The 72089-nt window shown below is 41.8% G+C and overlaps 1 protein-coding gene across 2 annotated transcripts; it reads left to right on the top strand.

Annotated features, from left to right (window-relative positions):
- Positions 1 to 39374: 39374 nt before the first annotated feature.
- LOC147632641 (calcium-dependent protein kinase 13-like) lies at positions 39375 to 56694 on the top strand. 2 transcript variants are annotated; one of them, XM_086807444.1, is made up of 8 exons: positions 39375 to 40658; positions 40773 to 40896; positions 41019 to 41162; positions 41304 to 41456; positions 41546 to 41688; positions 41797 to 41964; positions 55594 to 55824; positions 55960 to 56694. In XM_086807444.1, exons 1-8 carry the CDS (start codon positions 40152 to 40154, stop codon positions 56119 to 56121), a joined length of 1632 nt encoding a protein of 543 aa, XP_086663570.1. In that variant the 5' UTR covers positions 39375 to 40151; the 3' UTR covers positions 56122 to 56694. The 2 variants fall into 2 exon arrangements, with proteins under 2 accessions (XP_086663570.1, XP_086663569.1); XM_086807443.1 differs by having other exon boundaries at positions 40008 to 40658; positions 41019 to 41456.
- Positions 56695 to 72089: the final 15395 nt, after the last annotated feature.

Below are 72089 nucleotides of genomic sequence, written 5' to 3'. Positions count from 1 at the left end.
TTTTCCCTATCTAATAACATTCCACCAGAGCTGCACTACCTACCAAATGATTAGTAGTACATTTAACCTTATCCTTCTCAGAAAATTTCTCTCCATCAAAATAATCATCAAGCTGGCTCAACCATGCGAGTATGACGTGTGCATCCTTTTTGCCATCATTATCTTGAAAAGTAAAAGCCTTTCTGCTGATTTTGTGTCCCTTTCGAGATTCTTGAGCTTTGAGAGTAGCTTACATAGTCCTTTGGATAATAGGACCCTCGTCAGAATCCGAAGAATCAGATTATTTGAAATATGCACGTCTTCACTTCGCGAGTAAATTTATGCTCAAAATCTTCTCGTTGCCTCTTCTCACTCAATAACTGAGCTTGAAGTATGTTTACTTGATTCTGGATAGTAGGTGGTTGTGGATAGATTGCCATTGTAGAAGAAACAAGTAAAATAATATGGTAATGCCGAAATAAAATAGAAAAGTTAGCAAGCTTATTTGACTGCTGTGTATTTCGAAAGAAGGGTTGATGAAGCACTCAAAGTCGATGGCATAATTTCTGCAATCTTGAAATTTGTGAATTTCCCCCAATAGTTGATATCTTTGAAGGATTTTGAAGATAGGCTTTTATATAAGCTTATAGTATAGAGCTTTACACTCTTTTTTCCTTAAAAAAAAGCCTATAATATTGAAGTTTTAAAGCACCAAGCTAAGCTTTCTTAAAAAAATTTAAAAATAAAGCTTCTCCATGACTGCGTAGTGCGAACCAGGCACCAACGCAATTAAAGAAAGCTTTTGAAAAAGATAAAGCTTTAAGTCTTAAAAGCTTTAATTAAAGCTTTATTAAGCTTTGAAGCAAAGCTATGAAGCTTGTAAAAAGATTCACAACCTACGAGCCTGCACATACACGAAACCCACCACGCGTAGAAAAATTTAATTGGGAAATATTTCAAAAATTAAACCACCAATTGCAAGGGTGATTTTTTGGAGAAGGGGAAAGGAAAAATTATGAACCCTCCATTATAGAAATCAGCCATGCACAGTGGTTTAGCAATCCAAAAGCTAAGCCCAATTCTCCTTCAACTGTAGACTTCATCCATACTGACGGATCAAGAAGAGGCTAAGAATTTATGAAAACCACTTTTGCTTGAAGAGGGAGGTTTCCTGCAAATCCACTTGTGGTTTTCCACCTTCTTTCCTTGATCCACTTGTGGTTTTCCACCTTCTTTCCTTGCCCTTAATCTTCAATCACATCCAAGGGTGTACAAAATTCACATAAACATGCCCTTTTTTTTTTGCCCAAAGGTCTCCCAAACCTTCTCTTCTTTATCTCCTAATTTTTTGAATGAACTTTATCTTTGTCCAAATTCTTTGTTTGTCTAAAGCCTTTGTACTTTTGTACTTTTGCTCTTCCCATTCAAGTTTTTTGAATTTGTTGAAAAGCTTCAAATTTTCTCCAAGCCAATAACCTTTGAGAAAAAAGCAATTTCTTGATTTTTCTTCAACTCTCCATGACTTAAATTCAATACTTGAATTTGCTGTGCTCTGATACCACTATTACAGGTCCATGGTACATGGAGATTAAAATATTTCACAAATTGAATAATAGAAGAAATAAACCATCATCACCACAGCATAAAACAAAAAGCATGAAAAATCAAAGAACACAAGATTGGCAGAAATCTTTCCCCCTGATGTATGTGGCTCCACTCCCACATGACACGGTATTTAAATTATATTCATAAATTTAGCCCTTGGAGTCATAAATAGCATAGCTTTTTTTTTTTTTCAAAATTGGACTTTTACAAAATTGAACCTTAGTCCAATGCTTTTAAAGTATCTCATCAAAAATAAACCTTGCCCAACATATGTATAATGGGCCAAACCATACAAAATCAAATATTTAGCACACATGTGCTCGGCTAGATAATCTCGTCCAATGTCCACCTTGGTTGTCCGAACTGATGATCTATACTCAATATAGTCCACAATGTTAGATTACAATTACTTTGGAATCACTCACAAAAATAATCCTAACAAATGGAAATCATTCACTACCATGTATCACACATGAACCATGCATCACGCATAATTAATTTGATTCACTCCCATGATAAAATATTCTGAAAAAATATCACTCCTGTGATAATATAAATAAGGGAGAATTAATGGATGAGTTTCTCACAAGGATCAAAGATCTCAAAGAGCAGCTTGCATATATTGATGAGGCATGTTTGGACAATTCATTGGTGTTTACTATTCTCACAGCTTTACTAAAGGAAAGAGTCAATAAACTATACATAGGATGATTCATTGTGCACTATTGTTATGACCCTTCTGTCCATGATGTGTGCATGTCAGTGTGACAGAACATTTTTGGTATTTTGATGGTGGTATTAGTAAGCACATTACTTCTTAGCATGATTTATTTTCCTCCCTTGAATTTGCTTCTCAAGGAGGCACAGTTACATGTGTAAAAAAATCCTCATATCCAGTGAAAGGAGTTGGCAAGTTGTGCTCATCATTGCTGCAAATGGTGGGTCAATCACTCTCTCAAAAGTCATGTTTGTTCCCAAGCATTAAAAGAACTTACTGATATCAGTCTTGTCATTGCTAGGACATGAGGTAGAAATTCCATGGGGAGGGGGGAGTACAACCAATACAAACACTTACCTTCTTATGCAAGGCTGAAGTCCCTCCCCATTCAACCCTAAGAATCGGAGAAACTTAACCATTTAGCTAGGCAAAAATGAAATTAGGAGTTGGCAAGAAAAGACATAGAAGCCAAAGCTAGGATGAAAGCTTTAGCAAAGGAGGAAGAGGAAGGAAATTCAACGCCTCTTTGTGAGCATTTCCATAACTACAACATAGAAAATTCAGGATCTATGTCCCTGAGCATTTCTATAACCAAAACATAAGAGAGAGAGTTATTCAAAATGACAAGGCTAAGGGATCCCCTGTATGGAAGCAATACATAATAAGTTTTTGAGGACCAAGGAGGTAGATCTAGCTGATCCTAGGGAGGAACCCAAACCTGTGTATATAGACAAAGACCTCTCACCAGATGAAGCGCACCAGATGAAGCAAAAGATCTCATTGATCTTCTCAAGGACTATCTAGATGTGTTTAAATGGTCATACTCTAACATGAAAGAAGTACGTCCCTCTATTTGTAATGTATATGATTCTGATTGTGGCTGAGTCAAGACGTATCAAGCAATGGCCATGTGAGATGAATCCCAAATATGATCAACTTATCAAAGAAGAAATCTAGAAATTGTTGGATGTGGGATTCATCTATGAGATTGAACACAGAGTGCTGGGTATCCCTAACTGTGGTAGTTATGAAAAAGAATAGCAACCTAAGCATCTGCATCAATCTTAATAAGGTAAACATTGCCACAATGAAGGATAACTATGCACTCCCCTACATTGAGTATGTATTAGAAAGATTAGCGGAGGAAAGAGATCTATAGCTTTCTCGACGGTTTCTTGGGATATAATCAAGTGATAATTCATCCCAAGAATCAACATAAAATGGCCTTTGCTACTCAATGAGGTATTTTTACTTATAAAGTCATGCCCTTTGGACTTATCAATGCTTCCCCCATGTTCCAAATACTTAAGAGTACATCTTTTAGGGATCTCCTCCGAAAATGCTTAGAAGTGTTCATGGATGATATGTGTGTGAATTCCTCTCAAATACATTTGAGCTACCACAGTGCAATTTTTGGACACATTGTCTCCAAGAATGGCACATCCACTGATGAGAGTAAGGTCAAGGTCATGCTTGAGCATCTAAGAGACCTTAACTTCAAGGGTGTCTAGAGATTTATGGGTCATTGTGGATAATACATGTATGTTGAGTTGGCATAACCTCTTTACATGTTGTTGAGTGTTTTTGTGTAGACTGATGAGTGCAAAGAATCATCAAAAACTAAAGAAAGCATTAGTGTTAACTCCCATTCTCAAGCCACCAAGATGGGATGTGATTTTTCATGTGCACTTTGATGCCTTTGCATTTGCCATTGGTTGTCTCCTAGTACAACCAAGGAAGAGCAATATAGATTTTTCTATTTTCTATATGCAAATAGTGTTAATCCCATTTTGGATTAACAAACATGATCCTCCAATTGAGGACATTAATAAGTGTCATGAAACAACACTATAAAAGTTATACATTATGAGATATTGGCCACCCAAGGCCTAGTAAGTAAGTTTTGGGCACCCAAGTGTGAATAAGGGCCAAATGTATATAAGGCATTTTCTCATAATGAAAAGACACAATCCCCTTTGTGCTATAGAGAGCTATCCCTTGTGTCTTGAGAGAGATTGAAGGAGAAAGAGCATTCTAGCATTGTGCCTCTTCTATGCTTGTGTGATGCATGCTAATGTGAAAGAGTGAGAGAGAGTGATTGCCTTATGCTATGGTGCGAGCGACTCTACGATGACAACGTGGAGGTGGAGCTTGGAGGTTGGAGCTTAACAAGCAAGCTTGGAGGCCTTAAGGGACTCAAGTTCTAAACATTGGTAATAAGTGCCCTCGATAGTTCTGATCTATTGATTATCCTTTAGGTGAATGTGTAGAGTTCCCTCTTGGTGTGGTAGCCCATAACATTTTTGGCACCGCTGCCGGGGAAACACCTTTGTTTCTTCCATCCTCTTGGAGTTTCAGCTCCCATTGCATAGGCTTCATTATTGCCCTTATATTCTAGTAGTGCATTGTGTGGAAAATGAATGGATAAGATGTGTGTGGTAGGAAGAAATTGTTAGAAATTGGTTGTGATATTGTGTATGTTTGTGGTGGAGTGGTTTTAGGATAGAGCTTCACTGTTTGTTCTTGTTAATTTTGATATTTGCATCATTGAAAGCACCAACGTGAATGAACAGGTTGGTGTTTGGTTTTTCTTCTTTTTCAAAAATTCAAAAACATAAGAAACCATTGACTGTGCCAATCAAGAACTTGCATTCCATTCCTTAGAAGTGGTACAATCAATTTGGTATCAATTGGATAAGTATTACGCACCCAAAATCACAACTTTCGACGCAGGAAGTTCCACGTGAAACTATAGAAAAACGTTCATGCCGTGAAACATTTTCTGCAACTTCATGCCACGAATTGCTCGTGAAATTAGTGCCATAATTAATTCCAAAAATCACAGGATTGCCTTGCCAAAAATAGGCAACCTTATCCTGACACCTCTGATGCCGCGAAGTCTGCCAAAATTTTTGAGCATGTGAAAGTTCAGCAAAGTATTCATGACGTGAAACCCTTTCTTGTTCATGACGTGAAACCTTCTGAAATTGTTCACGGTGTGAAACCCTTTCTTGTTCACGACGTGAAACCTTCCCTATAGATTCACAGGTTGGCAAAATCCAACGAATAGTCAGACCAGGCCACAACATCGGTAAAGGAGGGCGGCCTATATCAAAGAGAGGGGATCTGACCCGAAAGGCAAAAAAATTTTGAGCACGTGAAATTGCAGAAGAACGTTCATGCCATGAACCTTTTCTGACTTTTCATGCCGTGTAGTTTCACGGCTTTAGAAATAGAGCGATAGAATCGAAAGCAAAATCAAATTGGGTTGACAAATAGCTTATCAAATCGTACATACATGCACTTAAGATCTGGAAAACTCATTGGAGATGATCTTACACCTTACGATAGTGCATCGAATCACCCAGGATCTTCCTATCAAAGAAGTGTGGGATCAGGACATTCCGCAAGCACACACTTGAGTGTTTTAAGAAACCTAATTGCCACTGAAACTAGTAGTGAAGAGTTCATGGAAGAAGGGCTGAGATACGCTGGGTTTGGGGAAGAGGAGAAACCACCCTCCCCAACCAGGTCCAGTGGTATCATTGATATCGCCCAAGGATTTTTTGGTCTCCAAACCAATCATGATGAGGACGCGCAATCTATGGGCATGGGTCCGCCAACCAGCGCACTGGACTCGGTCCACGTGACAAGAAGTGTCCATCCAACCGTCGAATTCTAGGTTGTCGAAAATCGACACCTCCCGAATAAGATGGGACATAGAAAGTGCAGCCATGAGACGGGTCAAATATTCTTCCCCACCACCGAGGAAGTAGAGTTAGACCTCGAACGGAGTGAGGTGGAATGATAACTACGAGAATTGAGCTTAAGGAAACAAGAGCTCGATACTCAGAGGACGAGAACTGAGCAAAAGGAAACGGGTGGTTTTAACCCACTCCAGTTACGTGGAAGGAACCAGAAATAGTTATGGGAAGAAGTGACGTATTCAGTTCAATCTAGATGGGAATTTCACTGACTATCAGTTTAGAGTTATACCTTTGGGAGTTTTTGACAGGATCCTTAGAATGGATTGGCTCCACAAAAATCAAGCTGACATTCACTATCATAATGGAACCATTTCTTTCCGTGAGCTTCATGGAAACAAGGTTCAAGGAACTGGAATTTCAGGATCCCCAAGTCTGCAGTTAGTAAAGGCTTCTAAGTTACTAAAAGGACTTAGAAAGAAGCAACTCATTTGTCTTGTCAAAATGAATCCGATAGACTCAAAATTAAAAGCTAAAGAACCTGAATGGTTAAGTGATTATGATGATTTATTCCCAGTAGAGCTAACAGAGATGCCTCTAATTCAAGAAATAGATCATGTGATAGAATTGACCCCCGGAGCTTAGCCTGTAGCCTTGCGCATGTACAAACTGCTAGTTCCTGAAGCCATCAAACTCAAGGAATAGCTTAGACAGCTGTTGGAACAAGTGTTTGTAAGACCCAGTGTTTCACCTTAGGGTGTGCCAGTTCTCTTTCAGAAAAAGAAAGATGGAACGCTAAGACTGTGTGTGGACTACAGAGGTCTCAATCAGCTGACAGTTAAGAATAAGTATCCTATCCCCAAAATTGATGAGCTTTGGGATAGGCTAAGTGGAGCCCAGATCTTCACAAAGATAGATCTCAAATCAGGGTATTATTAGATAAGGATTAATGAACAAGATATCCCGAAGACAGCCATCAATACTCGGTATGGGCATTATGAATTCACTGTCATGCCGTTTGGACAATGGAAGGTCAAGGACATGAATTCGAACCTAAGAAGAGGACCGCTACAATGCTTTGGCTGTGGAGGGCCGCATCAAGTCACCGAGTGCCAAACAAGAATGTGGTTCAAGTCGCCGAGTTCCCAAACAAGAATATGGTTCATACACACCAACCCCAACAAGAGGTAGCTCCACCCACCAATGGCATGCCAGTGTTCACCTGTACTAAATGTGGGATTGATCATTTGATCAAGGATTGTCCATACCGTGCAAGTGGTATAACTTCTAATGCCAATCAAGCCATGGTCCGGACCATTAGTGTACAGCTTGGAAATATCACACCACTCAATGTCCTAATAAGAGCTCAAGCTCAATTAGGAGACAAGGGAAGGAACCAAGCGGATGTGACTATTTCCATAATTTATCGTAGGAGAAGAGTGAAAAAAGTGGGAAAGTGTGACACAAGGGTCACAATCCAAGATGGGTCCGAAGAAGATACAATCGACACCGGATCCACCCAATCGAAGGAAGAGGGGTATCAAAGGATCAATCACAAAGGTTTGGACCAAGAAGAGCAAAAAGGGCAACCAACAACTCCTAAGGGGGTCAGTGAATACCCCAATGCCGACGAGGAAATAAGAAAGCTCGAAGATGCCAGGGCCTTAGTCGAAGAGTGCCAACGGCTTCATGAAGCCAAGCTAAGGGCCAGCTAAGGGCCAACTAGGTAAGGGATATATTTTATCCACGAAACAAGCCAACCCAGGGATAGGGAATTGGACGTGCCAATCCCAATTCTAGAAGAAACAGAAGAGGAGTCCCAAGCAAACACACTGTCCAGAATGTTTGAGGAAAATGGGTTGGGGGAGTTCATCCATTCCTTCCCTATGGAGGAATATGAGACACATACATGGGAAGAACCCTCTATCTCCCCAAAGGACCCAGAGACATAGGAAGTATCACCTGTGTTGTCCACGCCTGTACAAATGCCATTAGGGCAACTGTTACGCAATTCACCAACCCTATGGACAGACGTAAAAGAATGGGTAAAGGGCGGACTAAAGCTAGCTGAAACTATAGATGAGGCTTTGCCACCTCTGCTGGCAGAAAGAACTTTGAGACATACGAGGAAAACCCGGGTCGTTAAGATACGAGTTAATTAACTGGGACACTACTACGAAAGCGACAACACAAATGCTACAATCTCAATTCATCATAATAGGTACCAGGCGCAGCACTGGCGATCCTGGATGGTGGGGCGGGGATTAGCATCATCACAAAACGTTGTTGGGAAAATTGGGGGAAACTTGATCTAAAAAAAGCAAATCTAATCATCATTAAAATGGCTGAGACGGAACATCTTTGAGGCCCATTGGGCTTCCGGAGAATGTTAAATTCAAACTCTTTATGTTTTGCTACGATCATACAGTCATGGTCATGGACTTCCTACCCCAACTTGATTTATGTGACATAATATTGGGGAGACCTTTCATGAGAGAATCCAAATTGGTGCATGATTGGGCCTTGGATCATGTGTATTTATGTAGGGATTTACAAATCTTAAAGATTGGTCTAAGAACATGGAAAGCACACCCCATGGAGGGGAAGTTGTTCGGTAACGATTCGATCACAACAGAACGGACCACCTCTGTACAGATATGCCAGCCCTCGGTGGGAGATCCCAAGGATGAAGAGGAAATGAAAATGTATATGTCACTTCCTCCTCCGGTCTTCAGTGGCCTACCTGCTATCCGTGAATGAGCTTCTTCCAATATGGAGACGAACTCATCTTCTCTAACGCATCTTCTGAGCACATTGTCTTTTCCTAGCTTATATAGCTCTCCCGCAATCAGTTGGTGTAACAAGCTTGATAAGCCACCACATCTTATCTTTGTTCAAAGGATTTTTTCTTGCGGAAAACCATAAGCTAGATACTCTAAGATTTCTTCACTCCATTCGGGTACCATGTCCAACTTGAATAAACAAACATCAGGGAGATCATCATCAACACCAGTTTTGCTGGTTTCCCATTAGGAATTCTTGACATGTGATCGACTAACACATGTTGTGTTCCCTTTTGTACCGTGACTATAAAGTCGAATTCCAACAACAATAGCAACCATCGTGTGATTCTCCCTGTGGGGAAAGGTTTATTTACTAGGTATAGTAAGGCTTGATGGTCCACGAAAAAGATGAATTTGTTGGCCAAGAGGTAATGTCGATATTTCTTAACGGCGTAAACCATGGCCAATCCTTCTCTCTTTGTAGTGGTGTAATTCACCTCTGCATCATTCAGCTGACGACGACTAGTGAAGTAGACTGGATAGTCCAATTTGAACTCACCAGGTTGGGGGCTAGTACGCAACCAATAGCAAAATTTGATGCATCAATATGTACGTGAAATATGAGATCCCAATTAGGGGGTCGTAGAATTGGCGCACTTACCAATGCTTGCTTCAGTCAATCATTTGCTTTCTAACATTCCTCAGTCCACTCAAAGACAATGAGGAGCTTGTACAAGGGTCTGGCTATTTCAGCATAAAAAATTATGAAGCGGTGATAATATCCCACATGGCCCATAAATCTTTGCACACCCTTGCAGTTGGTAGGCGGTGGCAACTCCAATATTAGCTTGACCTTGCTTTCATCCGTGGATATACCTTTCTTTGAGATAATGTGTCCAAATATCACTCCATTCTTGACCCAAAACTGACACTTCGAGGGGTTCAGGGATATACGATATAATTGACATCGCTCGAACACTTTCCTCAAGTAGGTTAGATGGTCTGCCCATCGAGAGTGTGCACACAGATCATCAATGAATACCTCCAACCACTTTTGTAAGTAGTCTTTGAAAGCTATGCACATCAACTATTGAAAGGTTGCTGGGGCGTTTGTGAGACGAAATGGTATAACCTTGTATGCAAATGTCCCCCACATTGTATTGAAAGCTGTCTTGTGCTCATCCTTTGCTATGGACACCTGATTGTAACCGGAGAATCCATCCAAGAAGCTATAAGCTTCTCTCCCACCACTCTTTTCAAAACATGTTTTGTATAAGGTAGTGGATAATAGTCTTTCCTAGTGGTTGCATTTGACCTTTTTTAATCAACACATACCCTAAGTTTTTCATTCTTTTTTGGCACTATCACGATTGGTGACAACCAATCCGTATGTTCGATTTCATAGATGAATTCTGTAGCAATGAGCTTGTCAATTTCCTCCTTTACAATTGCCGCATACTTAGGATTCATCTAGTATGGTTTTTGCCTGGTTCGTCTCGACCCTTCCATGATTGGAATCGTATGCTGCACTACCTCAGGTGCTACCCCCTTCATCTCTTTGTAATTGCAAGCGAAATAATCCTTAAATTCCTTAAGGAGAATAATGAGCTCATCTACTTCAGCCGAAGTCAAGTCCTTAGCAATGTATATAGGTTGAGCTTCTTCCCCTGGTCCCGCAATATCTACTTCCTTGACTTCTATCGGGCCATCGTATGGACAACCATCCTCTTTCACCCTTGTTGCCATCAGTTGTGGAACACTTTCCATTCGCCCCAATAGTATATGTTTTGAAGTGGTCGGGTACTGAAAGCAAGTTTGGTTTGTCCTCATTTTCACTTTTTGGTTTTAGCCATGATCTTTCTAGCCTCACGTTCTACTTCTGCCAAGGCTTTATTGCGTTTTCGACGCCCAACTTTTGTAAGCTTGGGTGTTTCTGGCTCTTGAAGGACGATTTTCTCTTTGCCTCCAATGATATCTTACTCAACTCCTTGCCCCAATCCTTTGACAACTCATCATGTACCTTAGTGGCCTCAAGGTATCTCAACCATTGGGCATCCGTGGGTTTTCTTTGTAATAAGGCATTTTGTCAGGCTATATATTGTTTCTGTTTTCGCCACCGTCTGAGGTGTTGAGCACTGGTACGGCTTTGTGCTATGGTACCATTTGTACTTGATGTCTCCTCTTCTGATTCCTCATCAATGGTCTACCAATTAACCATGCAGATAGAGGTCGTGGGGACAGTTCCAGATTCCAAATACTGGGTCCCCCTGGGCTACATCACATCAATGGTGGCCAACACATGCATCCAGTTTATTGCATGGCCTTTAGTTGTAGTAAGTCCCACCTTGAGTCGTGCTGGCTCAATGTTTAATTCCCCTTCGTCTCCCAAGAGAGTCACAGAAGCCATGTTGACATGTATTAGTCTGTTGTGTCGTAATTGTTGGGCTTTGGCCTCCCTATCCTTAGCCTCTTCTTGAGCCTGCTGGATTTTTTCTTTTGTAAGCTGTTTTGCTGTTTTAGGAGATGTTCTTGCAAGAGCATCTCTTGGGTCAGTGGTACAAAGTATTTTTTTAATTTACTTCCACTGACATAACCCTCCATTTGGATGCCGTCAATTGTCTCAATTCGAACAGACCCCTAAGGTGTGATGCTCGATACTCAGAATGGTCCCAGGCCTCGATATTTGCGTTTCTTTTTCTTGGCGCTTCTGACACCATACATGAGGACAAGGTCCCCCGTTTCTAGTTCTTTTTGCTTAAGGTTTTTGTCGAACCAATGTTTCCTGCATAGTTTTTCAACCATGAGTCTATGTGATGCTATCAGTCTGGTCTCATCAAGCTTCTCTAAGGCAATTAGCCTTTCAACTAATGCATTCTCTATTAGACGCTCTTATATGACAATCCTTAAGCTTGGGACTAGGTATTCTATGGGCATAACTGCTTCCTCCACACCATAACTGCTTCCTCCACACCATAAGCTAGAAGGAAGGGAGTGTAACCCATCACTACCTTTAAGATATATGATGTTCGATAGGCCCATAGGGTTGCTATCAGTTTATGTTCCTAGTTTGTTCGACTTGCTTCCAAGGTTTTTGTCTAGTACACAAAATCTTGTTTGTACTCTCTGCTTGACCATTGGCCTGTGGATAATAAGGTGATGATTTTTGATGGATCACTAGGAATCCCTCAAGTAAATGATCAATCACCTCATTGATAAAATGTGAACCACGATCACTAACCAATTCTAATGGGCAGTTGGAACCTCGAGATGATTTGCCTATATAAAAATTTTACAGTTGTTTGTGCATCAACAATCTTTGAGGCTCTAGCTTCTGCCCATTTTGTGAAATAGTCCGTGGCCACGATCATGTATCGGGGATGTGCCGCTAGACTAATAGGTCCCACAAAATCTATCCCCCATTTCTCAAACGGTTGTCTTACAATAATAGGGGTGAGAGGCATCTTATCCTTTTGTTGTGGAATAGCGAAACGTTGACATTCTTTGCATCTTTTGACAAATTCCATGGCGTCTCCGAATAACGTAGGCCACCATAGTCCTGCTTGAAGCACTTTTTAAGCTATGATTTCTCCAAGCATTGCCTTAACAAATACAGGGTTAAGTCATAACTTGATCTCATATGACACCTGGGTAGCATTAGATAGACCACACCTTGAACCCACTGATGCACAAGTTCGTAGTGTTCACTTGATATCCACAAAAGCCGAAGGATTTTTAAATGTAAACATCTCCATTAGAAATAATTCCTTGGTCAGGAAGGCGTTTGTCATGCCTGCAGGTTCCATGGAAAAAGAAATGATTCTAGGATGATCTTGGGTCTATACAAGTAAATGCAATATCGAATGGGAGGAAAGAACATGAGTGAAGAGGTCATGTCCATACCCTTATGGGGCTTGGCAAACAAAGGGATGCATATCATACCTAATACACAAATAATGAGTGCAGTGGTGGCAACACCTCATAAAATAGAACCAGCATCCCTTCCACAAAGCTTGCCCACATAATACCCCAACATCTAAGGTTACACAGAAGTGGGTGCCTAAGAACCAAATTAAAGAGCAACCAGATAGAAAGGACACCATAAATGATATAAAGACAACAAGAAGAACCTGCAAACAATTCAGAAGTCAGACCTTGCAGACTCGAACCGATTAGCAGGACTCCAAGCATCCGAAGATACCTCAAGGATTCCATAAGCAATGGGTTCAAAGGGATTTACTACGAGCACAAGGATACTATCAAGGCAATACGGCAATATGGGTACCCAATCCCCACTCATCAGTGGCCAATACCACAAACAGTTTAGATCATAAAAAAGAGGGTGGAAAGAGCGTGCAACATCAACTCCTAACTCAACCAAGAACCACGCCAACCCTTGTGTGGAGGATAAAGAAAACTAAGCCAAATGGGTTGGGAATTGCCAAAGCAACGAAAGTACCCACTCTGGCTACAAGACTGAACAAGGAACCTAAAGGTAAAAACAAGGCAGTTCAACAAGGAGATGCAGATAGAAGCCCTCCACAACCAAGCACAGTGACAACATTGTGCAATTGGGTGGAAGACACAATAAAAAGCTCCCACATGGAACTAAAATGATTGCACCAACAAATGCCCAAAAGTGCTCAGGTGACCCCTTGGTTCTCATGGCAATAAACAAAAGGTATCCAATGATTACACAAATGGGTACGAGTACGCAAAGTATCATTCACTCATCATGTGCATGTTTGACTGCTTGAGCATATAGGAAAAAATGAGAAATATTCGATCTTATGCATTCCATGTGAAACTACAGAAAAATGTTCACGCTGCGTGAACAAGGCCAAAACCGTTCATGCCGTGAACAAAATTACAAAGGTTCACATAGTGAAAATGTTCAAAAAAGTTCACGTCGTGAAACGGTAATTTTTCACAGGCTAATCACGCAGTGCCACGTGGCATTCTACATTAAGATAGCCACCCTGTCCGACGGCTACGTTATAAATTCAAATTTCTTTCCTCTTTTCGTCATTTTGCATAGTGTGCGTTGTGTGCGAATCGCTTCAAAGTGCACCTCCCGAGCTCGCCTTCTCCTTACAAACTTCTCGACTATCCCCTTTGAGGTGGGAGCTTGATCCTCTTCTTTTGTTTTCCTTTTTGTTTTTGTTTTGTGAATCGTGACATCTTGAGGATATCCAAATTAATTGGTAAAACAAATGACTTTTTCCCTCCTCCTTGTATGCGTCATTCAATAAAAATTAATCATTTAGTATCCATCCTCATACACAAAATAATCATAATCAAATGATTAAAAATACAACTTGTGTTTTCATGAAACTGACCCTTTCACGCCAGTTTCACTGCCACACCTTTTCACATGGCCTGTGCTTTCACGACGGCGAGACCTTTCACGACGAGACCTTTTAACAGCCACACCCTTTCACACGGCCACACCTTTTCACGGTCACACCTTTTCATGGCCATACCTTTTCACGGCCACACCTTTTCACGCCGCCTGACCTTTTCCATGACCTGCAAATTTACGTACTCACTCCTCCTCAACATGAATTGACTATTAACACACTAGAAGATTGCTCATACACTAACGACCTCTTCGATTAAACTAACCTATTCCCCATAAAAAATTAAAAAAGAAAGAAAGAAAAAAAAGACGATATCAACCCCACCAGTCGTTCAACTGATCCTATGTGCCTAAATATAAATGTCAGCCTCGGAGTCCGAAGCCCACGAGACCCCAACTACAACTCAAGCCAGCAGTGCTACTAGATCCCCAGCTAGTCAGAGAAGAAGGACAACACAACGACCGAAGCTGAACTTCTTGGGTCCTTATGCCCAACCCTTCCATGGGACCATCATCAGCAAGGAAGCTCATACAGCCCATGGAAAGTTAGCCCTCCAGTACCACAACCCGGAATGCCTACAAATACTGGAAGAGGCTAAAGTTAAAGCAAAACTGGACAAAATCGGTCTCGATAAGATGGCACAGATACTTCCTCGAAGAATCGACACAGAACTCTATGCGGAGTACCTAAAGACCTACGACAAGGGGAACAAAAGAGGACGAATCACCAAGGCAGACAGCACTACGGAGCAACTCCTCATCACAGGGGAACTCATTAGGGAGGCTCTACAACTTCCAGACGCATATCAGGGTCCACTAACACATCATTGACAAGATGCCTCTGGAGGCCATGCTTAAGAAGAATTCATACAATTCAAATCGTGTCGAGTACGAGAATATCCAAGATGAGACTACAGAGAAAGCTTGCAAGGCCATGTCTTTGATGATGCAAATAAAGCCAATAGATAGATACAACAGAGTCGGTCTCAACAGGATTGCAAAGGTACATGATGAGAAAGAAGAAGATTGGGCATACTATCTATATAAGGAGATGTAGAACTACTTGAAAGCCTCCCAATCTAAAATATGTAACCCATACCTTCTTACACAAGTTCTCAATCATGTAGCAAAAAGACCTCTCAACAAGGAACCCGAACCAGAGGAACATATGCAGTTAGCATTGCTACCAAACCAGCCCAAGTTAACAGCTGAAGATGTGCAAGAAGGGCAAGCCATCTTGATGGAGGTTGGGCTTGTTGGAGGAGTGGTATGGCTGAGAATATTCTCTTTAAGCGTCTCTTGGTAAGTGCGGATTTCTATGGCCACCTCCTCCTCTAGTCTTTGTGACTCAGCAGCAACATCTGTAAGCACTCCCCTCATCTTCTTATCTGTTTTCTTCTTGCAATCTTTCTTCATCTTCTTTATTATATATTTGGTCTAGCACAACTCATATTTACAGACCTATCTTCTCTTAAAGACTCAAGTCTGGCAGACACGCCAATAGACTCTGTTGGCAGACACGCCAACAGAGACAGCTCCAGAACCAGCAACGCTAATACAAGCTAAGGAAAGACAAGATGTGGAGGCAGCCACAGCCCTAGTAAAGGAACTAGAGGCCCCCATGGAAGCAAGTAAAACACAAAGAACTCCAGAGCCATCAAGTCCAAGCAAGAGGACAAGAGTGGAAGATGAAGAAAGACTACCCCCAGCTGGCCTCCCTGCAGAACATCGACTATCAGCAGCAATTCTTGCAAGAGACCATAGAAGGACTTGACGAGCTGCTCAACCAACCACAGACTGGGCTAGAGACAAAATCAAGCACAAATGCAATGTGGGAGAAAGAACAAAAGGTTTGGCGGCGGTGCCACCTCCTGACAACACATATGTTCCACAACCATAACACTGCCCTCTAGAAGTAGGTAAAAGATGCATCCACACAGGTACAGAAGTTAAAAGCTAACTTGGAAGTAGTTGAGACTACCCACAAAGAGGTCATCATGAAGAGTTTAAAAGCTACAGAGGAGCAGGAGAAAAGGTACAACACCCAAGAGAATAATAACATGGTCTTAAGCCAAATAATAGTATAAAGGATCAAGGAGAATGTTGACCTCAACGCCAAATTGGAACAAGCGAAGGAGCAGCTCCAGAAAGAAGTCACCCACCACTGACAGGAACTCACTACACTTCATGCACAACAAGTACAAGAGTTCCAAGCCAATGCCAAGGCCAAGGAAGAAGCATTGCAATACCAAATCACGCAGCTAACAGCACAGCTCAAAGCAGAGGAGGAGAGGGCAAACCATATACAACATGAAAGGGAACAAACCAACAAGGCTCATGCTGCATAAAAAATTAGAGCTCTTAATGAAACAATAAGTGCAAGCCAAGCAGAAGCACACAGAAAAGAGTTGGCACACTAAGAGACAGTGATGCAGATTACACAGCAACTACAAGACACTCAGAGGCTGGTGGCCCAAAGACTCCAACAGATTACCAAAGCTCAGGAAAGGGAAGCAATCACCCGGCGGGCCCAAGAAGATGCAACAAAAGATTTGAAGAATTAGATGCTGGAAGGATGGTCAGATCAATTTCAAACCTCCTTAGCAACACAAACTCCCGCCTGCAAGCATTAGAGCGTCAGCTAGCAATCCAAGAAAGAAGTCGCCGAAATCTAGTGATGATCTTTGTCTCCTCCTTGAGCACGCCTTTGAGTTGGGACAGCTGCTAGTAACTCCTCGGGCCCCTCCTCAAACTCTTTCTTTGTTTTTGTCTACACTAACCCTCTCTCTACTTCAATATGACATAAATCTATTTGAAGATATAGGCCTAGGAGAACAAACATTAATCAAACAAAATATGGAAAGAGACGTTGATCCTACTGTAATCATGGGAATTTTGAGGGGAGACTTAGTATTGACTAATCCCTAGGACATCTTTTTATACCCTCTAAATCCTATCGTGCTAAACCTTCGTAGTTGGTGTCGCGTTCTCTAAAACTCAGAAATTCTAGACAACAGTGTTAAAAAATAGGACCTATTTGTCCTAGATGACATTCCAGAGACGCCCGCCAACTATGAAGTAGTAGCACATAGTTACTAATGGGTTATAAGTCATGGCTGGCTGAAAGTATATAACACTCACCAACATCTAAATCTATGTGAGTCCACTCTATATCATCCTTATGGCGGCATTCTAAAACTCTACACTAATATCTACAAACATTTAGAAGCCATGCTAACCAATGTGCAATACAATTTTGATGCTACCCACATAGAATATCCCGCTATCAATGCCGAAGAAATTCCACATTTACAAGACTTTATTAAGTCTCATAAGCCTAGCCACCCACCCCCTAGCACAGGTCAGGCTCAAGAAGAATCTTCTTCTTCATTTTCAAAATCAATCTACGTTATCTATTCTAATGTCGCTAGTAAGCTACTTAACCCATATCCTAACGTGCCACCTACTAACACCTCTCAGGCTGACTGCATTTTCTCATCTTTCTATCCTCTTGAGATAGATTTTCCCACTAACACTCTCGCCCCCATGGAGGTACTGGCACCTCACCCATCTCTAACATAGCACTCTCTCAAGAGGTACGACCCACCATCCCGCACGATAATCTTGAAGCATTTACTGATGATACCATTTGCAGAGTATGAGGGGTTCATCCGTGCAGGCAATCCTCTTTTGAAGCCAAAGTTAATGTTTAAGGTACTCATGTAGCTCATTCCATTTGAGCCCACATGCCGAATCATGCCAAAAGCATATTCATGAATCACTATAACAAAATAGCATAATGTTCTATACCCTCTCCGCGCCCCATGCCCTGACTTAGAAGAACTACTTCCATTGGCCGGAGGGTACATTATGGGCGAATGTGGCAAAGCATATGAAGTTGGAAAATCCTCACTTAGTTGATTTGCTCGAGATACGAATTGTTACATTCATGAGATCAACTACTGTTTCAGAAGATGGAGGAAAGCAAATCCTGTGCACACTAGAGGTGGCTACATCACCATAATCACCAATGAAGAGCACCCACAACTGTAAGATTTTGGAATACAGCCACCAGGTTGGAGGAAGGAGTACCTGACAATTCTGGAATACAGCCAGGTGTATATGAGCGCGCCACCAACACTGTGGGTCGATCCATTATATATGCCAGTTAAAAGAAGATGGACACCGCTGGAATTTCAGGAAGCCAAGAGGCGCGACTCGTACGTGTGCTACAATTTTTCCATTTTTATACGAGCAACATTTGCAACCATTCAAGAGGAATAAAGACAACAAATATACTTACATGGATCAGGGTATGGTATAGAATTCCACACCCTGCTATTGTAGCTAGCGTCAGATTTTTGAAATTGGTGGTGGTGCTGATAGACTAACCAAAGGAGCCTTATGATGACTATGAAGCAGAACACCTGAAGTTCATCAGATAGGGGAATCATGCTTTATTACCACTGCTTTATTACCACTGACTTCACTGTCTTTCAGGCTACATGCATATCACTTTCAAAGACATGGTGGATATAGGATTCTGTAGATCACGTTCAGCATTCCGACGTACACTTAATCAAATGTCATGCTTTTGTTTAATGTTAGTACAAACTATATAATACAATATGGTCAGAATATGGTCAAAGGGAAGGCACTTTCGCACGGAGCGTGTGGATTCTAAAAGAGACACATTTGATTGTGGTGTGATGGCAACTTTTGAGCAAGAAAGTTGAGCCAGTAGACATGATACCAATGTTATAGAGGACAATCTTGAGTATTGTGAAACTATTCAAGATATTCTTGAGGTTGGATTTAAAGCATTTAGTCTATTCATCTTTGATGTCAAATGGTTCAAGGTGATATATAAAGGTGCTCAAGCAACCGTGAAGAAACATCCAAATGGGTTCTTCCAAATTGATTCCACCCAGTTTTGGAATGATGAGAAAAATACCTTCTTACTACCTCAACACTGTCAACACGTTAGTAACCCAACTAATCCCAAATTAAATCTTGATGTAGTATAATAAAAGTGAAGAAGCTCCAATCCAGGAGGAACTTCTACCAACATGAGTTCAGTGACCAGGTCTTAAGACCTCGGTAACAAGTTCTTCGGACAGAATCTACATTAGGAAGGGGGGGATGTTAATCCCATTTTGGATTAACAAACATGATCCTCCAATTGACATTAATAAGTGTCATGAAATAGCACTATAAAAGTTATACATTATGAGATATTGGCCACCCAAGGCCTAGTAAGTGTGAATAAGGGCCAAATGTATATAAGGCATTTTCTCATAAATGAAAAGACACAACCCCCTTTGTGCTATAGAGGGCTCTCCCTTATGTCTTGAGAGAGAGTATTCTAGCATTGTGCCTCTTTTATGCTTGTGTGAGAGTGAGAGAGAGAGAATGATTGCCTTATGCTATGGTGCGAGCGACTCTATGGTGATAGCGTGGAGGTGGAGCTTAACAAGCGAGCTTGGAGGCCTCAAGGGACTCAAGTTCGAAGCATTGGTAAGTGCCCTACGACAGTTGTGATCTATTGCTCATCCTTTAGGTGAATGTGTAGAGTTCCCTCTTGGAGGTGTGGTAGCCCATAACAAATAGACAACTCAATGATACTGAGAAGAATCACATGACCATGGAAAGAGAAGGTTTAGCTATGGTTTACATAGTGGAGAAATTTAGACATTGCCTTCAAATTTGTGTTCTTTGTGGATCACCAAGCCCTCTTATATTTGGTGAAAGAACGTTACGCCACTGGCCATATCACCTAATGGTTGTTTCTTATTGGAAATTTAACTTTACTCAGTTTCTCAGCACATTTTTCCTGAGTTCCTAACGATGAGCCACCCACAGGTGTGGATGTCTGATGCCTGTTTATTTCACTTGAGCGTAGTACTAGATTAGAGTCATGAGATATCACTTTTTTGTCCAATAGTTTTCCCTTGGATTGAAGAAATCACCCTTGATCAAGCTCGCAAGTTGGTTAAGGAGGCAGCTGCTCCATATACATTTATACCTGGCAACTTTTATATGCAAGGCAAGGATGACATTTTGAAGCTTTGTATCTATGAAGATCATTGCAAAGAAATCCTAGAGGAAGCACATACAAGAAATATGTGGAGGCCACTTTGCCACAAAAATCACAGTACAAAGGATTTTGAAGATTATTAGTATGTGGTGGCCTACACTCTTTGGCAATGCAAGAGAATTCGTCAAAAGATGTGATGTGTGCCAAATATTTTTAGTGACTTAAAACAGAGACCGTATGCCCATGACTTTCATTATTTCCTTAATCCTTTTGCTAAATGGGACATAGAGACACATTAGTCTTGCCTCATCCACCATACCCAGGCTCGCTACATCATTGTGGCCACATGTTATTACACTAAATGGGAGAAATCCAAGGCAACAATGAAAGTTGATATGCCACATCAACGGCAAAGTTTCTTTATGAAAATATCATCACCAGATTTGCTTGTCCGTTAGAGATTGTTGAATGACTGAGGCATGCACTTCCTAAATGAGATGATGGCCTTCTTATTAGATGAATTAATGATAATCCATAGGAATTTAACACCTTATTATCCAAACAAGCTGAAAGTACCAACAAGGTCCTTTGCTCAATTCTTAGAAAGATAGTTGCAGCCTCGCCACACACAGATTACTATTTGGGCTTATCATACGGCTTATAAAGTTGTAATTAAACAACACCTTTTCAGCTTGTTTATGGCCTAGATGCTATCACCCCTATTGACATGTTGATCTCTACACTAAGGGAAACAAAAGAAGCCAATCTTGACATGATGCCAATGTGAAGAACCATAAATTTTATGTGGGTGACCTAGTATTAATGTATAACATTAAGAAAGGAAAAAAGAAACTAAAACTTCGTGGACCAAGACTCTATAAAAGAGTAATGCAACGTGCTTAGAAACTTTGGACGATGTTCAAATGGAGACTTTCATTAATGGCAAGCTCTACCATTATTATGAGCCCTTAACTCAAGAACAACTCATGGGAATACATGAGGCCTAAGAGAAGGTTAAGCAAAATAAGGAGCTTCAAAGGGAAGCCCAAAAAGAGGCCAAACAAAGACAAGAAAAACTCAAATGAAGACGCGAGATGTTACCCACAAATATGGCTAAACTTGTGGGAATTTAGGAATAAGAGGAATGTGAAATTAAGCCTACACGATTATGGTTAATAGTGCCAGAGGGTATTGTACACAAACTAGGACTTCTAGATTACGGTGTGCAAGCCACAACCTAATGTCTTACGAGACTTGGACTTCTCTTGGGAGACCCCCATTGCTTCCACAAGTGCATAAGTGTACGCAAACTAGGACTTCTAGATTACGGTGTGCAAGCCACAACCTAATGTCTTACGAGACTTGGACTTCTCTTGGGAGACCCCCATTACTTCCACAAGTGCACAAGTGCAACCTATTGGTAGCCAAATGATGAACTGTGGGTGCATGCAAAATGGTTTTTAACATAGCTAATCACCTGGCAGAAGGGAAATTCTTTTTAATGCCTCCTAGATCACTATCAAAGAGTTCTTCTTTTAGGAAGAAATTGGAGTGGGCCATTATATATGCACAGTGGACTGGGATTCTAGAACTGCCGCATTAAAAGTTTCTAGTCACAACAAGTCAATATTCTCCTATTAGAGGACAAAATTATAAACCTTCTTGATGAAGAAACTCTTTTGGCTATGCCCTAAAATGCATTGCTTGCACCCTTTGACTATGAAAAAACCTTCCACCCTGACCATTGAAGGCTCCTAAGAATGTCTTGGACTTACCAACTTGACTTGCCAGGTTGTAGTCAAATATTTCACATAAATAAATCATCATCAGGGCCTCAACATAAACAAAAAGGTCCCAAGGTAACCCCAAGCTTAAAACTCACAATGATGGCTACCTAAATGTCTTCTTAGAGCTCAAAATTGTTCCCCCAAAGACTTGATTTGGGTGGCCAAAGCTACCAAACCTAAAAAATAATACACCCAAAAACCCAAGAAACCTAAGGCCAAAACAAAATGTGATTTAGGCAAAGAGACTCCAAGTGCAACCCGCCAAACTGAAGAATTAAGCACCCGACACAAGTGTGGGTCCTAAAAGCATTGCTTTTAGCTCAAGGTTATTACGAAAGAATGACATCTGTCTGGATTCCAAAAAGAAAACTTGGCCAAACTTGCATCATTATTGACCCTCTATTTGACAATCCCATGAGTCACCTTAGGACTGAACCAAACCTTGTCCAAAGTGTTGACCAAATTGTCACATAAGGTCCATTTTTTAATGGTATCCTGCAAACTAATCTTAGTGAGGATTCCCCCCACGTGAGTATTGTGTAGTTAACAAATTTCCTAAAAGCACCTGACATGGTGAGATTGACCTTACAATTGATTGGACTGCTCCTATCCATGAAACTTTCATCCAAAAAGGTAATAGTTGCTCATAATACAAAGATCTTGTTGAAATAACATCTTTTGGTTTGGGCATGCAAACTTATGCAAGATTTCTTCACTCATGCATTGTTGAACTATAGATAGAATACCTAATATTTACCTAATAGTTGCTCAGTCGGATATATGTATTTTTGCTCAGTCGGATTATTGCTTAGTCGGACTATTGCTCAGTCGGATTGTTGATCAGTCGGAGTTTGTTATGATCTGGATAGTCGGATATTATCTGTTAATGTCTTGTGACATTCTAGTTACAACTGTTTAAAACTGTCTGAAGTCGCCTATTTATAGGGGCTTTGTAGTCGTCTTTTTCAAGTAGTGAGTAGCAAGTACTAAGAGAAGAAGGAGAAGGCAATGTATGACTTATCTTGATCAGTCAGATATGGTATTTCAGTTTCATTCTGTTATTCTCTATCTTGTTTAGCAAATTCCTACTCAATTTGTGTTCTCTATGTTCAGTTTATGTTTAGCCTGATATGGGAATTGAAGCTAGTGTTACCTAATGGAGGTGTTTTGCTGTGTCAGTAGTATTTAGTCGTGTTGTGTTTATGGACCCTAAACACATTGGCGATCCTGCTGGTCCCGTTCTGTTACTAGAAGGGAGATGAATGTCCGAGGGGGACAAAAGAGTAGGAAGGGTTTACTATACCAGGGCTCAGGCCCGAATTGGTAACCCTGACCCGTTTCATTATGCTGACGAGGGTGAAGATGATCAGGAACACCAAATCCCTGAAGCCGTTGTTGTAGGCCAGGGGGGGGAAAGTTCAGTTGCACCAGAGAGGAGGCTAGTGGGGGGACTTCTTGGCGCCCTAATCCTGACAGGAAGGTCTGCAGGAGTTAGAAGGAGTCTTCAGTTCAACCCATTAAAGGGGGCAACCAGGCAAAGACCTAGGAAACCACCTCAGCCACATCCCATGGCTCAACAACTACCCAACCCTAGGGTGAAAGCAGCTAAATTCAGTGGAGGATCTAAGGAGGATGCTGATTGTCATGTAGCTCAGTTTGAGACAAAATGGCAAGCAAATGGGTATACTGTGTTGTACAATGATGCAGTTAAATTGCAGCAATTTGCAGCAACTCTTGAAGGGAAGGCCATGAGTTGGTTTAGCCAATATGGCATACCACACTTCCCAACATATGATGATCTTAGAATAGCTTTTTTACAGAGATTCAGGAGGGAAAAGACTCCAACAGACATTTTAAGAAAACTCCGAGACATCAGACAAAAGAAGATGCTTGTTGAGGACTATGCTCAGAAATTCAGAATTCTGGTTGAAAGGTTACAGGGAAATGAGAGACCCACCAATGAGATGCTGGCCGGTTATTTTTTGAAAGGATTGAGAAGTGGGCTGAAAAATGCAGTGGCTAGCATTGATATTGCAGGTGGAATTAATGATTTGGTTATTGCAGCTGCTAGAGTAGAGAAAAGACTTGGAAGCGGCAAGGGCAAACACACCAGAAAGAATGATTCGGATTCAGATGACCAGCCAGAGTCAGCATCAGATTCTGAGCAGGAGGATTCAGAAGCAGGATCCGACAGTGAGGAAGAAGAGGTGAAGACAAAGAAAAAGCACAAGACCAAAGCAAAACCATCCAAAGAGGAGGATTTGGTAAGTAAATTGAGAAAGATAGGTTATTCTGTTGCAGCACCAAAAGAAAAGAAGTTCTGTGAAATTTGTGATAAGGATGGGCATACGACAGCTTTATGTTGGTATAATCCCAAGAACAGGGGTCAGACTACACCTTATGCAGGAAGAGGCAGGGGTGAGGTTGCAGTAAACCAGGCTGTTCCAATTCGGGGCAGAGGAGGATTTCAGAGACCAAGAACTGATAGACCACCATTAAGGGAACAGGAAAACAATGAAGGAAGGCAGGCAAGAGTCATGCCTTGTGTTTATTGTTCAGCACCAGATCATTGGATAGGGCCAAATTGTGCCTTATGGGTAAAACATAGAGAAGAAAGAGGTGTCCCAGTGCTTAGGTATAATCAGAATAACCAGCAGGGGCAGCAGCAACCTCAGAATCAACCAGCAGCTCAAGCAAATGTAATCATGATTCAATTAGAAGATGAACAGGTACAGCTCCAGCAAGGTCAAAACATACCTGAGCAGCAAAGCAAAAAGCATACTGAGGATATTGAGGGTATTGAGGATATTGAGGTATTGGCTGTTACCAGGTCTAAACAGAAAGGACCAATTGATTGGAAGGAACAAAAAGGCATCAGGGACCAGGTACAAAGAAGAATTTTGAAGAATCAGGATAAGCAAGAAGAATCGGAGTTGGAGGATGCAGAAGAGTTAGTTCTGCATCAGTCAGAAAGCAATGTGAAGATGAAGGATGAAAGGGACAAAGATTGGTTTGAGGTACTCATAAATTCTCCCTTGCAATTGTCATTAGATCAGTTGTTAGCTTTGGTTCCAGCATTTAAGGAAAGATTACTTAAAAGACTTCAGGATCAGCAGTCAGGAGATAATCCGACTTTGGTTCCAGCAGTTAATAGCATTGATCCAGCAGATGTTGACTTTGTGGTTCCTGTCATTAAGGTTGAGTACCAGGGCAGGGTGTTTGATGAAGTTCTTTTGGATGGAGGATCAGGGGTTAACATTCTCCCTGAAAGTGTATACAAAGAAATGGGTGCAGCAAATTTAGCCCCAGCACCATTTCAGGTGAAAATGGCAGATCAAACCAGGGTGCAACCATTGGGAATTTTGAAGCAGCAGGAAATTGAAGTTGCAGGTATGGGATTCTTGGTAAATTTTGTGGTAATCAGAATGTCAGAATCACAATCACCTTATGAAATGTTACTGGGTAGGCCTTGGTTTAGAATGGCTAAAGTTAAACAGGATTGGGGCTTGAATGTGGTGGTTCTGACCAAGGGGAAGAAGAAGATTACTGTAACCATGCAGGGTAAGAGAAATATGTCTCTTAGAGAAAAGCCATTGTTTGCACAGACAATTAATCTTGCTGCAGAAATAGAAGATGATGAGGAGGAACAGTTTTTAATGGCTAATCCAACAGTGGTGCCATTATTTGATGTTGATGTAGAAAGAATATTGCAGCCTGTGGAATATCAGAATCAGGAAGAGTCTGAGTTCTTGCCAGGTCAAGAGATTGAAGGGACAGTATTCAGACAGTTGCTAGAACAGCAAACTGTGATTGCTACCAAGGAACAGATGGAACAAGAGCAAAAGGAGGCAGGCGACATGGCTGTAAGGATTTATGACAAGAAGTATGGCACGTCCAGTCGGGTTAAAGAAGATGATCTTAAGGAATTGAATTTGGGTACAGATGCTGCACCAAGGATGGTGAAAGTAAGTGTGCAGGTGGAAGGACAATTTTTGGAGGATCTTTTGCAGTTGTTACAGGACTATATAGATGTCTTTGCTTGGGAATATTCTCAGGTCAAGGGTATAGATCCTGCATTACATCAGCATCGGATTAATTTAAGAACAGATGCAGTTCCAGTGGTACAGCAAAGGTATCGGATGAATCCGAATTTTGCATTACAGGTGAAGGAAGAAATAGATAAGTTGTTGGCAGTAGGGTTCATTAAACCTGTGAGCCAGGTGACATGGTTATCTCCAATCATTGTGGTGCCTAAGAAAAATGGGAAGCTGAGAGTATGTGTTGATTACAGGAAACTCAATGCAGCAACCATAACAGATCCTTTTCCAATGCCATTTTGTGATGCAGTGTTAGATGCTGTAGCAGGTCATGAAATGTATAGCTTTCTGGATGGATTTTCAGGTTACAATCAGATTAGTGTTGCTGAGGAGGATCAGCATAAGACTGCTTTCATTACTGAGTTTGGTGCATATGATTTTACGGTCATGAGTTTTGGTTTGAAAAATGGACCACCATCCTTCAATTATGTGGCACATAAGGTTTTTGAGCCACACTTACAAGACTTCATGAGAGTATTTGTTGATGATTTCTCTGTTTTTGGTAAGAAGGACTTACATCTGCTGCATCTGAAGTTGTGTTTGGAGAGGTGTAGGCAGTTCAGACTGGTCTTGAACCCTTTCAAGAGTGTGATTGCTGTGAAGAGTGGGATTTTGTTGGGTCATGTGATCTCACAGGAAGGCATGGCAATTGATGTGAAGAAGGTTGAGGCTATTCAAACAGGAAAGTCTCCTACTAATGTGAAGGAAGTAATGAGGTTTGTGGGTCAGATTAAATGGCATGCTAGGTACCTCAGATATTTAGCCAATATTTGTGCACCATTGACCCATTTAACTAAGAAGGATGTTCCTTTTGTGTGGGCTGAGCCTCAAGAGAAGGCATTTCAATTGTTGAAGAAGATGGTAGCTGTTGCACCAGTTTTGCAGCCACCAGATTGGACTCTACCTTTCCATATTTTTGTTGATGCCTCAGATGTAGCACTAGGGGCAATTCTGATGCAGGAGAAGGTGAAAGGATGGTACAGGCCAGTATTTTATGCCAGTCGGATATTATCATCTGCAGAAAGGAATTATGCTGTGACTGAAAGAGAAGCTTTGGGGATGGTATATTCCTTGAATAAGTTCAGGCATTATTTGTTGGGGAACAGGGTAATATTTCATGTGGATCACCAAGCTCTGCTGTATCTGATTAAGAAGCCATTGTTGACAGGAAGATTAGCCAGGTGGATGCTTTTGTTACAGGAGTTTGACTTTGTGATTGTCCATACTCCAGGAAAAGAGCATGCTATTGCTGATTATTTTAGCAGGTTGGAAACTGGAGAAGCACCAAGTGGGGTGGATGATGATCTACCAGATGCCCCATTGTTTGAAGTTCAGGCTGCTGAGTCGGATTCCTGGTATGATCAGTTTTTGACATTTTTAACTGAGGGATTTATGCCAGTACAATTTACTCCAGATCAGAGAAGGAAGTTTGCTTTAAGGAGTAGACCATTCTTAGTGATTGCTGGAGCATTGTACAAAAAGGGCATTGACCAGGTGATAAGAAGATGTGTACCTGAGTATGAACAGAAGGCAGTAATTCAGGAAGCACATTCCGGAACCGCAGGAGGACATTTCTCAGGGGATATTACTGGCAAGAAAATATTGCAGGCTGGTTTGTGGTGGCCTACAGTTTTGAAAGATGCCCATGACTATGCCAAGAGATGTGTGATTTGTCAAAAGCTTGGACAGCCAGATAATTCAGATAGGATATCAGATCATCCTATTTTGCCTTTGGAACCATTTCAGAAGTGGGGAATTGATTTTGTGGGACCTGTCAAGCCAACAACTCCAAGAGGTAACAGGTATATTCTTGTTGCTACTGATTATTGTACAAAATGGGCTGAGGCTGTAGCTCTGAAGGATAACAAGGCTGCAAGTGTGGCCAAGTTCTTGTATCACAACATCATGACCAGGTTTGGGTGTCCTGTAGAATTGGTCAGTGATAGGGGAACTCACTTTTTGAATGATGTAGTTTTTGAACTAACAAGAACTCATATGATTATGCACAAAAAGTCTACAGCTTATCATCCCCAGGCCAATGGACAAGCTGAGAGTACCAATAAGACATTGGTAAGGATCCTCAAGAAGATTGTGCAGGATAACCAGAAAGATTGGGACTTGAAGCTGGACTCTGCTTTGTGGTCTTATAGAACAGCTTTTAAAGTTACCACAGGGATGACACCCTTCAGGTTGGTATATGGATTAGAAGCGGTTGTGCCTATGGAATTTGTGGTACCGAGTTTAAGAGTAACTGCTGAGAAAATGTCTCCAAGTTTGTCAGTGAAGTACAGGAGCAGGTATTTGATGCAGTTGGAGGAGGACAGATTAGTTAGTTCTTACATCACTGAGGTGATTCAAAGAAGACGACAGGCTTGGGTGACTATGAATGTCAAATTTAAGGTGTTTCAGGTTGGTGATTGGGTGATGGTGTACAATTCCAGGTTGGGACCTCATCCTGGTAAGTTAACACTGAGATACAAAGGGCCTTATCAAATTGTTGAAGATCTGGGGCAAGGAACCTTTATTGTGGCTGATGTTTTTGGAACTAGGGTTGAGAAACCAATTAATGGGTTCAGGTTGAAAAAGTTTCAAGGCACACCACCACATTTGGATTGGGCAAGTTCAGCATTGATACAGGTAGCACAGGTGAAAATAGATCCAGAAGAAAGTCCGACAATACAGGGATGTGGGTCTGCATCGGATTCGGACTCAGTCGGATTTTGCTGGGTCGGATCTCAGATAGTCGGAGTTTTTGAAAATTTTCAAAATTTTGCATGGTGCCTTGATTTGAGTGGTGAGTGGACACTTACGGAGAATATCATTTCGAGGCAGCCGGAGTTTGATCGCACTTTTCGCGCGTACCAGAGTGTGCGAGGTCCTTTCTTTCTAGCATCCATGCAAGACCATTCACGCATTGTCTCTGCGCTCTCCTTGCACTCGCCCATCACCATGCCGAAAGCTAAGAGCTCTGCAGGCATGCCACCACCAGCGGAGGACGAGCAGCGGGATGTTCTGAAGAAGCGGCTTCGAAGGAAGGGAGCACCCATGAGAGTTGAGGTTAGCAGCTCGGAGGAAGAGGAGCGTGCGGCTGAAGAGGACGATGAGGTTCCTACACCGTTGTCTACCAGCAAACTCACACAGTCGCTGATGGACCCCTACACCGACTTCAAAGTCGAGCTCGACAAGGCAGCACCCGCGAATGCAACATGGTTGAAGCAGGTCGGTTTGCGGGAGTTTGCAGGCTTGCCGTGGGATGACTGGAGGAATAACTTCTATGCCAAAAGCCAGGTGGAGATACTCCGAAAAACAAAAGGCGCAATTTCTGCAAAGGTGAGTCTTACTGTGGAAATGGTTGCCGAAGTATTTCAATTACCCTATGTTTCGGATACTGTCATTCCAAAATGTCGTGATGAAGTCTTGAAAAAGGAGTTTGGTCCCAGAGAAGGGGGTCGACAGTATTATATGTTAAGGAATGTTCACTATGCTAGGAGGGAACAGCTCAAATGGTATCTTGAAAGACTGTGTTCTATTATCAAATTTGATTACATGTCAAAGGAAAATTATGCACCATTGTCTTGGGCAGAAAAAGGAGAGGAGGTTAGTTGGGCACATTGGTTATATGACAAGCTTCATGGAGAAATATTTGGGTCGGATAAGAGAAAGACACAATCCAATAGCAGGTTGAGTGCTTATGTAGCTGCAATGTTTCAGTATGCACAGAAAGTGGAAGTGGGGGAGATTATGTTGCCTGCTAAAGAAAAATACAGCAAAGTCGAGAAAGAACCACAGTCTGAGAAGGTTGTAGAGCAGAGGTCGGAATGTGATGAGTTGGAACCTGACAAGAAGGAGCTGTATCAGAGTATGCTTACAGTTGGGTACAGTCCGACAGAGGCCTTCAAGGTAATATATGGAGCTCCGAAAAAACCGTATGATGAGGATGTAGAAGTGCAGCCTTTGATTGATGTATCAGGTTCACAAACACCCAAGATGTTGGGGAAGAGTTTCACACTGTCCAAGAAGAGGAAACTTGAATTGGGGGGAACCAAGTTAGTTGCCAAACTTGACTTTGGAGCACAAGTGGTGCATCAACCAGGGTTTGTAGTAAAGGATGTAAGTACTGCTCAGCAGTATCTGAAGGAACTTCAGTCTTTCATCGAGAGTCAGTAGGAGAAGATTGAGCAGCAGCATCTTCTGAATGAGATAGTAACTTCAGATGATTACCAGGATAAAAGTGCGCAGGTGAAGCAGCTTGAGGAGGAATTGAAGCAGACAAAGGAGATGCATATTGCTGAAAAGGCTCAGTTATTGGAACAACATGCATTGGAGATAGCTAAGGTTAAGATGTCTTTAGGAATTTTCAGGGAATGGACAGCAAAAATGGATGAAAGGGTTACATCCGAGTTGGATACATTGGCTAAAGATAATGCAGAACTGAAGGTTGCTAATGAAGTAATGCAATTGAGACTTCAGCCTTTACAGGTGTTGGAAAAACAGATGTTGATGAATGAAGAGTTGGATGTAAATGGAGTGCTGATGGCACAAGGGGATGTACAGATTCTGAAGCAACAAATGCATAGCACTATGCAGGATTCTTGGGGAATGATCAAGGAAAGGATGTCAACAATGCTCAATTATCCCTATAAGGTTATGACATCAGGGTTTGTAACTCAGCATGAGGCAAGTTTGATAGCAGAGGTTGGACAGTTAAAGAAAGAACGTGAGTATTGGATTCAGCAGGTAAAGGAACTGAAAGAGATGCAGAGTGTGAAGATTCAGAGTGATAGGACTGTGGAGGAAATCTTTCAGGACCTAGAAGTTCAGGTGGAAGTACCTATTATCAGTTTAAGTGTGCAAACAGCAAGTCAGAGTGAGCAGCCAGTGGAGACTTCAGTGGAAGATAAATCAGCAGAGATGACTGAGGAGGTTCCAGTTGTTGAAGGGATGCAGGCTGAGCAGCCAAATGATGTAGTACCTGACATTTGAAGAAGTAGCATCAAATTTTGTCATGTGGCCAGTATTTTCTGATCAAGGGATTGTGAATTCCAGTCCGATTTCTTTGAAATCAACCACCGGGCTGTGCCATGTGTTGAACTATAGATAGAATACCTAATATTTACCTAATAGTTGCTCAGTCGGATATATGTATTTTTGCTCAGTCGGATTATTGCTTAGTCGGACTATTGCTCAGTCGGATTGTTGATCAGTCGGAGTTTGTTATGATCTGGATAGTCGGATATTATCTGTTAATGTCTTGTGACATTCTAGTTACAACTGTTTAAAACTGTCTGAAGTCGCCTATTTATAGGGGCTTTGTAGTCGTCTTTTTCAAGTAGTGAGTAGCAAGTACTAAGAGAAGAAGGAGAAGGCAATGTATGACTTATCTTGATCAGTCAGATATGGTATTTCAGTTTCATTCTGTTATTCTCTATCTTGTTTAGCAAATTCCTACTCAATTTGTGTTCTCTATGTTCAGTTTATGTTTAGCCTGATATGGGAATTGAAGCTAGTGTTACCTAATGGAGGTGTTTTGCTGTGTCAGTAGTATTTAGTCGTGTTGTGTTTATGGACCCTAAACATGCATCAAGCACATAGGATAGATGCCTTATCGTCAACATTGATAGCCCACGGACCCTCATCATCAACATTGATAGCCCATATGATAGATGCCCCATCGTTAACATTGATAGCCCATGGGCCCTCACTTAGTGTCTTATATAGCATGACATATTTGAACTATGCATAAGTAGGACACTCCATTAGGTACACGCATTAGACAACACGGTGAATTATTGTGACACGTGCACAAAATCCTGACATATATCCAAAACACACACACACACACATATGGCGGTTGGTTGATCCATCTCTTAATTTTTAATGAAGGCCCTCTTTCATCATGGCCTTCTAACTCAAAATGATCAATCTTAACAACTGCCAATCACTTCTTAACTTTGAGTGTGTGATCCATGTCAACATATCGTAAACTCAAGCAAGAAAGGGAAAGGTACATGGTACACACATGAAGCTAACCCTCAAAGAAAGAAGAAGCAAATGATAAAGCAATTAAAGGTGGGTAAGGCAAATTGATCCAACTCAAGAAGCATTAGCTTTGAAAAAAACTAGAAAGGTGAAGCTAGAGATCCTCCTTAAAAGTTGACTACACAAACAATCCACAAAGCTATAGAACTCAAAGGAAGAAGCTCAACTAATGCAGCAAAGAAACCAAGAATTGGTACTCAAACCAAAAGCATACAAGGTACCCTATAAGTCGACCTCAACAAAGTCAAAGTGGAAAAGTGTTATTGACTTGAGGACAAAGAAACAAACTCAAGGACCAGATGAATAATACACAAACCTATGGTCCATCACAAATAACGCATGACATCACAAAAATGATTTGGTCTCATTGGATACCTTGTGTATACATCAGTGCTGTTTAATTATTTCATGTATACATCATTGTTTGAGTTATGTGCTAGAGAGAGACACATAAGAGTCTAAGTCAAGTCATTGTGCTAGATGGACAAGCAACTTGATTGGTTGAGGAAGGAGTATATATTTCCAAAAACCTCTCATGGTTCTACACCACTCACACACTATATACTGACATTCATGCACTATGTACCATGGAAAGAGCCTTCACATCAATGCCCCTCCCTTGTAAATACTCGTACATGACCCGTATGTTACAGGTAAGTACTTGCATCATTCAAGCACATGCATCATTCAAGCACATGCATTAAGTACCCTTACTTGTCAGTGGCACTGACATACGTACCCTCAACATTGACTGTCTCCCACACCACCAACTTTCCATACTAGCACAAATCTTATATACCTGTGATGCCTCCCAAAAATTCTTCAACCTCACTAATCAAGAATCCATTGCCTACGCCCGAGAATAGACATAAAACTGGGAGGGGGGAATGTTAAACTAAGGTTATTGAGAGGATCACCTGCATGCATCAACAATGGGCGTGTGTAGTGGCCATGAGCAAAGACAAGCCATCTGAAATGAGCTAAGCGTAGGCAGAAACACTTGAGAGTCACCAAAGGATGTACATATGTAATGGACATCACCTAAAAGATCTTTGTCTGCCCTTAAGAATGTGTTGTCTACCCAAGTGGAAATTAATAACTCTTTCCAATCATTGTAAATCCCATGATATTGTGCTTAACGATGTACTCCTGGGATGACCTAGCAAAGTCAAAGAGCCAACATCCATTTGATGTTTGCTTAGACTAGCCTACATATGGCTACGCAATAAATTGGGTGCCCAACTAATTATTAGATATGGACGTCCAAGCTTATAACTCTCTTGTATATAAGTCAATTTATCTAATGAGAAAAGGGGAATCCTTTGAGTGTTGAAGGAGAGTGTGCTCTTGCTTCCTTGTGCCCAAATTACCTTTCCCTCTTGCCTCTTTGAGTGCATGCTATTGCTTGTGTTTGAGAGTGTGTGAGTGTGTGAGTGACTTGCCATTCTTTGGCTTGCATATAAGTGCTAAGTGATTCACAATCATTTCCTTACGATAGAATACTTGTGAGTTTCCCTTGTTCTCTATTATTTCTTACATGTATGCTATTGAATCTTGCTCTCTTGATGGATGCATGCTAGATAGATTTGTTTATAGGTTTTCCCTCTCACATTAGCTTCTTCTTCTTTCCTCGCCTTTTGTAAGAGAGAACCACTATGAAGGCAAATCTAGATTTGTCTCAATCAAGGCAAAGAGAGCTCTTTCTTCACCCCCTTAGCAAGAAGCATTCTGGTGTGACAATAAAATGAGGATGCAACGGCGGAGGACGAGCTAGTGCACCCACATCAAGAAGTTGTAATTGCAGCTCTAAGGCAAGGCCAGATGACACACAATTCAGTAAAGCTAAGGTAAAGCCTTGACTTGAACAATTGGATTCTAAGATAAATCTTTACACAAAGGGATTTAGGATTACTACATCAAGGAGAGAAGTATTAGAAATATGATCTTATAACCCTATATGGATGAAAGGGGAGCATAACTCTTTTGTATTTGTGTGTGTATCGTTGAATGGATGAAGGGGTTGCATAACTCTTTTGTATTTGTGTGTGTATGGTTGAATGGATGAAGGGGGAGCATAAGTCTTTTGTATTTTTGTGTGTATGGTTGAATGGATGAAAGGGGAGCATAACTCTTGTATTTGTGTATGGTTGAATGTCCTAAGGTTATTTGTAAGTAGTGAAAGTCACTTACAGCCACATGAAGGAGAACACATGGGTGTGTAGGTGGTAATAATACAAGTTGGGTGGTAGAGGAAAATCTAGAAAAAGTTATATCCTTACAAATGAAAACTATATGGCTATATCAAATAAATGAATGACACCATCATACAAATCATCCATGAAAATTATATTGCACCACCCATTGAACTTGTCCCTGCATGGTCTCTCGGTTCTTCTACCCTTAAGAGCGACAATGCATAAAAGAAACCAAGCACCATATGTAATTGGTTATGCCAAACAACATTTTCTTACTATATTTGTTTATATGCCATGAGTTGTGTAACCAAAACACTTATTTTTGTGTACAAAGTAGATTAGTTGCTAGTTTTTTTTTGTTTGTTTGTTATGGTGGTAGTTATTAATTGTCTTAGCTTTAACCTCTACTTGTAGAACTAGTCCTTCAAAACATAGGATAATAGCTTTACAATGTTTCAGAATAAAAAACCACACCTTGCAAGATTTTTGGGGTACAAGGAGATGACAATTCTCCAAGTAAGCATGAAAAGTCCATTAAAGAAACATTTTAAGGTCTTTATGATGCAATGATGATCTCGTTCTAAGTCTTTTACTTTAATAGACTATGACTCTACAAATATAAGAACCAACTATAACATGAAACGAGGCATGCAAAAAACATTTTAGGGTCTTTATGATGCAATGATGATCTCGTTCTAAGTCTTTTACTTTAATAGACTATGACTCTACAAATATAAGAACCAACTATAACATGAAACGAGGCATGCAAAAGCATCTAACCCATGAATATTGTTTCTCTTTTCATGCCATAAAAAGTACCACTATAAATCAAATTTGGCATCCTTTCGAAGAAGCCTTCATAAGGATGAGACAAGTATTAAAAATAATGGACAGAAATGTGTGTAAATGGGAATGAATGCCTTGCGTGACATGGGAATCAATGGATGCCTTGTTTGTGATGATCAGCAACTTCCCATAGCTCATTTTATTAAAGAGATCTAACCATAGAATGTGAGAGATAGTTCTTTAGATTGACTCTTGCTCTTAAAAAATTCTCCATATAGAGATCATGTTTTGACATTTTTTACATTGATAATTTAAAAAAATAGCAAAATTGTGTATTACTTTTATAATAAGTGAGATATAGGTGTAGATTAACAAAACACGAGTATACAAAGACCTAGAAAAAAAAACTCATTCAAATTCTCACAAGTGAAGGACTATTCTTTAAATGGGGACAACCTTGAATTAATAACATATACAAGGCAATGATTTGACGATATATACAAGGCAATCCATGGCCGATGATATATACAAGGATGTTGGAACATCCACATCCCCTTTCAAAGTAATCTATTTGCATCTATTTAAAATAGTGGACTAGAAGGTCGTCACACGAGATAAATTGGATTATGTGGATGTAGTGCTTTACTATATGTGAGTGTAGTGCTTGAGCTATATGTGAGTGCAATGCTTGAGCTATATGTGGAAACCAACTCAAGGTGCAAGATTGTGTTGAAAACTTACAAAATACGCCCATTGACCATGTCGTTGAATATGTTTGACGGTGTTATTCATCTATTTGTTATAGCCATGTTCGTTCTTGGATGTAATAACTTTCATTAATAACTCTTTTGATGGACATTATATTAGGGAAAGCACATTTCACAATTTATGGAGAGAGAGAGAGAGAGAGAGAGAGAGAGAGAGAGAGAGAGAGAGAGAGAGAGAGAGAGAGAACTTGAGCTTTATTTACCTAACTAACATGCATTTTTTTAGCATCCATAAAGTCAAACAAGTTCTAAATTAGCTCAAGGAAAAATCAAATAAACACATAGTCTCCCATACGAAAGTCAAAAATATTTTAAATTGAGGAAAAACTTACTAATTCATGGATCTTTTATAAAAAAACATATATTAAAATAAGTTAAAATTACAAGTTGTTTGGATTATGAGTGTTTCAATGGCCTTACACTTTGATACTGTAAGCAATATTGATGTGCTAAACCACGTAAGGGTCCCTATCCATGGCCTAGAAGAACTTGTCTATTTAACTAAAGAGATGTGAAGTTAGTGAACTTTATGGATCAAGTTAAATAGATATACCAAACTAGCTAGAGGGATGCCTTTTTAGCCTACTATATGATGAAGAACTAATATAGAGAGAACCTATCTATTTGAAGTGCACAAAGTAATTAAGTGCCCTTTCATTATAAACTTTTGCATTTTTTCCCTTAAAGTTTGCACAACCAAGCAATGGTCATTTTTATCTATTACTTTAGGCTCGTGTGAATAATTTAAATGTCCAAGAATAGACTATACTAGATTGGGATAATGAAACCTAGTGCTCAAAAAAGAAAATGGTTTTATAGCGTTCTAAGGCTCAAATTGATTTTTTCCTTTGAACACTTCTTTGCCTATCACTCAAAAAGGCACACTATAACTGAGTTCCACAGATTTTCATGTAATAATCTCTCTCTCTCTCTCTCTCTCTCTCTCTCTCTCTCTCTCTCTCTCTCTCTCTCTCTCTCTCTCTCTCTCTCTCCTTGTTTCTACCCATCTCTTCTTTAGATTATTTAGCATGGTTTTATATACATACATTAGCATGCTCTATTTTTTCTATTTCATTATGCTCATGTAAATAATGTCCAAGAATAGACTATGCTTGATTGGCATAGTGCAACTTAGTGCTGGAAATTAACAACCTTAGAGTGTATTTCTCATGGCTTCAAAAAACTTTGATTGAACACCTTTTTGCCTATCATTCAAAAGGCATACAATACTTGTATTTTATCATAAGGAAAATAAATTATCTCAAAACTTTTAAAAGTTAAAACTCTTTTTCCTCTCCCCTCTTCTTATGACTAGCATATTATTTAGCATGGTTTCATCTATATATTTTATAAATCTTATCTAACTAGTTAGAACGAATATGTTAGTGAGACTATAGATTGAAGACAAGCCATATGATTTAAGGAACCACCATATTATTTGGAGTTATGATGGTAATACGATGCAAATTGCAGATGCTAGTGATGTTTTTGGATGGCATAGCATTGATGGGGTAATGACAAGGGCAAAAGTCATTACACTAGGATAGAGTGGTTGGAAGGAAGCATTAACACTTAGAAGGGTGGTGTACTACAATGAAAACCACTACATAAACACTACTGAGGAGCCATTGTGCCATGCCTTCACAAATTTCTACCAATGATTTGTTGGATGTTGGTGTAGATAGAGAGTCAAATCCTCTAACGATGCCTAGAAGGATTGATGAAAGAGAATGTGGTAAAAGGGCTACTTGCCAACATAGCATATTATATTCATAAGTGCCATTGGAAGAGCTCAAAAATCTCGGCATTGGTGCTTACTTAGATAAGAGGCAAAGAGTTTCCATGGTTTGCCAAGCGTAGGTGATGCAAGGCGCCAAGTTCCTTACAATAGCTAGAAAGAGCAAATGAAGATCTATCTCTCTCTCTCTCTCTCTCTCTCTCTCTCACACACACACACACACACCACACCCCATCCCACACCACACGTTAACACAAGCCGATCTTAAGCATCTCTATGAACCTCTACAAAAGTGCTAGAGGTTGAGTTTGCTTCCCCAATGTCTTATGTCTTTGTGGACAACAACATTAGCAAGTGAAAAAGGATACAAATGGAGATGAGATCTTGAATATACTGAAGATTGGATCTTGAATATAAGGGACAGAAACGGGTTACTATGGTGGATGAATGGTGGCTTGTGGGCCCTCATGAGAGTGGTATACATGGGGGCACAAATAGAGAGGTGTGTTCTTGGGAAGAAATGTAAAGGCCTAGCCAAATGCAAATGTGTGTTGCTTAGAGTTGCCAGATGTGGGTTGCGAGGGGGAGATTACACAACTAATGTGAATAAAATTAGCACTAGGGCCCATGCTACTATGCATGTATAATGGAAATTAGTGTGCCAAGCTACACAATTAAAAGTTATGTCATCACTTGTGTATCGTAATAATTATGGCAATAATAAAAACATAAAAATATTCATATACTAATGTAGTGCGCTAAATTACTCTAATATAACATACATATAACATTGTAATATTATTGTAACATAAGGCTGATACGATAAATCTTCTATTTGTTTATTGTATAGCAATAAAATATAATGAATGATATTTTATGCACTAACTATGTTAATTTTTTATTATTATCACCTTCTTGGGAGGGTGGATGCAGTGCACTAAATTACTCTAATATAACATACATATAACATTGTAATATTATTGTAGCATAAGGCTAATACAATATTATCAATGTATCGATAAATCTTCTATTTGTTTATTGTATAGCAATAAAATATAATGAATGATATTAGTGCAATATCAATGTATTGATATTGCACTAATATCATTGATAATATCAATACATTAATATTATCAATGTATTGATAAATCTTCATTATATTTTATCGTATAGCAATAAAATATAACGAATGATATTTTATGCACTAATTATGTTAATTTATTATTATTATCAAGATGATGGACTAGATCCACCCTCCCAAGAAGGTGATAAAAATATAATTAGTGCAGCTCTAATTATGTTAATTTATTATTATTATCACTTATGCTGATGGACTAGATCCACCCTCGCAAGAAGGTGATAATAATAATAAATTAACATAATTAGTGCATAAAATATCATTCATTATATTTATATTAATTTATTATTATTATCACCTTCTTGGGAGGGTGGATCTAGTCCATAACCCAGGGTGGATCTAGTCCATAACCCGGGTTACGGACTAGATCCAGCCTCCAAAGAAGGTGATAATAATAATAAATTATGGACTAGATCCACCCTCCCAAGAAGGTGATAATAATAATAAATCATGGACTAGATCCACCCTCCCAAGAAGGTGATAATAATAATAAATTAACATAATGAATATATTCATTATTTATTATTATTATCACCTTCTTGGGAGGGTGGATCTAGTCCATGAGCTAGACAAGCGTGCCATTCGCTATTTGCAGTGTAATAGCACTAATTATGTTAATTTAATATTATTATCACCTTGTCTAGCTGTGCCATTCGCTATTTGCAGTGTAATAGCACTAATTATGTTAATTTAATATTATTATCACCTTCTTGGGAGGGTAGATCTAGTCCATCAGCTAGGCCATTCGCTATTCGAGTTGCTAGCTGCTGCCAGGCATCGAACCCGAGTCCCCATCACGACGGTTCAACTACACTTGAACCGTCGATTTTATTAATTGGGGATTCTACTTTTGGAAATCGTGCAATGACCGGTTCAAGCGGGTTGACGTGGTAGCCTTTGACTTCGATCTCGCCAATGCCTGGGCCCTGCCAGCTCAGGGACCAATATACATATTCATATACATATATATATCTCCCGTTGACTCCTTCCCTAACTCACTCTTCGAAGGCATCTCTGAGGTCTCTTAAACGCATAAAGGCCGAGAAGGAGGAGACAGGGTTCACAGCAGGAAAGTGGTAAGCTGGTTTCCGCCTTCACTGAGAAGAATTAGTACATACAAGGCGTTAAAACCCTAATTCTTATCCTTCTTGCATCTAAGGTGAGAGGTAAACCGGTTTGCTATATCTGCTAAGAATCCAAAGCTTAGGATCTTATACTTTAAGCCTGCAGGCTGGAAAAGATTAAGGGTTTTGGTAAACCTTACAGACAAAATAATAATAAGGTTTCTTTGTTTACCTTGGATACAAAATTAGGATCTTGTATGTCTCAGAAAAAGAATTAGGGTTTTGGCCTTTTACCTTGTCTTGCCCATAGAAAAGGTTTATTGCAAGTTTTAGACTCAGTTGATGCAAATAGAGCATCATGGGAAACTGCTGTAGTGTTGCTGGGCCTAAACCAAGGCACAAACCAAGGCACAATCTTTTTGAAGTCGAGGCCTCTCATACGGCTGGGGCCCCTAAACTCACGGTGCTGAGAAACCTAGCGGGCGGTGTGTCAGTCCAGGAAGGGCTCATTATTACTGACAAATATCTCTTCGGTAAAGAACTTGGAAGAGGAGAGTTTGGCATCACATACCTGTGTACAGACAAAGAGACACGGGAGGTGCTGGCTTGCAAATCCATATCCAAACGCAAGCTGCGGACTGCAGTGGATGTTGAAGATGTGAGGCGGGAGGTAGTCATCACGCATCATTTGCCTCCCCATCCCCATATCGTCACTCTCAGAGGTGTGTATGAGGATGACAATGCTGTACACCTGGTGATGGAGCTTTGTGAAGGGGGGGAGTTGTTCGATCGGATTGTTGCCCGTGGACATTACCATGAAAGAGCTGCTGCTAGTGTCACACGCACAGTAGCAGAAGTTGTACAGGTGCTCTTTCTCCCAAGTTGGATAGCTGTAGGATGGCCACCCCCGTTTGTTTTTCTACTGTTTTACCCTCTTAGAAGTAGTAGTGAGAAGTTTCTTCTGTGAGATGTCTTGCAGGCTTGCCATAAACATGGGGTGATGCATCGTGATCTGAAACCAGAGAACTTTTTGTTTGCGAATAAGCAGGAGAATGCACCTCTCAAGGCTATTGACTTTGGCCTATCTGTTTTCTTTAAACCTGGTATACCTCTTGTGAAAGCAATGCTTGGATTGAAGACATGTCAGTCTACCACGCTGGCTGCAGCCTGTTGTTTGTGGTGTTGTGTCTCTTTTGCACTTCTGAACCTCTTTTTCTTGATGCAGGGGAGAGGTTCTCTGAAATTGTAGGTAGTCCTTATTACATGGCTCCAGAAGTTTTGAAACGTAGCTATGGACCAGAGGTAGATGTATGGAGTGCAGGTGTCATACTCTACATTTTGTTGTGTGGTGTGCCCCCTTTTTGGGCAGGTAAGCATTCTTATTTAGCAGCTTATATTTTGATGTCATGCAAGGACCAACTACAATGTTATGTATGCACATTGCACACCCTCATGGTTGTCAATATGTCAGATAAGGTATCAAGTTTGGGAACTTGTTTTTTAATGTCAGAGACAGAGCAAGGGGTTGCACAGGCTATTCTTCGTGGTGTCATAGATTTCAAGAGAGATCCATGGCCCAAGGTGTCCGATAGAGCGAAATCTCTGGTTCGCCATATGCTTGAACCTGATCCAAGGCGCAGGATGACAGCTCAGCAAGTTCTTGGTATAGATACTTATTGGAAATGTTAAATTTGGAAGGCCGTTATGGACCTGAGCTGAAAGGTAATGTGTGAAACATCGCTTTTGCTGCAGATCATCCGTGGTTGCAAAATGCCAAACAGGCACCGTGGTTGCAAAATGCCAAACAGGCACCGGATAATCCCCTTGGTGAGAGAGTACGCTCAAGGCTGAAACAATTTTCAGCCATGAATAAGCTCAAGAAGAAGGCCTTACGAGTACGTTATCATCTACAGGCCCTTTGTATAATACGGAAAATAGAATCTAGTGTCTCAAGCTCAATCGCAATGTGTGTTGAGCGATTGTTTATCTGGGGGTTATTGCAGGTTATAGCAGAGCTTTTGTCTGGCGAAGAAGTTGATGGATTGAAGACCATGTTCAACATGATGGACACCAATAAGAACGGGATGTTGAGTTTTGAAGAGTTCAAGGCAGGCCTTCGCAAGCTTGGCTCTCACCTCGGTGAACATGAAGTTCAACAATTGATGGAGGCAGTAAGTCTATGTCTTTCATTGAGAACATTCATTAGCACACCCTTCTTTTCCCCTCTTTCCTCTCCCCTTCTCTCCCCTATGCATTGACCACGTAATCCGAGACAGAAACATAGATGATAGAGGAAGGCATTCTCATTGCAACAATCCTGAACAACTGATTTAGTTATTGATTTCTGCAACAGATGCAGGTTACAATTGCCACCATCAAATCTGGCATGTAACACAAATGTAAAAAATGGATTGACAACATTCATGCACCCTCTCCTTGTTGGCTCGCTGCACAAGTCACTCTGCTGCTCACATGTGTACACTGTGGTGAATTGGGGTATGGGGGGCTATCTAAGTTGATGCTTATCTGGCCAACCTTGCTGCTTCCTGTAGCTTCCCATGATTGGCGGAGGAAGAAGTGCATGACAACGTTTTTTGATTTCTTTCTTATAGCCAATATAGTAAATGTTGTGAGTGGGGGTGGGGGCGGGGGGGTGCTGCTATTTGAAGATGTGCATGACAACATTTTTTGATTTCTTTCTTATAGCCAATATAGTTTTGAATTGGGCATGGAGTGTGGATATGGGCTGGTCAAGCATAAGCGAGCTTCTTAGAGAAGGTTTGAAGGTCATATAAAATAGTATGAAGCCCCAGCAGGTCTGTTAGAGGGCAGTGGAAAGATGTAGACAAAATGACAAAAATGCTGAAGCACCAAGTGAGAGATGAGGGAAAACAGCAAAATGCTGATGCACTAATCCTACTAATCCTCAAGAAAAAGATGGATACAACTAGCCCGTAGGCGAGGAGTGGACTCCGTAGGCACATGGTTGAAGGTGCTCACCAAATGACCAAAAGCAATGATGAAAAGTAAGGAAAGGGCAGCATATATATTATATATACACTCCGTATGAGCTGGCCGACTCCCTCCTAAACTCCTACACAACCTGAAAAGAGGAAAATAGGCCTAAAAGCCATAAAAGAAGGGTGGGCAACCCACATCAAATGCCCAATAAAATAGGGGGGTGCATGAGCATGGGAAGGGCACCCGTAGACACCAGAATAGCCACCAACAGGAGATGGGTGGGCATAAAAGAAGGGTGGGCAACCCACATCAAATGCCCAATAAAATAGGGGGGTGCATGAGCATGGGAAGAGCATGGGAAGGGCACCCATAGACACCAGAATAGCCACCAACAGGAGATGACATATGCTAACACCCCCTCTAAGGTCCTGGGGGTGGCCCAAGGCCCAAGGAGCTGCCATGAATGCCAATAGCTGATTGGTGAATAAGTCTGCAACGTTGTCTTGGGTAGGACAATATTCAAGGATAATGCGCAACTCTGTTTGTCGCATGAGATAAGGGTAGGCTGCTATCTCCTCAAGTAGCCGCCGCAAACAAATCACCTCACAAGCAGCTGAACAGGCCGCTCGATACTCCACTTGAGTCGATGAAAGTGCCACCATAGGCTACTTTTAACTTGTCCATGAAATTGCTCTTTATCCAAGAATAAATCAATACCCTGGAGTAGACCGTCGGGTATCCGCATTTCTAGCCCAATCGGAGTCGCTCTAGCTACCTAAAGTGGCCCCCTCTCCATAGAAAATACCAAAATCCTTGTTACCTTGCAAGTACCACAACACATGGAGTATTTCTTGCCAGTGAATGTCTAAAGGTGCCTGCATGAAAGCATTGAGAGTTCCCACCACAAATGCACAATCAGGTCGTGTGATGTGCAATAGGAACTAGCTCCCAAGTTTGATTCCGTTCAATAGAGTCAAGCTCTGCTTCCATGGTGTGCTTCCAAGTTGGTTTGGAGAGCACCTCCCCAATACCAAGTCCTTTTGGATGCGTGACATTAGTGCATAATTAATATGCAGGTTCTGAGGTGATGCCATGGTACTCAACTGCTCTGATCGACGGGGACCCCCTGCTCTAGGGGAAGGCAACCGTGTTACCCCCGAGTCCCGCAATGTCTGGCAAAACCAATTGGGAATATGAGATCCCCTCTCAGAAGTAGAATCCAGCTCCTGCGATGTAGCCTACTGTGGAGCATCCACCGAAATCTCCTCCTCTTGATCATTGTTGGATGATTCCTCCGCTTGAGGTGCTGGTGGATGTGCCGGTTCAAGTGGCGGAAGAGGAGCACGAGGATCCAACGAGGAACCAAGGAGAATCAGCCCCTGATAATGAAAAAATCCCCTCTGCAGTGGACGATGAAGTCTCATCAACCACCACATCTTTGCTAATGATGATCTTCGAAGTTGCAGGATTGTAGAGCGATAACCTTTGGATTTTGAGCTGTAACCAACCAAAAAATGGCGCTTGGACTTAGCGTCCAACTTCCCCCTATCACCATCAGGTACATGAACAAAAGCATTTGACCCAAAAACCCGAAAGTGTGAAACCGAGGTTTTCTTCCTATGTAGGCCTGAAAGGGGGTCTGCCTTGAAACAACAGTAGTAGGGGACCGATTGAGAATGTAAACAGCAGTAGGAACTGACTCCGCCCAAAGCTTTTGAGGAAGACTCCTATGTTCCAACATTGTTCGAGCCATCTCAATCACTGTTCGGTTTTTCCGCTCCACCACACCGTTCTTTGAAGGAGTACTTGTGCTCGCAAACTCCCGTAGAATACAGGTTACAGTACTGGTTAAACTGGCGAGAAGTAAACTTGCTCTTTTGTTTGCTCGTAATGTCAAGACAGAGTGTCCCGACTGTTTCTCCACCAAGGTTCTCCATGTTTGGAATTTGTCGAAAGTTGTGTCTTTGGATTTGAGAAAATAGGCCCAGGTATATCCGCTAAAATCATCAACCGAGAGAAAAACATAACTGGCAGAACTAAGAGACGGAGTGCGCATCGGGCCGCACAAATCCGCATGAACCAATTCCAGAGTTGTGGTAGCTCCCGATATCCCAAGTCGGCCAACATCTGAAAAAGGTCCATGACCTGTCCAAGACAATCGGCCACCTCCAGCATAAACAGATGCAGGTGGCCAGCATCAGAGGTCCACCTGCCACCACAAGACTGCCAGATATCCCAAGTCGGCCAACATCTGAAAAAGGTCCACGACATGTCCAAGACAGTCGGCCACCTCCAGCATAAACAGATGCAGTTGGCCAGCATCAGAGGTCCACTTGCCACCACAAGATTGCCCCCCAAGCCACAGAAAAAATGGGAAAAATATGGGGAAAAATACGGGGAGTGAGGACAAATGAGAACAACACCTACAAGGGCGGGCCCACCCACAACAGAGGCCCTGGTGTCTCAGTAAAGACAGGAGATGACTTCTAACACCCCCTCAGCTCCTGGCTGTGAAACCAACCACAGAGAGCTGGGGTGCCGCTTGAGCAAACCCTGAGATAGCGACTTCGTGAGTGAAGAGGTCCACCGTACTGTCCTCCGTCGAATAGAACTCTAGCAAGATGTCATCAGCAACGAACTGTTCACGAACAAAGTGCCTCTGGATGACCGTGGATTACTCCAGTGCAAGCTATCCACCATCTGGTCCCGGAAAGCCTGCACTTGCAGCGTATCCACGCTTAAGTGGCCATTACCAGACTGCCACTCATCACAAAACTAAGGACGTGGGAGAGAGAGTGCTGAAAGTTTGTAAACTCCATTCTCCACTCCGCCTTCCCAAACTACCTGGCCTGTTGCCTTGTCCCAGAGAGCAACAAAATGCTCATTAAACTCCACCCGTACGCCAGTCTTGCAAACCTGATACACTGACAACAGATGAAAACCAAGGGATGGAACATACAACACCTTGGAGGAATGCTTCCCTCCTCTGCCATCGAGAACTATCTCCAACCTGCCCTCACTATGAACTGGGACAGTGGATGTATCCCCAGTAAGAATATGACCAGAATACCTGCAGAGATCCTGTAAATCTGAACGGGAAGGAGTCATGTGCCTGGAAGCACCACTGTCTAGAATCCACTCCCGAGTATCCATAGCGGAGAGTCCTCCAGCCTCCTCCCTGCCTGAAGAAAATGAAACATCAGTGTCCATCACCTCTAGGTGCACAAAAGCTGGAGTCTTCACAGGATTCGACACCCTTCTCGGTGCTCCGCTTGGGACACTGCCTCCAATAGTGGCCTTTCTCGCCACAATCATTACAGGTCCTCTCTGCCTTTAGTTTCTCGCGGTCTGAGTCGGACATCTTCTCAGAAGACTTGTCCGATGAAGCCTTCCCTTTGCCCTTGTTGTTACGGGCCTTTCGACCGTTGGCCAGTTAAGGCCTCCGAACCTCCGCCCTGTGGAGGGTTCAAGAATCTTTCTTCTTGGTCCAAGACCATGGGCACAAGCTCCTCCCATGTGATGGTGTTGAGCGTGCCACTGTTAATCAAAGAAGAGTAAAATGCTGAGTACTGAGAGGGCAAATGCGACAGCAACGTGATGGCTATATCCTGCGATGATATCACCTTCCTAGCCTGAAGAACTTCCTGCTGAAGAGCTTGCAGCTTGTTGATGTGCTCCCGCATCGTCGATGACTTTGCAGGATTCATCACCCGCACCTGTACTTCCAAGGAAATCCTCTTCATGGGTGATACCCTGTTATAGAGAGAAGCCAAATGCTGCCATATACCTCTGGCCAGTGTCATATGCTTGATATGATTGATTACCTGCGGTGTGCAGTTGAGGAAAATGAAAGAACGGACCCTGGCGTTGACACGATCCCACAACTGTGCCTGTGTCTCGCGTTCCTTCCGAATCGAGGGTAACTCCCCTTCCTCTAACTCCGGCCGTGGAACCCCAACAATAATGAAATCAGCAAGGTCGTAAGATTCCAAAACAGATTCCATCATTACCTTACATATGCCGTAGTTGTTCCCGTCCAACTGACGGTCCACTGGGAACGTGGGGAGTGTCGGGATCTTCACATGCTTCTCAGCCATCTTAAGTAGATCTGCCATTGCGGGAGTGTAATTGAAAAATGTGGGTGGGTGGGAAAAAAAAAGAACTTAAACCTACAAGTGGCTGTCCAGCAAATCAGCCCGCCTTCCTCTTGCTTCTCCTCTTCTCGAACGGTCTAGAACAGTCCACCAATCAGCAACAAAACAGCCCCCCTCTTGCTCACACAGTTCCCAAGATATATCAAGAGCCTAGAGCTCTGATACCATGTCAGAATATGCAACGGAGATGAAGACAAAATCTGAAAACACAAGAGCAAGTGCATTGCAGAAAAAATACAGCAATAGAGAAGGAGAGAGAGAGGCGTGTAACTCTGTTATATATACACAAGAAAATCCCGGTGACTGAATACAACATGTGTGGGGGCAAGGGGCCATTTTATATGGCCCCTATGAGCCAGTCGGCCAGCCCAAAAAGTAGCCGATGTGAGCAAAAAGCTCACGACCTGCTCATGTCTCCAGTCGGCCAGCACACAGATGGAGATGTGGACCAGCAGGGGCAGTCGGCCAGCATCCAACTCAACTGCCTGATCTTGAATGGTTGCAGCCATTGACTCTGGATCTCACTCTGTCTCGGGGGCTATGCTCAAGGGGAAAGAAAAGATCATCGAGCCATTCTTTGGCGTAGAGGGTCTGGAGTGGCGGAATACCACACATACCCGAATAGGGGCTACGGTCTCCTCGAACCTGTCTGTCCCTTCTGTCGGAAGACACCGGAAGAAACCATAATCCACAGGTTGCCCCAAGATCCTGGGGGCCGGCTTGGAGACTCAGGTGGGAGAGCCCTCAGTAGTGAGGCTGCAATGGTCATCTCCACTGGCTCTGAGAAACGATGAATCAGGCGACGAACAGAACTCGCAAGCTGTCTCCTCTCCGAATAGGGGCTGGAGTGGTGGAATACCACACATACCCGAATAGGGGCTACGGTCTCCTCGAACCTGTCTGTCCCTTCTGTCAGAAGACACCGGAAGAAACCATAATCCACAGGTTGCCCCAAGATCCTGGGGGCCCGCTTGGAGACTCAGGTGGGAGAGCCCTCAGTAGTGAGGCTGCAATGGTCATCTCCACTGGCTCTGAGAAACGATGAATCAGGCGACGAACAGAACTCGCAAGCTGTCTCCTCTCCGGAACAGGGGCTGTAGGGGGCCGATGGGAATGCTCTTGAGAGGCGGAGGTGGGAGGGATGGTAGGCGCGGAGGAAGAGGAAGGGGAAAATGGAACGACTATGGGTAGAGTCGAAGGCGAGGGTGGGGGAGGAGGTGAGGGGGAGCAGGAAGGCGGAGAGTCTGGAGAGGGACGTTGTTGAGAGGTATCCATCGGAGACGAAGGCTGCTGGTGGGGAAGGCTCGACGAAGAGAGGGTGGGGTCAACTTGCCCCACTGGGTACTAAGGGCTAGAAGAGAAGTCGCAATGAGGAATCGGCCCCCACATTGGGGGGGGGGGGGGGGGTGGGCGGTAGAGGGACCCTCTCTGTGACTGGAGGGGGCCTGCCGTCTGCGGGTGGGTGCTGTGATAAGTGCTCGAAACGGTTCTCTGACGGAACCAAATCCTCTTGCATGTTGCCAGCCTAGCGCACACGGCGACGACGCTTAGCTCTGGTGCTCAGCTGGCGATCGGGGCGGGGACCAACTGTCCGCCACTCTCCGACTGATGGGTCATCCATGGTTGGAACTTGGTGCTCCGTGGCCTGGGAACTTGCTCCTCCCTCGGCCCCTTGGTGAGGATCTGAGCGGGAAGTAGGAGGGGGAACCATCGGGGGCGGTCTCCTAGTCTGACGTCGAGGGCAAGCTCTGGCCAGATGACCCATCTGCCTGCAAATGAAACATTGGCTTGGAAGGCGGAACTACTACACTCTCTGTAAAATGGGGTCGCCTCGAAGGTTGGGAATCGATATGGCACAAAATCCGGCGAGGCAACACAGATGCGTAGAGATGGAATCCTGGTTGCTCGTGTGAGGGTCGAGGCAGCGGTAGGGGGGATTCCATCACTCTCCTGACGGCACCACCTATCATTGGGAGAAGAGGAAGGTATTCCTTCCTGAGGCCTCGAAAGTAGACAGTCATGGGAAAGCCTGAAACTCCAACGAGAGGGTCGGATGCACGGTCAGCGGCGAGAGGGTCGGATGCTCGGTCGTAGCCGTGCTGCCACCGTGTAAAGAAGGCCTGGGCCATACTCAATGCAACGGGGCTCAGGTGCATGACAAGATCAGACGTCGCTGATGAGTCGAACTCAACCTGAGTAGCCACGCCCCAAAGGATGAATGTCTACGATCTTTGCAGGCGCACCTAGGAGGCTAGCTTGAAGAAGATCCTTGAGTTGGCCACGTGCGGGGCCGGCTACCGACAATCTTGCAAACCAGAGTGGAGGCCTCTAGGGATGCGACACTCGTAGTGAGAAGCTGTAGGTCCGCTTCAAAAAACGAAAGGCAGGTAAGGACGGCCTTGGTCGGGGAGAAGACCAAAAGAGGCCGAAACTTGCCGAAATTAGAGTAAAAGCCCACAAGCTGAGGGTGCTGCCAACGACAAAGGAAGAAAGGGGGCGAAAGAACAACCCGAAAGCGCGTTGACGAGAGAAGGGGGTGTGAAGGCGGCGGCAAGGGGGGCAGAGGAGGGCGAAGGCAGGGGCAAGGGGAGAGCAGGGCGCAGATGTTCAGATGGGCAAGGGGTCAAGGCGAAGTCGGGCAGGGGAGAAGGCGAAGGCGGGCAGAAGCTCAAGTGGGCAGGGGGAGACGATAAAGGCAGGAGCTGGGGGAGAGTAGGGAGACGAGGGCGGCTCAGCCGCGCAGGATAGAAGAGAAGGGGGGGGTGCACTGACGCGAGGCAAAGGGAGGGGGTGCAGGTGCTAACAGGGTGAGGGGGGCGTAGGCAGCACCGACGAATAGGAGAGGGGAGTGCAGCTTTAGAGCTCGTCGTTTGAGGCTATTATGTTGATGACTCTAGTTTGTTGATGTGATCCCGCATGGAAGTAGAATTAGTGGGTGAAAGTTTCAACATTTGAAGCTCCAGGGAAACTCTCTTGTCTCTTCTAAGCAACATGTGCATGGGTATCCCGTTCGATGTGAGCGATGACTGAGGGTTGAGAGTTCAGAAGGATGAATGACCGAGCACGGGTATTAAGTTGATCCCATAGGGCAGCTTCGTGCGTAAGGGATCCCTTGTATCCTCATCCTCTATGGTGTCCAGGTTAGGTGGGAGGACCGGCGAGTGATGAACTCCAGAAGATCGTATGTCTCCAAGATTGCTTCCACCATGACTTTCCAGATGTCGTAGTTTGTGCCATCCAACTTTGCATCTGAAGAAAAAGTCGGAAGAGTGGGTATTCGAACCACTTGTGGTTGAATAAGTGCCATTATGTACACCCTCTGAAAAACACTGACATCAAAACAACCCAAGAGCTGCTCTCTGCATTTGTAGGGAGGGTGGATGGGAAAGAAAGTGAGTGGAGAGGAGATAAAAACGCAGAAAATGCAGATCTGCCCCTCCGGAGAAGAAAATGCAGGTTTGAAACAGTGCGGGCAGCCACCAAGTTCGCGTGAAAATGTGGCAAAAATCAGCACCAATTAGCAATTCCAGGTCTGGACGCTTGTGGGCTCTGATACCTTGTCAGAGGGCAGCGGAAAGATGTACACTGAAGCACCAAGTGAGAGATGAGAGAAAACAGCAAAACGCTGATGCACTAATCCTCAAGAAAAAGATGGATACAACCAGCTCGTAGGCGAGTTAGAGGCGTTTGTTATATTATATATATATATATATATATAAATGATAGATATATATAGATAGTGATAGATAGATAGATTAATAGAGAGAGAGAGAGGGTGTCACTTGGGTCACGGGTGTGTATGAGAGAGGGAGAGTGAGTGGGTGTCAGAGAGAGTGAGAGTGTGTGTGTGAGAGGGGCTGCCTTAAGCCTTAAGGAAGGGGGAGAGAGTGTGAATGAGAGAGGGAGAGACTCGAGAGAGAGTGTGTGTAAGTCTTGAGAGCTTAGAGGGGCCCTTATAGCTCCCGTCTAGAGACTCAAACGGATGAAAACGGGCAGAAACGGACAAATCCCAAATGGTCCAAAAAAAAAAAATCAACTATGCCCAGACGCCTGCCTCGAACGCCTCGGAAGACTCGTACGCCTCGAACAGTTAGAGGCGCGCCTCGTAACAACTATGATAGGCATAAAAGCCATAAAAAAGGGTGGGCAGCCCACATCAAATACCCAATAAAATAGGGAAAAATATGGGAAAAAATAGGGGGGTGCTTGAGCATGGGAAGGGCACCCGTAGACACGAGAATAGCCACCCAACATGTGATGATATATGCTTACAGGTCTTCTTGCACTTGGGGGCTGCATGTGCTTATATAAAGCACCTCCCACACCTTGTTTTAAGCATTCAGCATCTGAGAATGCAACAATTAGCAGCAGGCTCTGTTCAACTAAAGTCTAAATATCAGAGCTTAGGTTTGATAGATCCTCGCTTTCACTCACTCCATAGCTGCAGGCTGCTTGCTTGTGATTGTCTGCTGGTTAGTCATGGCACAGTGAGAATTTTCCATTGGGCAGGAAAATAGTTTTTTAGTTTCTTCAGATTTTTCACTACAGAGTCCCAAGCCTTCAGCCTAAAGCTTGGCATACCTTTGATGCTTTTCAAATGAGAACCACAAATCAAGATACCGGATTGCTTCCCCAGATTCATCATGTCGACTTTGTAGCGGTGGGATGCGGCTTTTGCTCACCTTTCCAGCGCCATCCAGGATTAGTAGGTTTTTATCCCTATGGACTCTCATCCTTAACTAATGTTTGGGCTTGTGTTGGCTAATGGACTCTCAGTCTTTAACTGTTTTATTTGCTTGTATCGGGCCCATAGGTCTTCTTTAGCCTCCCGTCAATGTTTCATCATCTCTCACTCTCTCTCTCTCTCTCCCCAACCCACCCAACCAACCCGTTGATGTATTTTATGCAATCGAGCAGAGGAGAGAGCTTGTCACTTTTCTCACTTGCAAAAATTGGTCAACAGTCTTTAACAGTGGTCAAGGCTAAAAACTGTGAAAATCTGGTTCAAAAATCACTGGTCAAAAGTTAAAAGTGCACAAAGCTATGGTGCATAACAGCTCGAAATTAGTCAAAAACTGGCCCAAATCTGTAAGATGAATCTTTATGACTACCTTGTACCCCAGGTGAGAGATTGAGGCACTTACACAATCTCTCAAACTCCGAAAACAATGAGCTAGAGGCTGTTTCTATAAGAATCTGTTAGTTAGTTTTTCTCTTGCATTTCACATAGGGGAATTTTTAGATAAAAAAGTGATAAGCACAAGCTTCCATTGCTTTTTGGCACTTCTGCAATCAAGTAAGGGTGGAGCTCTTTCATTTTACTATGATTTCCAATCGAATTGTGATTGTCATGTCTGGTGACATCTCTCCAGCTGCTTAAGGATCTGGGTTCTGTCCTCAGCTGCAATATGCCTCTATACAAGAATAAACCTGTTCCTCATCATTGGCGCGTTCTTACGTTCTTTCAAAGGGCAAGCCAGTCTCTCATGAGAAACAGGCCTCATAACCTCTTGCCGTCACACGAGGCACAAGCCAATTTTGCTCTTCTACAAGAAGCTAGCCTCGTAACTCCTTGTCCTTATGTAAGTAATAAGCTAATCTTGCTCCTTTGTGAGAAGCAAGCTGCCGAGAGATGCAAGCCTCCATGTTGTTTTCAACTTTGCAAGTCTATATCTTTTCTTTAACTTAGAAAAACGAGCCTTCATCTTGTACTCAATTTAAATCTACAAGCCTTCATCCTGTACTTAACTTAAAAATAACAAGCCTTTATCTTACACTTTCACAAAAACAAGACTTTCTTGCTTTCATCAGAGATGCAATCCTGGTTTTCACTTGCTCCCGCAAGAGTTGAAAGCGTGTTTTCTCTTGCTGTCATGAGAGATGCAAGTTTGGGTTTCTCTTGCTACAGAAGGATGCAAGCCTTTATCTTCTACCCTTCCAAGCACAAGCCTGCTTAGGTTATGGAGCTGGTTCTCACCCAGCTCCTCTTTTGTAATGCATTGGCAGTCAAGCCTTGCAGACACGATTCATGGAACACAATCGAATCAAATTTGAATCGCATAGACAACGGAAACTGAATATTATCCATACACGTCACAATGGGCAGGCTCATCCCTCCCTTGAAACACTCAGGCTAGTTTTTATGAAATTTTAATTCGACCTACTTTGCTGCCCCTTCAGGCTGAATCGGGACACTTGTGAGCTTCCCCCATACTTGAGAAACCCTAATAGAGGTTTCGTAGACTTGACGTCGTCCGTATGCATCGCATGACCGCCATGGATTGTGGCTAGTGACTCTACCACCCAACCATAGGTTCACTAGCTCCAACTACCCCCGATGTAACCGCTCCCTATAGGAGGCCTGACAAATCGGAAGATAAAATACACATTATCTTCCGACTCGTCAGGCCTCCTGTAGGGAGCGGTTACATTGGTATCAGAGCAGGTGCAGTCAGGTACAAGCTGGTAGAGTAGGTACAGTCGGGTACAGGTTGGTACAGTAGGTACAACCGGGTACATGGTGTTGGACAGAGGCGGATACAGGTTGGTAAACAGACACGGGTATAGGTTGGTAAACAGACACGGGTACAATGGCAGGTGGGTCCAGTTATGTAATGGATGAAATCTCCCTTTCATGAAACTTGTACAAGGATTTCTTGTCGGGCACAAAACTGGTGCGACAGAAATATGAAGTCCTAGTTTTCCTATGGAGTGACAGTCCCATAGGCAAAACACAAATCCTGGCACGAGCCTTCCTATGGAGTGACAATCCCATAGACAAGGTCGGCACAAATATCAGTCCTACCATGGAGTGACAGTCCTATCTATGGATAAGATGTAATCTTGGTCATACACGGGTGGTAGCAAACATGCTCCCGTCCATATGGCACAATACTGGTCACACACGGGTGGCACAAAATTGGTTCCCGTCCATGTAACACCACATGACTGATCCTTTCACATGGGACACTAGCTTGGCCACATGTGAACATGGTACAAATCCGGCCGCTCTATGGAGTGACAATCCGATAGAAGTGGCTCCAGAAATGGAGATGGACCAAATGGTGACACCCGAGCCCGAGGTCCAATTGCTGCGAGCATGCCAAGACCAAATGACCCACCTGCTCTTGAGAAGACCTTCCATAGCCATGGGGATTTGGGCTCTAAACTGCAACACACAATACAAAAGACACACAACACACAACCTGAAATTCTCTTGTCAGGCTTGATATAAGAGCTTAACCACTCATGACTATGCCTACATCACTCTGCCCAGACAAACCCCCCTTGCTCTTAGTAAGGATATGAAAAACACGGAGCCTTAAAAAAAAACAAGGCTTTACAAGAAAAACACAAAATTATTTATTAGATTTTGGGGGACATCCTAGGCACAGAAGCTTTGACTTACACACATAGAACATCTCAGAAGGCCCAATCATAATCTTCCGCGTTGAGAGAGATTATCCATTGCTGTGAATGCTTTGTCTTCTGTTGCTGTGGATGCTTCTTCCGTGTCTTTGTCTTCTTCTTCCTGGCAAGGTTGGCATGAGTCTTTTCTTGTTCAGGGTTTCAAAGTATTTTGAAACCTCTTCTATGTTGGATAGAAGCACTGCTTTCATATCATCTTCATCAACATTTGCTTTGAGGCTAGCAAGTTGATGAAGGATGGAGCCTATGTTGCTCAGATGTTCCCCCAAGGTATTGTTCTCATTCATATTCACATTAAAGAAATTCTGCTTGAGAAATACCTTAGAATTATTAATCTTATTTCCAAGTAAAAATTTCAGCCTACCCCATATCTCCTCAGCAAATTTGTTGAGGTCCACATGATGGATGAGATTATTTGTAAGCACTAAGCCAATGATTGCCATAGCTTTGTCATTCTCATCTTCACCTCCAAATGTTTTCGGTGCTCTGTTCTGCTGCTGGTCCTTTTTCAGTTCCATTAACCACATTCCAGATACCGTCTCTCATCAAGAGAAGTTGCATCTTTGTTTGCCAGGTTGGGAAATTTGTCCCATTGAATTTCTCCATGGCTGTGATGCTTTTGTTGAACTCCATGTTGATGCAAAATCAGCCCTTTGCAGAAAGCCCCAAAGTTTGTGGAGTGCAGGAGCTTTAATTTTGCAATTTCCAAGAGATTTCTAAAAAGGACTCAAATTGATTGGTGGAAATTAAAAGCCCCATACTGAAGATGTCTGCAAATACCTTATATGACTTTTTGCTTGCAAGACGTGCCTCTGACTTGATGCTGCTGGAAGCTGACTTATGATGTGGCCGGTGGTACTGCCGCTGAAGGGCAGTGCACAGACTGCACAGATGGCGTTAAGGTGGAGATGGTCTGCAGCACAGAGGGGAGCTGGGCGACAGCAGGCGAGAGAAGATGGACCAACAGTGACGGGCTGGATGGCAGCAAGCTGGAGCGCAGGCGGACAGCAGGCGGGAGCGCAGGCAGCCTTCTGGGCAGATGGTGGTGCAGCGGCGACAGCTGCTCCACTAAGTTGGTGGATGGTGGCTGCCAGTATTGCCAGCTGGGTGGGCGGTTGGCGTCCTGTCACAGTATCACCACCAGCTGGGCAGTGCCTGTCGCCGCTGTGCTACTATGTTTTGACTATTTCGTATATCTATATTTTCTACTTGAAAAAAGGTAGTAAACCTAACTAAGTTCCTTTTTCTGGGGTTCAGGCAGACGTGGATAAGAAGGGGACTCTCGATTATGGGAAATTTGCTGCATTGACTGTGCAGCTTCAAAGGTTGGATAATGATGAACAGTTGCGCAAAGCCTTCTCTCGTTTTGACAAAGATGGAAATGGGTTCATTGACATCAACGAACTCAAGCAAGCCTTGAATGATGACTTGGGTCCTGATGACGAAGGTCTCATACTTGATATCATGAACGAGGTGGATACTGACAAGGTAGGGTGTTTGCCTGATATGGTGACTATCCGTTTTTACTTCAGCACCATGAAGTCGAGCAGGTTGAACATGATCTAGCAAGAAAAGCGTTATCTTCTTTGCCTAGCAATTAAATTTAGGTGGTTATTTCTGCAGGATGGACAGATAAGCTATGAGGAGTTTGCGAGCATGATGCAAGCTGGGACAGACTGGAGGAAGGCATCCCGGCACTACTCACGAGAAAGATTTAATAGTCTCAGCATTAAATTAATAAAAGATGGGTCTCTTCAAATGCAAGAGAGTGATAAAAGAAGATGACAATAATGAAAGATCAAATCTATAGAGAAGGGCACAGTTTTCAAGTGTTAAAACTCAGAAGCAAATATGTTCACCAATGGATTATTGGGTAGAATGCTGCTATGCATGTAGCTTGAGCAGCCTAGTCACAGTCCGTGTTTCTGGATTTCAGAGTGTGATGAAGGATAAATCAAGATGATGATCCATAACCTAACACAAATTTGGAAAGTTGAGGAGGCGCCCAAAGGATAGCAGTTTTTGTGTTGTGTATATGTGACATAGATTTGGAACAGTGAAGTGGAGGGATGCATGTATCATACATCGGCTCATATTTGGGGAAAGAAGCAGAAATCGGTTTATCGTCCATGTTCAGTCTAAGGCAGGAGATGGTTAATCTCCTTTTAGATGAAAATTCGTTATGTGCAGTGGTACTAATAAGCTATTTGTATGTAGATTTTTACAGACGTTCCAACTAGTGCCCTTTTCCCATCTCATTTTATTAATTTTTGAAGCCTTAAAATTTCAGAATTATTTGATGAACTTACAGAAATTTTTGTTTCATGTAAATAAAGTACATCGCAATGATTTCTTAAACAGCTTCAAGCATGTGTCTTTGGAACCCCTTGACAAAGGAGTTTTGAATGCCATAGAAAGGGAAAAGACATGATTGGTATGGTGGCACTGAAATGCAAAGAATGGGACTTGAATGAATGAGAGAGAGAGAGAGAGAGAGAGAGAGAGGTATTAACGTCGGTAGAATGCAACATGAGGGCATATACGACCAATGGTGGGACTTGAACTCGGGGGATCATGGCTTCTGAGGCAGAAGATGGCTCAAGACTCAATCAGCAGTACAGAGTTTTAAAAGTATTTGAAAAGACTGAAGTGACCAAATGTGAGACCCTTGCACTTATTGTAGTAAGCTCCTTTGCAATGGCTTACTTAAAATTTGTTGGAGAACAGTATTATACATCACAGGGCACGGGACCTGACGAGTCCGTAGAATTACTGGTTATCTCATGGCCAATATATTTGGACTATAAAAGTAAAGGCGTATCTAATTGATTGGGTAGAGCAACAGGGGGTTTGAGCCACTATGCAATTAAACTTGTGACAAGACCACTCCATGCTAGACCATACTTTCACACTCAGAGCCATCATTGAGGAAGCCAAACATAGGCGACAAAAGCAGATTTTCCTGACAAGACCCTTTTATGGAGCACACTTGGGTTGAAGAACAAGGCCGTCTCTTGTCTCCCACAATAATTATTAACAACCATTGTCAATTGGGGTGAAGTAAGGCTAACTCCTCTCTCCCACAAGGCTAACTCCTCTCTCCCACAATCGTTGTATGCAGATGAACTAGAAAATTGCATTGACAAATTGGGTGGTAAGGGATCCACCCCATCTGAGACAATGCTGTCTCCATTCTTTTCTATGCAGAGGATGTAGCACTATTGTTGCACACAGTAGATCACTTACAAGAGACATTGGATGCTTTAGAATACTTTCTAGAGAGTGGGAATCGAGTATCAATTTAAGGTAATGGTCTTCCACATGAGCTACGAGGAGTTCATAGAGAAGCTTTTACATGTGAGTGGGGATAGCAAAAGAAGTATACATACTAAAGTTGTGGCATTTTATGGCCTAAATTTCCATAAAAAACAACATTAGAGGCAATAACTCCCAATATGAAAATCTGTTTGTCACATGCATTACTTAGGTGTTGTCATATAGGCCGTAGATTGAGGCTAGGATACAAGGCCACCTCCATCTAGAATGGTGGGCAACGCTAACTAAAGAGCCAGATCATGTGGAGGAGACACAAGGACACCCAACTAGAGCACACCTTGAGAGATGCGAGGCTTCATCAAAGAAGGGGAATATAGATGCCCATGAACTTCTCCAAGGACCCAAGGATTTATGGAACTTCGCCCACTACCAAGAGGAGACCACAAAGAGTTTAGAGCAAAATCATGGACATGCTCCATGGTGGAGAGCTGTCATCCTATCGCCCCTCAAAAGATGAAGTTGTTGTACCCCATTGCTTTCATAGGGGTGTACATGCACCAGTGCTTCCTTGCACAAGTCATATATTGACCTTTCCAATTTATCTTCTATTTCTATGCTTTAGTATGTTGACCTTCCCAATTCATCTTCTATTTCTTTCTTGTTATAGCCCATAGAGATTCTCTATGCATCTTCTATAATAATTATAGAGTGTATGATTTTGTATCTCTGCTTTATCTCATATGCTATTTTGGTGTCTGACATATGTTAATAATTCTTTTATAAGAGTCAAGGGAGAATTCACGAGGGAGAAAAGGAGGCACCGAGACCATGGCCACACACACTCCTCATAATTTTATTCTAGAATGTTGGGAAACGCTAAGCTAAATATCATAATAATGTGGAGGAGACATAAAAGACACCGGTGTCTCATAGGTTATTCTGGCATCTCACATAAATAAATAAATCTCTCTCTTCACACACAGGCACATGCACATGCGCATGCACACTCACACACCCACGTGCACATGTGCACTCTTTTTTTTTTTCACTCTCTCTCTCTCTCTCTCTCTCTCACACACACACACCCACACACGTGCACATTCACACACATTTTCTTCTTCCACCTTCACATTCCACTCCAAATCTTTATTTATACACACAACCCATAATCTATATGCAATCTTGATGACATTCTCTCTCTCTCTCTCTCTCTCTCTCTCTCTCTCTCTCCACACACACACACACACACACATCCCTAACTCTCAATAATCCTCGTGTTCCCTCATCACTTGTATATGTTCCATCTAAGTGCAGATATAGCCCCACACATAATCCTCGTGCTCCCTCATCACTTGTATATGTTCCATCTAAGTGTAAATATAGCCCCACACATACTACCATTATGACCAACCCCCTAAAAATCTTACCTTTGATTCCCCTTAATCTCTTTTTCAAAAAAATATCCTCACCTACTTGATTTAATGACCACCTATCCACCATTGACATGTGAGATTAGATTTTCCTCCCTTTCTTCCCTTACCTCTATGTATCATCGCCATTGAGACTTGTCTTGACTACACTACCCTCTTTGCTATCAAAAGGGTCCCTTGTAATTAAAAGGCAATTGAAGGATAATGTTCACTTATTTAGCACCTAGGACACACACTCATTTGTTAGATGTTATTTCATTGTATGGTTGTAGACAAAGGTATATTTATGTTGATCATAACGATGGAAATTAACATTTATGGTTAGTCCTAAGTGTGGTTTGTCCATAAGTGTGGCTAGTCCAAAGGTTAGGGTATGAACATTTGTGGTTCGTCCAAACGGTGGTTAGTTAGGATATGAGAAATTGTGGTTAGTCTAAAGGTTAGCATGTGATCAGTTGTGGTTAGTCTAAAGGCCAAGACCTTTGACATTCCATTTGGCTATTTAAGCAAAGCCCTAGTCATTGATTTAGAACAATGTGTGGACAATGTATACACACATAATCGTTCTAATTTGATACCTCTTAGTTGTTATTCAAGCTTGTTGTGATAATGCATATTTGGTGATCCAAGCCCTATTTAAGCAAAGTCCCAGTCGTTGATTTAGACCAATGTATGAACAATGTATACGCACATAATCGTTCTAATTTGATGCCTCTTAGTGTTGATTCAAGCTTGTTGTGATAATGCATATTCGGTAATCCCAATCCATCAAATTGGTACCAAAGCTTATGGGTATTATGGGGAAGAAAGAAAAGTTTGAGGCTAAGCGTCAACAAAAGGTATTAGAATTGACGATCATCCATGTAAGCCTACATCCGAAGAGAAAGAAAAGTTTGAGGCTAAGCGTCAACAAAAGGTATTAGAATTGACGATCATCCTACATTTAAGCCTACATCCGAAGAGAAAGAAAAGTTTGAGGCTGAAGGTATTGGAGTTTGATTAAAAAATCCCAAAGAGCATTAGGTATGATTAGTATGCTTGTGTAATAAGATCAATAAATAAATTTGGGGCCAATTCCCAAGTGGAGGCTTGTAATAACCTCCACAACACTTATGAAGCAACATACTTGAAGCAAAAGATTCATAATTTGAAGATGAAAGAGCACGAGTTGGTGGCATCTCCGTGTCGAAAATAGCAAGTGATGGGCGGTGAATGTTAGAGGCAGTGGGAGTGTTGCCTGAGCCTCAAATGAAGTAGAAGTTGTAATACCCATATGACTAAGGTTTAAAGGCCCTCAAATTAAGTAGAAGTTATACTACCCATATGACTAAGGACGTTCAAATGTGAAGGAGAATATGAAATGTCCAGCCCAAAGGGTGCCCAAAAGAAGTTGCCTAGAATTAGGTGAGAAGAGGCCGAAAGCTCACATCAAATCTAGGTAGGATTCGGGAATGGCTTAATCAAGTTTATGAGTCACAATTAGTGGCTAATGGAGATGTACTCAAGCCTATATAAAGGCCTCCATCTAATGGAATGATACATGAGATTTTTGCCAAATCTCTTAATCTTATCATTATATGCCATACCTTTGTTGTTTTTCCCTAATCACATCCTTGCATCTCTCTAGGAATAAAATTCAACTTGGTATTAGAGCCAATCATCATCCCTTGATTATCTATGCATCCTAGGACAACACTTGCTAGGTAAATCATTAGCATCCTAATTAGTAATTATTCTAATTTTCTCCCTCTTTTCCTAAGCTCTCAAATCACTAGCATCCTAATTAATCATTAATCTAATTTTATCCCACTTTTCCCAAGCTTTGAAATCATCACAAATCAAGGTGTTTAGGCACATCTACAGCAAGGAGACTCCATTTGGTGCATCTACAACATGTCCCAAGGCTTCAAGACATCAAAGAAGGTGTGAAGTGGTCAATTTTAAGCTTCATAAGTCACCTTGCAAATGATGACAAAAATCCAACAGAAGAGGATAAATATAGTCTTTTTTCATCCCATCTTACAAGTATTAAGCCATGTTGTCATCATACAACACCATGAGGAGGAGGATGTGTAGGTCACTTTGTTGAGCTCAAACAATAAGTTCGTGAGCTCTAATCTCATTCTTTGGTTTGTTAGCAAAAAACTACCTCTATAACAATGTGCTATCATAATTAGTTTTCTGAGCCATTAAGGGTTCAACTCTACGATTAGGGTGCTAAAGCCTTATGCATCATTAAAATCTTTGTACTCTTATTTTCTCTCCCAAAATAGGGTATTCTCTGGTTTGATAGTATTTTAAAATTGGAAAGAATTAATCATGCAAAACACCCTTATTATTACATCTCATTGCATCTCTCCCTCTCTGTGTGTGTGTGTGTGTGTGTGTGTGTGTAAGGGACTAGACATTGGCATTGGGTCATTCCATGCTAAGACCTTTCCATCCTCATAGAGAAACCATGCCAAATCCACTTATAGGTGAAAAATTTAATGATGACGGTTTCCATACATGGCAACAAGTGAAGCTTAAATCTATACTCACGAAGGATGGACTTTAAGGGATTACGAGTGAAAGAGAGAAGTGCCTTGAGTAGAAGGAGAAGAGAAAAGTTTTTAGTTTGGAAAAGATGGCAGGGCATTAGCCATCATTGCATTAGGGTTAGGAGATAGTTTCATCGATCATATTGCATTAGTAGAAAATTAGCATGGGACAAACTAGAAATATTGTTTGGTGCCAAACAAAAGAACTCAAAAACTAGCTTGAAATTTTTTTTTTTTGGGATTGGACATTAAAGAAAGTGAGTCACTTCAAGATCACTCAAACAAAATGAAAAATTTCATACAACTTCATGTATTGGAGCTCTAGTGGAGGAGGAGGATGCCATAGCAATCCTTCTCAAGAGATTGACCTTGGAAGCATTTAGCTCATTGGTGGTTACCTTGAAAAATCTACTCGACTATTAATCACTCTGTTAGTTAACATGGTTTCGCCCACCCGACCTTCCGTAAGGCGCTTGCCATCTTACTCATGCAAATGAGCACTTAAATTTTGTAAGGCAATGCTAGAACATATAAAGCAACCTTACCACGAGCTTAATGTCAAATAGGGAAAGTCTACGGACTTAGTGTATATAGTTACTTAAGACTAGTAATAGAGGTTGGACCATTTTTAAGTTTAGCCAGCCTAGTGTGAAAACTAGTCACTTGTATATAATTCATTACTGACAATAAGCAATAGTTTACTGTGAGCTCTCCTTCTTCCCTCTTCTTGCTTGGTTTTGAATCTTGATTTCTTGATGGATGCATGCTAGATAGGTTTGATTATAGGTTTTTTTATTGCATTAGCTTCCTCTTCTTCCCCGCCTTTTGTGAGAGAACTATCGGCGAGAGATGGATCTCTTCTTGCCTCCATCTAGGCATTGAGAGCTCTCCCTTCACCCCTTTGACAATGAGCATTGTGGTGTGATAATGGAGTGATGATGCAACGGATGAGTTAGCACACCACCATGAGAAGTTACAGATTGTGGCTTTCAGGTAAAACTCCACGACGCATGCTTTGGTAAGGCTAAGGTAAGTTCTTGACTTGAACATATTTGGTGCCATTGTTGGGGAGTGGCGTAGGGCTTTTAGCTCTGTTTTTTCATCCATCCCAAGCAATATTGGGATCACCCAATATTGCTTGGTATTGAGTAAGAGATCATACTTCGAAACACATCCAATTTTGGAGCATTGGATGTGTTTATTTGTTACTTTTAGGTTTGATTTAGAGTTTACTTTGCATTTGGGCATTCTATGCTCATCTGTTGTGGTAAAGAAAAACCCTAGTTTTTGGTGATTTATATGAAATTGGAGCCCAAGAGGCTTAGATTTCATTGTTTTGATCTAAGAATTAGCTTAGCAATTGTGATTAGGAGTGGAATCCACTATGAAAACATGAGCATTGAGCTCCATTATGTTGGATTAGAGTGAAGTTATCAATTTTTATTCGTATATTTCATATTTTTCATAATTTATTCATGAATTGTTGGAATTGGTAGAGTAGAAGCATGCTAAACCTTCAAAAATAATAATAAAAAATACTTAATTAGTTACATTACAACCATTAGTTAGGATTAGGAATATTAAACACATCTCAAAAAGTCTAAAAAAAGCACAAAACCACCAAAACCAAGTCAAACCAGCTCTCACATAAAGGATGTGAGTCAACAATCCCGCACAAAAAGACATGAATCTAGACACCTAAGCCTGTAGAGCAGTAGATGTGAGCTTGAAGATGTGAACCATATATGTATACTTAATATAGTACGAACTAATTATTACAACTATAAAGACCCATATAATTATTACAGCCATAAGGACCCGTATGGAGACACCTGCCCATGTCCTTGGAATATTTTCTTGTCATACAATCTATCCCAACTATAAATTCTAAGTAAAATTATTGTCCTTCATAATTATTGGAAAATTAAAGTACAATTAATACCCAATAAGTACACAACATTAACCTTATCATAGGCCCAATTCCTAGATATTCATGCACCCCAAGTAGGCCTATTTCATACCAGGGAAGTATAGGAGATGAGTTCATACAAAAATGGTGTGAGTCTACAAACATGAATCTAAACATGTAAGCCAAAATACAAGAGCCTAGAGACATGAATGTGCAGACGTGAACCTAGACATGTGGGATCCATAAGGGCATTCACAGAATGTGTTCTCTGTGAGGTGTAGGTAGCAGCCAGCAAACTTGCAACCTCAAGGCTAGGCTGATGGAGGTAAGTGCCATTAGAAGCTGATGGGATATCGAGCTCAACTAGTGTTACATAAATTTATGACCCACCTGGGTGATAGCTTCTGCACTTATGTCACTAGCACGGTTGGTGAGATTATAATTGATATGCCGCTAGGTTGTGGGATAGCTACATTTGGATTACTAGAGTATGGCATAGTTATAGCACCAACTCATATAATCGGGTTCACACTATGGGCCAACTTTATATGTTTTAGTATGAGAGTACTTTCCCTTATAGTATGTACTCTTATATTTATGATATACTAGATCGAGAGAAGAAGAAGATATAATCGGTCACACTATGGGCCAACTTTATATGTTTTAGTATGAGAGTACTTTCCCTTATAGTATGTACTCTTATATTTATGATATACTAGATCGAGAGAAGAAGAAGATAGAAGAAAATTCAACCATCCATCTCTCTCTTGTGTCTTGCTCTTTGTTGGGTATGTGTGTTTGCATGTAAGGAACTCATTCTCTCCCTCTCCCCTTTATTCTCTTTATGATATCAGAACTTTGGTTCGTGTGAGAGCTCGGAGGCACAAAGAGCAAGAGAAGAAAGGAAGCAATTCATAGGGAAGGGTATTTCCATCTCTTTTCCTTTTTGATTTTAGAGTAATAGCTACTACAGACAGACAAGGAAGTCAATGTCTTAGATTGAGGCATCCTCCTGGGTGAAGAAAGAAGACCATACTATATAGTTAACTTTGTTAATTGATTTTTGGTGCATTTTAGGGCATTTTGGGTGCATTACAGGACTCGTTTGGATGCTCCAAGGTTTATGTAGGCACCTGGAGAAGCGTTGTTTCGGGACTGCTTTTGCCCAAACACTGGTTTTTGCAGAGCAACAGTGCAAATTTGGTATGTGCACATATTCTAAGTGTTGTAGGAGTTGACAGATGTATGTGTATGTGACTGGTTCACATACAATGGCATTATAACATGTTTACAATACTATAGGTAGAGTGATTGTCAGAGTTTGCAGGTTACTGTAAGTGAAGAAGTTCTTAAAAGTCCTTAGTTTTCCTGGCAAGTAAAGATGTCAGATAGCTTGTCATCACAGATTATGAGCGAGAAGCTAGACGAGAATAATTTTCAAGCATGTAAATTTAGGATGACCAATTTCCTTATGGAAAAAGGGTATTGGGAGTTTATCTCATAGTAGGTGATGAAAAGGAGCCAAAGATCGCTAAAGAAAACCCAACTCCATAGCAGGTGCAGGCATATAAAGCATGGCATGAAAGAGCCACAAAGATGTTGTATACTAGTTGTCTGCTGCTGCTACTGTCAGTGTGACAAACTCTACGATTATGCATATACAGGATGCACAAATGCCTAAGGAGGCTTGGGACACCTTGGTGAAGATGTGAATATTGGGGGAGATTCATTCTCTGGAAACTCATAAGGTCAAGCTTTCTACTCAGATATTAGTAGAGGTAGAGGCAGATCATCATCTAGAGGCTGAGGTGCAAATCATTTTGGAAATAGAAATCATGGGCTAGCAATAACAATAGGAACCTAATGTGCAAGCAGGTGGAAGAGAGACCACTCTAGAGGTAAGGGGAATCAAAGAGGCCTAGGTGGTTGGCAAAGAAATTATAACACAAATAGCATAGAGTGCTATTACTATGAAAAACCAAGGCACATGGAAAAGGACCGCAGTAATAACATAGAGTGCTATTACTGTGGTAAACCATGATAAAGGATTGCTATGAAAAGAAGAATGTTATCAAAAGTGGAAATTTATAGCAAGGAAACTATACATCATCAAGTAAACAAGGTGATGTGACAGAAGTAAGCAACTATTTATTATGCAACACTTGCTCAGTTCCATGACAGGAGATGTGTCAGGATTAGAAGATATTTGGTATGTGGATTCTGGCCCCTCTAACCACATGACCAATCATGGTGAATGGTTTACAGATATATAAAAAATGAAAAATGTGGAAATAGGTGATGATACTACACAACCCATTGCGCATGTTGGTAAAGTGCCATTGTCTATGTCTACACAAGATGGAAAAATGTACCTGGCAGATGTACTTCATGTTGAAAAAACTTGGTTTCTGTGGGATAGATAGTTGAATAGGTCTGTAAGTGAGGTTGAAAGAATTAAAAAATCATTGTCAGTTGGTTGCAAAGGGTAACATAAATGGTAGGATATTATGAAAAACTTAGTTTTGGTGGGATAGATGGTTGAGGAGGGTTTGCAAGTGAGGTTCAAGGATGTTTTGTGAAAAACTTCAAAAATCATTGCTGGTTGGTTACAAAGGGTAACATAAATGGTAGGATATTTACTTTGGATATTAACATGCATGTGGTTAAAGCCACCATATTTTTGCATGGTATGGGTGTCATTGCAAATGTTGACATATGGCACAAGTGCATTGGCCATGTGAATATATAGCAATTACAGTCTATGCACGCCCAAAATATTGTTACAGGTTTGCTAAAGTTTAATGTTAAAGGTATGAATAAAGTATGTGAAGCATGCTAGCTTAGTAAGTATGCCAAACATGCTTTCCCACATGAAAAGCACGTCAATGCAAGGCCATTGGATGTTATACATTCGGATGTATGGGGATTGACCAAAACTATAACAATTGTGGTTATAGATATTATGTTACATTCATTGATGATCACCCTAGGAAAGTGTGGGTTTATTTCATGAAGGAGAAAAAAGAGGTGTTTGCTCAATTTCAGAGATTTAAAGCCTTGGTCGATATAAGGAAAAAGGCATATGAGACATATGATTCATATGGATATCTAGAGCAATCCCCTCAGCCACCATTGACTATATCTCTCTATTTGAAGCCATGGTGTAACAAAGCAAGGAATCTCAACAATATGGCATGTAGGCAACCTTTTTAGTGTTTTCATATTACAAGGACCCACACCATGTTTCTGAGTGTTCTCATAGAACCATCACACCTAGTGCCCCAACAATAGCCGAATCTAGTGCCAAACCCCAATGTCATTCCATATGGAGGAACATGTTACAAGTGTGGATTTGAACATGCCTTCAAGGATTATCTTAACAAAGTGACTGTCCCTTGGTGGCTAGAGCATTAGCCACTTTGACGAGCCTTAACTTGTTAAATATATAAGGAGGACTTATTAATACAGTCCACCTTAATACTATCACAAGGCTCTAGACCAAGTCGAGGGCAAGGAAGCATCCAAGGTAACAAAGAAGTAGAAAGCTCAAGCTTCGATCTCTCAAAGCCATCAACACCCAAGAGCCAAAGGTATAAACCCCAAAGGTTGCAGTAGTAGCAACCCCTAGGGTCCTTTTTTTTGTGAGAAATTATGGGCAAGTAGTCTTGCCAAACTGGTGCGAGTAGTTGAAATCGTAACACATGGGTACCTCTTGTTCCCTACTCTCTTTCACTCTCTCTCTCTCTCTCTCTCTCTCTCTCTCTCACACACACACACACACACACACACACACACACACACACACAATTCACATGTAGACTGTATTTGTAGGATATCGAAAAGTCGCTTCCATACAGGAGACATTGAATACAAATTCCATGGAAAATACCAATAAGTGTGCTTGGTTGAAAACATAGGACATTTCTCTCTCTCTCTCTCTCTCTCTCTCTCTCTCTCTCTCTCTCTCTCTCTCTCTCTCTCTCGATATTGACTCATTTACACACCAACACACTTCACACTTTTGCAAGATATTTCACATGTAGCACATAGGACATCTCTCTCTCTCTCTCTCTCTCTCTCCAAATTTTAAACTTTTGCAAGATATTGATAAAAGTCACTTCCATACATGAGACGTGAATACCAAATCCATGGAAAACAATAGTAAATGTTTTTGGCAACCAATGACATGGTCATCTCTATGACTCATTCCATGTGAGGCACCAGCACTACTTGAAGTTGTATGATCTTGCTGGTTTATGTTGGGTCATCGAGGTCCTCCCCAATTTGGATATACTGATATGGGTTAGTTATGTTAGGCTATGGTATACCATAAGGGTATGGCATCATTTCTACTCTTGGTGGTGGTGGATAGTAAGAAAGTTGCCGAGATGTAGAAGTAGCACCATGTGGTACATATGAAGCATGCCCTGGCAACCATTGGGTTTGTCCACGCCAAGATTCCTCTAATGAAATTTGAGGTCGCATGCTTGCTTGAATAATTTTCTTGGATTCTTTACCTTGAAACCACGTGAAACCCACGTAGATATGGGCACATCTTGCAAATGAGCCAACTCCTGATTATAGCACAGCCAATCATTTTCTATGCTTATATAATGTGAGCGAAGCTCCTTGCATGTCTTAGCCATGACACCAGTCCCTGCAAAGCAATCCAGTACTAGTTCCCCTTCCATTGTGAAAGTACCAAAGGAGTCACTTTCCAAAATGAAGAAAAACTTAAGATCAATGTCTTACATTGTATCGAATCATTGCCAATAAAAAACAAGTAGTGTTTATTCTATAGCTTGCAGTCTCAACGGGTTGCTCAGCTGCACCCCATAGTGGTTTATTATCTATCCCCCTAATATGAGTGGCATGCCTTCCTTTTAGGTGGAGTGACTCACTCAGGAGGTCAGTGTAGTGTGTAAACCTAGAGGTCATAAAAAGCAGATGCATCCTTACCATTCATTGTCATATATGTTGAGAGGTCGGACACTTGATGGGTGTCGCTCGAACAAATACCCCAACAATCAACATTACTACCTACACACTCATGACATACACCTTGTTTGTTTGAATAATAATTTAGAGTTTTCTTTTAATTTCCCAATACTAGAAGAAAAGAAAGTTGTGGTTCATACCTCTTCAAAATCTATGCCATTAGAGCGATGGTAACTCTCTTGTAACTCAAGATATAAAGTGCATTATAGAGCAAGATCATGGGCTCTGGATGTCCACCACATCACCAAAATGATCACCGATGCAAGTGCTTAGGTTCTATCCTCTCTTAAGAACTCATTGCCAAGAACACATGCAGCCTCAGCAAGCTCTTTATTCCAAATGTTCCAGTGAGGGACTAGCGGAGTGTCCTTGTCTATAGGCAACCCTGTGGGAAAATCTGCCCACACCATTAGACATCCTCCCAAAGATGAGAGTGGCTTCCTATATTTTCAAACTTGTTCAAGACCCCAACAAACTTTGCTAGCCCATTGTAATGCATGGGAGCCAAGTTTATATTAGAACCCTACAAATACTTATGTTCAAAATACAAGTTGGGGCTTTCATGCCCTTACTGTGAGATGTTTCTCCCAATATATTGTCGGCTATTTCAGTGATGTTTCCCGAAATAGCCATGCGCTTCGGTGATATATTTCAAAACACTTGTATAAAAAAAATTGAACATGGTTACACAATTAAACACATGCTTTAAAGGAAATGATTAAACAGCTATAAAATAAGGTTAGTGTCCATTACTACTTGGAGGACTATCTGAAGTAATTTTGTCATTGTCTTCATCCTCTTCCACCTCCTCATCTTCCGTGTGATCGTCCTCCTCTGAATCGTCATCATCCTCCTCATCGTCGCTTACAACCTTTCTTTTCTTTGTGACTATCTTCCTTTTTTGGGGACCAATTCTTTCCACATTTGACTTGCCACCCTTTTTTTTGGGTGCCAAGATTAGTGACACCTTTGCCTCGCCCACTTGCATCTTTCTTGACATTTGTAGCCAATGCTCCCCACTGCCTACCCCGTGGTTACACCTTTCTTGGCATGGCCTGTAGGTTGCTTGGATCCCTTAGCTCTAGACCACTTAGGCTGATGTAGATCTGCTTCACAAAATTACGTCAAACAAATGGTTAACATAGAGCAAGGCATGTAATATATCACATGGCACTGAGCATGGATAATACCTTTTCACAAGGCATCCTCGTCAGGGGGATATATCCCATTGGCATAATCTAACCACCATGGGCACAAAATCCAAACCTATTTTTTGGCAAGTTCTTCTATCCAAATTTCTGGAAATATGCCATTATCCTCAACCTCACTCAACACCCACTCATCTGGGATGACGAAGCTCGAGAAAAGAACTATGTCCTTCATCAAATCCCACCACCTGGTAATAAATAGGATAATAATGAAGTTGTCTTATCAGCATACCTATACCTAGTGTACAAGCAAATTGGAATGAAATATTCTATTCTAAGCATACCTATATATGGCGTGTCCTGCTGTACATATGAGATGTGGCTGAGCTGATGCTATGACCGAAGACCGCATTGCTTTTTTCCAAGATACAAATGCGGTGTCAAAATGTTTTGCTTTGCAATCACTCAAATAATCTTTCAGGGACATTATTCCCTTTGATTCTCCTTCCACATGAACATCTCGCAAGATTGGCTTCTCTTCCTCTATTTTGCACTTCATATTAAGTGATGTGGTTATTAAGTGATGCCAATACACGTACTTGTTGAAGAACATGCGGAATGCAAGTTCTCCGCATGGTACCCATGCAGACTTTATAGCATTCTCTCCTTTAGTAATGGTTTGAACAACCTTGCCCTTTCTATAAAAATAGTTCCCTTTGATTCTCCTTCCGCATGAACATCCCGCAAGATTGACTTCTCTTCCTCTATTTTGCACTTCATATCAAAGTGATGTGGTTATTAAGTGATGCCAATACACGTACTTGTTGAAGAACGTGCAGAATGCAAGTTCTCTGCATGGTACCCGCTGCAGACTTCATAGCATTCTCTCCTTTAGTAATGGTTTGAAACAACTTGATCTTTCTACAAAAATAGAGGAGCCATGCATTACACTCTAAAACTTTACTAAAACCAACTTGCGCTTTTTGCACAGCAGATGAAACTTACTCATTTTTTGGAGGCAAGCTGGAGTGGGCAATAAGTTGCAACTCCTCGATTGTGAGTTGTTGTTGCTGCTTTTGATGCCAATCTTGGTACTTAAATACCACATCAAAGAAATCCTTTCCATTCGTAGGATTTGCAATGGCTGCGAATGTGTACCCCTTTTTTTTGTGAAAATCATCTCTGTTTCCTTTAAGTAATTTTGGTACACCTCCTCCTCATCTTCCGTGCGTTCCCCTTCCTTATGCAATCCTCTCATTTTTTTTGAATTATCTTCTTGAAGTTATCCTGTTCTTACAAATCAAGATGGAAAACTTTAAGAAAACCTAAGCTAAAGAAGTAACATCTTTGAATTAAATGTTAGAGGCATGTACAAATATTAGCTGAAAAACGAATTGGGATAATAGTGCAATTGGGACATTGTACCAACTTGGTTTGTCCACTTTTTTATTATTGCGAGCAACTATTGTGCTTGCCCACTTCTATTTATTGTTTGTTAGCTTCTGTAGGCACAGTATTTGGGTTTGCTAGACCGAAACGTTGCATCAGAAAAATATCATGGCCTGGTGTGTGTGGTACATGCACACAAGTCACCCTGATGAAAAAAATAATAATTAAAAGCTTCAAGAGAATACTTGCATACAAGACATTGAATATCTGTATTGCGGAATATTTATATACCTATTGAGGTTTGCAAGGTTCATTAATAACTCTGCCTCTTCTTCCTTTGTGAAGGAAATGACACGACACCGAACTTGAGGATACATATCCTTCAAATGTAACCATTCTATGTATCCAAGAAAATGGAGAAAATCATATTGGAGCTTTCAAGAAAGAAAACATTCCAAAGAAAGAAGTGTGAATTTAACATACTTGTTTCAATGGTATGAAGCCATGACACAAGTCTATGGTTTTCGTCCCAAACAACTAAATTTTTCTTGGTAAGGTGAGCCCACTTTTGTGTTTCTTTGAGCTTTTCATCAAACATATTTGATTGTTGCCACCAAAACCCATTCCTCCATCTCGGGTCCTTAGGGTTATGTTCTGGTGGGGGCTTCCTCGGAAAAGTCTCAGAAACAATGAACTCTCCCACTGATGCTACTGTGAATCTCTCTTCAAGTTCCAACAGATGGTCATCTATAGTTCAAATGGTTGGATTCACACAAAGCCTATTCAGTGGTACAGGTGGTAGTCTCACATCATCGACAAAGTGTGAAGACAACCAATCCTACAACATCTCAGTTTGCACCAGACTCCCAAAATTTTTTGATAGAGAGGGAAGTTCTCATCCTCCTCTTCCACCGATTGCCTGACAACCCTTTTTCGAGAGCTCTGTGGGGGGTAGAGGAGCCTGCTACATTTGTTCCTTGGACCACATTTGACACAATTTCACTTGGCCATGCATTTTCAGTGCTCTTAGACAATGTTGGTTGAGAAATGTTAATGTTGTTTG

The sequence above is a fragment of the Cibotium barometz genome, chromosome 13 (assembly GCF_041138505.1).
Source record: "Cibotium barometz isolate CiBa-2024 chromosome 13, ASM4113850v1, whole genome shotgun sequence".
Classification (NCBI taxonomy): domain Eukaryota; kingdom Viridiplantae; phylum Streptophyta; class Polypodiopsida; order Cyatheales; family Cibotiaceae; genus Cibotium; species Cibotium barometz.
The sequence above is the reverse complement of the archived record's forward strand: the minus strand, read 5'-3'. Positions and strand labels throughout refer to the sequence as shown.

Excerpts from the sequence above, each read along its gene's own strand:
- LOC147632641 (XM_086807443.1), top strand. The coding sequence starts at position 40,152 with ATGGGAAACTGCTGTAGTGTTGCTGGGCCTAAACCAAGGCACAAACCA. Across the intron at positions 41,457-41,545 it reads GACAGCTCAGCAAGTTCTTG|ATCATCCGTGGTTGCAAAAT; the intron begins GTATAGATACTT and ends CTTTTGCTGCAG. Across the intron at positions 41,689-41,796 it reads TCAAGAAGAAGGCCTTACGA|GTTATAGCAGAGCTTTTGTC; the intron begins GTACGTTATCAT and ends GGGTTATTGCAG.